At 41.8% G+C, this 72,089-nt stretch overlaps 1 protein-coding gene across 2 annotated transcripts; it reads right to left on the bottom strand.

Annotated features, from left to right (window-relative positions):
• Nucleotides 1–23,767: 23,767 nt before the first annotated feature.
• On the bottom strand, nt 23,768–51,116 carry LOC130141972 (protein fem-1 homolog C-like). Of its 2 annotated transcripts, none has more exons than XM_056323339.1 (3): nt 50,736–51,116; nt 48,966–49,689; nt 23,768–34,051 (listed from the first exon to the last, which is right to left on the bottom strand). In XM_056323339.1, the coding sequence occupies exons 2-3, from the start codon at nt 49,507–49,509 to the stop codon at nt 32,742–32,744; spliced, it is 1,854 nt and encodes a 617-aa protein (XP_056179314.1). In that variant the 5' UTR covers nt 49,510–49,689; nt 50,736–51,116; the 3' UTR covers nt 23,768–32,741. The 2 variants fall into 2 exon arrangements, with proteins under 2 accessions (XP_056179314.1, XP_056179312.1); XM_056323337.1 differs by having other exon boundaries at nt 50,639–51,116.
• Nucleotides 51,117–72,089: the final 20,973 nt, after the last annotated feature.

The raw sequence follows: 72,089 nt of genomic DNA on the forward strand, positions 1-72,089 counted from the left end.
AATTGCTACTAAAATAATTGTCGCGACGGAGGGAAGACACAGTCACTCAATATGAGTGATCAGCAGACTTCGTTTATTGTCCCTTACAGTCACCTTTTATGCCTTGTTATAATTAGCTCATACATATTACAAAAGTTAAGCTCATTATTGGTTAGTTACCTAAATATCAAGTCTGCCCCTAGTTTCTCTTCTGTAGTTATCTGTTCCCACCTGCAACATTCTTTTCCCACCGCAGTCTTCCTGTTATTTTGTAACTTTTGCTTTACTTCAGATAAGCTGAGAGCGATGTGCATTTTTGTCCAGCCAGCTGGACTATGTCTATGAGACCTTTTTCAGCTAGCCAGTTATCCACAAATAATATAATGTGATCCTGATGGTCAAAAGAAGAGGGACTGTTATGAAAATTCCCTTCCCTAACTATTCAGTCAACCAGTATTTCTAGTATGAAAATGTATTAAATTTGTTAATATACATATTGTTTCACATTATACACTATAATGTAATGAGGTAGTGGAATTTTACTGGAGACTTTGGTATTGTTCATGCCTTAGCAAAACAAACTAAAGGACAGCCTCGCCCTGGAAATAAGGATTTTCCTTTATGGAAGCTTAGAGCTGTCTACAAAGGATAAAGGATACCCCTAGACAACCAAGATAACACCAGCATCCTAGCCCTTCTAAAATGTCTTTGACACCCTACTGGTGCTGTCTGGTGTCATAGCTAAGTAAGTATAGCAAGTCTGACTCCAGGGATGTAAGGGACGAAAATAAGTTGACCTTGTAGAGAAACAAGGCTGACTTGGCAGAACTGTTAGTGTACAGATAAGCGGCCAAATTTGGCAGTGAAACCACAAGCGTGTGAACAGCTCGCAATGAGCAGCTGATTTTCTACACATTGATAAATTTCCCGGTGCTTTGCTACACGTAGGCACGTTCCAGGGCAGAACTTGGGTAGATAAGCGATTGTATATAACCAGCACTTATGTATGCAATAAACGATCTCACTTCTTCACTGACTTGGGGTCCGTGCCTTCATATGCCACAAATGGCACCAAAACAGGGACTTGAGGGATAAAAACTACAATTCTGATGGCATAGCCCAGCTGAACCAGGGAAAAGGGAAAAAGGGAAGACGGATACACAAGAGCTCTCATCACCACAGCCAGACAGCAAGTGAGCAGCTGGGAACCATGGGGCAATCATTAACACGGGAACAGAAAAATCATATGGAAGTTTTGCAGAAAATTTTAAAAACTTATGGGGACAATGTGTCTCAGCTATCCCTTGTAAACCTCTTGGCATGGGCTTGGGACAATTGTTCTTGGTTCCCTAAAGAGGGCACGCTGAATATCACTGTATGGAAACATATCGGGGATGAATTGGGACAGCAAAATGATAAGAAATCAAAGAGTGTGCTGAAAAAGTGGCAGCAAGTGTTTTCGGCTCTTAGCCACTTAAAGACTGTTAATGAAGCAAAACTCCCGCATTATAGCATGACAGCCTCATCAAAAGCAAGCAGAGATAAAGAACAGTATCTTCTGTCTTTGCATAACGATCCTGAGCCTGATGATCCTTTCCACCCAGGCTTAGCAGATCCAGAAAAGGGAGCCAGATCTCTACCCACCAGATGATAACGATGCAGGTGTAATCCCTGTGCCTCCAACCAAGCCCACAGTTCCATTTAACCCTCTGACCGAGAAGCCTGGACCAAAACAGCCAAAATCACCCCCACCCACAGATCCTGCACTTTGGGCAAACCCAGCTGAGTCGTCACATTCCGGTGAGTCGTCCAAAGTATACTATGGTGCTTTAGATCAGTGCAGAAAGGAGGCTATGTGAAAGGGAGATATGGAATTACTCAGTGTATTCCCCATCCGGTACCAGGCAGGGCGACCAACTGTGTGGGAGCAACTCCCGTAAGAAGCTGTAAAAGAACTCAGATGCTCAGTTAAGATTTTGGACTCAGATCGGCATTTACCATGAACTTGTACACTGCTATTGCAGAAGGGTATGTTATGACCCCATATGATTGGAAAGCATTGTGTCGCATGATGCTTACCTCTATGCAGTATACAGTTTGGATAATAGAGTACCGAGACCAAGCTACTACGCAGACAATGGACAATTTAATGAACATGAAAAATATAGGTATGGATGAACTGATGGGGGAGGGCAGATATTCTGCTGCGGTAGCGCAGGTACAATTGCCTAGAGAGGCACTTGAACAAGCCACCTGGATAGCTCTTGCCTCCTTAAGAAAGGTCCCTGGGGGAAAGCCTGAACAGTTGTTTGCGTCTGTCCGTCAAGGGTCCCCAAGAGCCTTATGCAGACTTTTTAGATCGCCTAAAAAATGTGATAGATCAACAAGTAGAGTCAGAGGAAGCCAAACAATTACTTCTCACGCAGCTCGCAGTGGAGAATGCAAATGCGGATTGTCAAAGAGTTTTGCATCTGCTTCGGAACTGTAACTCTGTATTAGCAGATATGATAAGGGCTTGCCAGAATGTTGGCACCGAGACCCATCGTGCAGATATATTTGCTGCTGCCTTGCCACAGCAAATGGTAGTGGCAACTGCACAACGAGGCTCTTGTTTTCATTGTGGTCAGGCAGATCACTTCAAAAAGGAATGTAGGGCAGGAGATAGGAAAAAATCAAATGGGCCCAAGACTCCTTAAAACCTTGTCCACGCTGCCAAAAAGGGCATCACTGGGCCAATGAGTGCCGTTCTAAATTCCATCAGGACGGCCATGCCCTTTGCCCAAACCAGGGAAACTGCCGCGTGCCCAGACAAAAAGTCCGGCAGCAATGACGGTCCAACAACAGCCGACTCTCGACAGTTGGCCTCAGACCTCCGGCCAGCCACCCATGGCAGTGCTGGACTGGACTTGGCCGTCTCCCAGTCAATCTTAATCACTGATACCGCTGTACATTCGCTCCCAACCAGAGTCTGGGGTCCCTTAGGGAATGACTGTAATGCGCTTTTGTTGGGACACTCTTCAGTCATTCACTCAGGACTGTTTATACTTCCTGGAGTGATTGACACCAATTACATTGGTGAAATAAAGATTATGGCTTGGACCCCATCCCCTCCTGTGTCATATTCAAAAGGGAGAAAAAATAGCTCAGCTTTTCAAATTATTTCAAAATGTGGGTCCAAAAGGGAGAAGGCAAGGTGGGTTTTGACAGCACCAACCTTCCACAGATTATGTGGGCACACCAAATTACTCACGACCAACCGTTATTAACCTGTTATATTGAGGGGAAGACCCTTTTTGGGCCTAGTGGACATTGGCGCTGATGTTTCAGTAGTTTTGCAATTGGACTGGCTGAAAGAGTGGCCTTTGAAAGACCCCACATCAGCAATAGTAGGTGTTGGGGGAATACAGCTAACCTAAACAAAGCACCTGACCAGTTTTATTACTCGGCCCCGAAGAACAACGAGGACCTATTACTCCATACGTCATGCAAGTCCCCTGCACCCTGTGGGGACGTGATTTGTTGAGCCAATGGGGGGTTACCTTGAAGACAAATTTGTCCTAAGGGCCGCTGAGGTGCAGCCAACGATTAAACTCGCCTGGAAAACAGATACACCGGTGTGGGTGGAACAGTGGACCTTGCGCACAGAAAGGCTGCACAAATTGCGTGAACTGGTGCAGGAGCAAATCAAAGCAGGCCATATTGTGCCCTCCACTAGCCCTTGGAATACTCCTGTCTTTGTAATACCAAAAAAAGAGTGGCAAGTGGCAACTTTTACATGACTTGTGAGCTATCAGTGCAGTGAATGAGCCTACGAGACTTTACAACCCGGCATCCCCTCTCCTGCTATGCTGCCTGTTGTGGTTTAACCCCAGCCGGCAACCCAGCACCACGCAGCTGCTCGCTCACTCCCCCTCACCCAGAGGGATGAGGAAGAGAATTGGAAAGGAATGTAAAACTCAAGGGCTGAGATAAGAACAATTTAATAGGTAAAGCAAAAGCCGCGCACGCAAGCAAAGCAAATCAAGGAATTCATTCACTACTTTCCATCGGCAGGCAGGTGTTCAGCCATCCCCAGGAAAGCAGGGCTTCATCACGCGTAATGTTTGCTCGGGAAGACAAACACCATCATGCCGGATGTCCCCCCCTTCCTTCTTCTTCCCCCAGTTTATATACTCAGCATGATGTCATATGGTATGGAATACCTCTTTGGCTAGTTTGTGTCACCTGTCCTGGCTGTGTCCCCTCCCAATTTCCCATGCCCCTCCAGCCCTCTTGCTGGCAGGGCCCAGGAAACCAAGTCGTCCTTGACTTAGTATAAACATTACCCAGCAACAACTGAAAACATCAGTGTCCTATCAACATTGTTCTCACATCATAGCCAAAACACAGCATTGTACTAACTGCTAAGATGAAAATTAACTCTATCCCAGCTGAAACCAGGACACTGCCAGACTCCTGGTCACTTATAGTGATTGATCTTAAAGACTATTTCTTCACCATACCGTTACATCCTGACAATGCACCTCGGTTTGCAGTTATGGTGCCAGCAATTAATTATCAGGAACCCACCATGCGTTTTCATTGGACTGTGTTGCCACAAGGCATGTTAAACAGCCCCACCATGTGTCGAATATTTGTAGCACTGGCTATCAGTCCTGTTCGCAAAAGGTTACCACAGGTTTTGATCTACCACTATATGGATGACATTTTAGTATCGGCATCATCATCATCCTCATTGGTCACTGAAGCCGTGATGGACTTAAGATGATCATTAAGCAACGCCAGCCTCTGTATAGCAGAGGAAAAGATCCAAACTCGAGCACCATGGAAATATCTCGGATGGAAAATTGTTGAGACAGCTATTCATCCTCAGCCTTTACGCCTTGCTACAAATGTTAGGACCCGCAATGACCTGCAAAAGTTACTGGGTACCAAAAACTGGGTGCGACCATATCTTGGAATAACTACACAAGACCTGGCACCTTTGTTTACCCTGTTAAAAGGAGACTCTAATTTGTTGTCGCCGCGTACACTCAGCTTCGAGGCCAAAAGGGCTTTGCAGACCATAACTAATAACATACAGGAGCGTCAGAGTCATCGCATATACTAACTTTGTCTGTTTTGTTGTTTTTGATTTATAATGAATTTCAGCCTTACGCTCTCTTGTTTCAATGGGCAGCTGAACACCAGGATCCATTGATAATTTTGGAGTGGATTTTTTTGCCTCACTCTTTTTCCAAAACAGTGACAACTCTTATTGACATGGTGGTGATCCTCATTCAAAAGGCTCGACATCGTCTGCAGGAACTTATGGCCCGTAACCCAGCCACCATTTTTATGCCTTTGGCCAAACAGGACTTTGATTTTTGGTTTAAGCAAAGCCTCTCACTACAGTCTGCTTTGGCCGACTTTAGTGGAACCATTGCCTTTTCTATTCCTCGACATAAATTGCTTCACTCTTTAACTGATTTACCCTTACAATTGAAACTGCATATTTCTCATGTACCTATCCCAAATGCCCTGACTGTTTTTATTGATGGCTCAGGGCCTTTGGGAAAAGCTGTTGTGTCATGGAAAAATGAGCAAGGGCATTGGGACTCAGACGTTACCTTTGTTACTGGCTCTACACAAATAGTGGAGTTAGCTGCAGCTGTTCGTGCCTTCACATTGTTCAAACAACCACCTTTAAACCTAGTTGCAGATTCTTTATATGTTGTAGGGATAGTGCGTAGATTGGAACATTCATTTTTAAAAACGGTTTCTAACCAACAGTTATTTGTTTTGTTGAAGCATCTTTTGTTCCTATTGGAGCATTGCTCTCATGACTATTTTGTTTTACATGTGCAGTCACACACCTCGTTGCCTGGTCCCATTGTTGAAGGCAATAAGGTGGCGGACATTTTTACCGTGGCTGTTGTTACCACCAGAGCTTATCAACAGGCTAAGCTTTCACACAACTTTTTTCACCAAAATGCTAAGGCGCTGCAACATTTGTATCACCTGACACAAGAACAGGCCCAGGAGATTGTAAGGGGCTGTCCCAACTGTCAAAACTTCAGCCCTTTACCCGTTTATCCCAGTGTTAATCCTCATGGCCTCCAAGCCTGAGAAATTTGGCAAACTGATATCACACATATTCCCTCGTTTGAGAATCCTAAATATGTTCATGTTTCAGTTGACACCTTTTCACACTATGTTTTTGCCACCGCTCACACTGGGGAGAAAAAGCCGTGATGTTTGCCGTCATTGGCTTGCTTGTTTTGCTACCATGGGACTTCCTGATCAAATTAAAACCGACAACAGCTCAGCATATATAGCACAACACACGCACCTGTTTTTGCAGAATTGGGGCATTACCCATGTGATGGGCATTCCCCACTTGCCCACTGGACAGGCTATTGTTGAATGAACTCATCGGTCTCTTAAAGACATGCTGCAAAAACAAAAAAGGGGGAATAGCCCAGGTACCTCGCCACAGGAACAACTGTGGAAAGCTCTGTACGTGATCAATTTTTTAAACCACTCTTCCGACCATAGTGCTGTACATAAACATTTCTCTTGTCCTGCTTGGTGGGAACTGCCCTGGGTCCACTACAAAGATACAGAAACTAACCAATGGAGCATTCCGGTTGAATTAATAACGTGTGTCTCTACAGATCGAGGGCCTCTGTGGATCCCCGCTCAGCTCGTTCGACCAGCTGATCACAATGAGCCAGAGAACAAGCCAGAATAGTGCAAACAGACTAATGCGACTAGTTTGGCCCTTGAAAAATTATTGATTGATGGATGTACAATCAGTGTGACATGCCACTTTGCAAAATAGAGCTGCGATTAGTTTATTGTTATTAGCTCATGGGCATGGATGTGAGGAGTTTGATGGAATGTGCTGTATGAATTTCAGTGTCAGTTCATCAAAGTTTGAAACAGCTACATGATTTGACGTATAAGTTGAAGGAAGATCCCGGATGGAATCCTTTTGAAGGTTGGGATTGGACCCTAGGATTAGGTCCTTGGATATGAAAAATATTGATGTGTGGGTTTGCTATATGGCTAGGGGTTTTGGCCATTGTTATATGTCTACCGTGTTTGATGTACCTGATGCGAGCCATGATACAAAGGGCTGTCCATCAATCTATGACGGTTTAAATTCACAGAGCCTTAACCTTATCCAATTTAACAAACAAAAAAGGGGGAATTGTAAGGGACGAAGATAAGTTGACCTTGTAGAGAAACAAGGCTGACTTGGCAGAGCTGTTAGTGTACAGATAAGCGGCCAAATTTGGCAGTGAAACCACAAGCGTGTGAACAGCTCGCAATGAGCAACTGCTTTGCTACACGTAGACAAATTCCCAGGTGCTCTGCCGCACGTAGGCACATTCCAGGGCAGAACTTGGGTAGATAAGCAATTGTATATAACCAGCACTTATGTATGCAATAAACGATCTCACTTCTTCACTGACTTGGGGTCCGTGCCTTCATATGCCACACAGGGACATCTGGATCAATAGACAAGCAGCAAGAATGCTGCAAACACATAGTTGCTTTGCAGAATTTTACTATTATTAGTAACGGATAGTGTGTGTGTGTAGAGGAATGAAGGCAGTGGGTTGATTAGCATTGATAATATGCAGCTGTGGCCTTGCCTGGATGGCAGGGGGTTGATTGACATGGATGATGTGCAGCTGTAGCTCATTCCTGCTAAGTAGTTAATGGCTCATGATGGCAAGCTGTGGCTCCTTTCCAAGTTACTTGCAAGCAAAACTAGAGAAGAGGTGGCCTTACTAATCTCAGAAAAAACCAATGGTGCCACACCACTTTTGATGGCAGCCCGTTATGGGCACGTTGACATGGTGGAATACTTGTTGGACTATTGCTCTGCTTCTATAGAAATTGGTGGTTCAGTTAATTTTGATGGTGAGACCATTGAGGGAGCTCCGCCATTATGGGCAGCATCAGCTGCTGGCCACTTGAAGGTGGTTCAGTGTCTGTTAGATCATGGTGCATCTGTCAATAACACAACTGGCCTGGCCTGGCCCGGCCTCTGGAGGAAGGAGAAACAGCATGGACAGTAGAATCTGACTGACAGTAAAAGCCTTGTTGCAGCCTGCTAGTTTGTGCTGCAACAATTGGTGCCCCATGTGAGGCTGAGTTGGACTGACTACAACTGGTGCCCAATGTAGCTGAGACAAGCGGGAAAACCTGCGACCTATAACAGACATTGTGAGAGGTGAGCTGTTGAAAACTAATCAATATTGCTGTATTTCAATACTTGTCCATCTTAAATTGCAACTTGTGTGTTAGTGATTAGTCAAATCATGTTGTACGTGAACATTTGAAGGGTATAAAAGCCCTGTGTAAAACCACATTTGTGGTGCCCCAATCTGGCTGAGACACCTCATGTGTGTGAGTAAATATTTACCCTTGTAATTCTTTATTTTGCATCCTGGCCCCTCTCCTCAGTCAGCACAGGCCAGTTGTGAATTTTCATGACAAGGGCATTGGGGCTCCCATCCCTCCCCACAGGCACAGGAAGGCACTGGAGCCCCCACACCAGATCCTCACTCTGGCCTACATCACAGGTGAACAGGTCTGCCTCTGAGCTGCTGGCACTGCAAGCCTTCATGGCTGCCTTTCCCACTAAATGAAGGAGCATCTAATTACCCTGTTCAATTTAGCAGTAAACTGATCTATTTCTGAGGAGAAAACGCCCACTTTTTTTTTTTCTCCAGACTGGGCTGGTTTTGCATCCCTCTGCAAGGGATGGGTTTATTGCCCGGATCTGCTAAGCAGATCCACACGTGGCCAGCCGTGAGGGTTTTCCTCCTGCAGTCCTGCGGGGTTTTACTGCTCTCCATGGAAGCGCCCCTCCCCCGGTACCGTGCGCCCCCCGCTGTCCCCTCACCCCTGCGACATCTCTCCCCACCTGTGCATGCTCCGCTGTAGCGCTGTTCCGCCCTTTGTTTTACTTTAGAGAAAGGAAAATAAGGCACGGTCTGGGGAAAAGGACACCCCCTATCTTGTCCCCATACCACAGCTAACCTAACCAAACCATACCTCCTCCCCGCTACGTTCTGTCAGTCCACTCACGCTATAGCGGAGGGCGGTGCCAGGAAACTCGCTCACCCCCCTAGCGGACAGCTACCACATCGCCAGCACCGCCCCGCTCTCGGTGTAGCTTGAGCGGCTGCGTAGTCCCACCTCCTGTCCTGCTCCGAGTGGCTGGCGGCGCTTAGGCGTGTTTCTCATTGGGCCTGGTGGTGGCCGGGCTGTGTTTGGTAGGTTCCGCTGTGCCCAGATGTTGGGCTAGTGGTGGAGGCTAGTTGCTGTGGGGATAGGTTTGTCGTGAAAGAGCTGGACGGAGTGCGGGAGGCGGTGGGTATTTCCTTGTGAGGGTGACTTCGGCGGGAGAGAGCCGGTGGTGTTCTGGGGAGGTAGCCCGCACCCTTGGGTCCTTCCTCACAGATATGTTTTCCGTGGGCGATGGCGCTGTTGCTGCCTCTCCGGTTCTGGGCAGGCGGTGGAGGCCGTCCTGTCGCGGCCGTTGTGTGTGGAGCGGCTCTGAGGAAGCTGGGAAGGGTTTTTTGGGGACCCTGAGGTGGTATGGGGAGGGTTGCCCAGGTTAGGGAGTGAGCTTGGGGGGCGAGTGGTTATTGGACTTGGAGTGGAAAAGAGGGGGACGATTTGAAGAGAGGCATCGGGGGTAATCCTGGGGGGGGAGAGGGGCGTGTAGGTGGCTTTGGGGTGGGAGGCAAATACGGTGTCGTCTTGAAGGAGGAGATTTGGAGGGGAGGGGGTGGGGCTTTGGGCAGGCTGAGGGTGGTTGTGGTGGAAGGGAAAGTTCAGGTTTTTGGTGTCTGATACTAAATCAAACTACTCTGGCAAGGGCGTCTTTCCGGTCAGGTTCTGAACTTGTTCCCTTGCCAGTAGGGTGGAGATAACACGGGGTCGCGTGTGTCTGTGAGCATGGGCCTCCGCAGAGAACCTGAGGGGGGATGGGGGGAGTGGGGGTGGGTGGGCGCTAATGGTTCTTTGTTTAGGCTGTGCTTAAAAGCAGAAGTTGATACAAGTGTAGGGTTTGTTATGTCGTGAGGGGAAAGTGTTTTCGTGCCAATGGTATGGATACTGCACTGCTAGGATCTGGCTTTCTGCTCAACATCTTTCCTTAAGGGGCACTGTGCAGTCTAGAGAAGTCCCATGGAAGTCAGCTGGACATTGGTGCACCACCACCAGTGGTTTGAGTATAACTGTAGAAAAAATGTAATTGTATGTACTTATTTGAGAAGTAGAAAGTAAAAACATTCAGAATTCTTTTCTTTTGCAGAGTTACCAAGTGCAGCCTGTGCTTTGTCAGGACCTCGTTTAGAGTCTCCATGTTGTCCCATCTGCCTGATCTGAGAAAAAGTTGGGGATACTCTGTTTGGGCTGTGTGTTTCTAATAAGCTTTTGTTTGTGACTCTGAAAAAAGCAGGTCTGTATCCTTCAAGAAAGAGGTACAGACTAAATGGATTTAAAGACAGCAGTGTTCAGTGCAGCTTGTGATGGCAAGCTGCGGCTCCTTTCCAAGTTACTTGCAAGCAAAACTAGAGAAGAGGTGGCCTTACTAATCTCAGAAAAAACCAATGGTGCCACACCACTTTTGATGGCAGCCCGTTATGGGCACGTTGACATGGTGGAATACTTGTTGGACTGTTGCTCTGCTTCTATAGAAATTGGTGGTTCAGTTAATTTTGATGGTGAGACCATTGAGGGAGCTCCACCATTATGGGCAGCATCAGCTGCTGGCCACTTGAAGGTGGTTCAGTGTCTGTTAGATCATGGTGCATCTGTCAATAACACAACTCTAACAAGTTCAACTCCGCTTAGAGCTGCCTGTTTTGATGGTCACCTGGAAATAGTAAAATATCTTGTGGAGCACAAAGCAGACTTGGAAGTATCAAACCGTCATGGGCATACGTGCTTGATGATCTCATGTTACAAAGGCCACAAAGAAATTGCTCAGTATTTACTTGAAAAAGGAGCTGATGTTAACAGAAAAAGTGTTAAAGGTAAGTTCATTGTTTCAGTGTTCCTTGTGGTAAATAGGGGTGAAATTACTCATGTGTTCTTTAGGAGACTGACACCCAAAAATATTCTTCTAGTCTCATAATGTGAATGTTTTTTCCAGTAAGAGATTAAGTGTGTCTAGCTATCTTTTTACAAGTTTTTTCATCATACTTATTTAATAATGGCTATAAAACGTAGTTCTAAATTGATACATTTTCACAGAATGGTCAGGGTTGGAAGGGACCTCTGGGGGTCGTCTAGTCCAACTTGCTGCTAAAGCAGGTTAACCTAGAACAGGTTGCACAGGACTGCATCCAGGTGGGTTTTGAATGTCTCCAGAGAATAAGACTCCACAACCTCTCTGGGCAGCCTGTTCCAGTGCTCTGTCACCCTCAAAGTAAAGAAGTTCTTCCTCATATTCAGATGGAACTTTTGGTGTTGTAGCTTGTGCCTTTTGCTCCTTGTCCTGTTGCTGGGCGCTACTGAAAAGAGCCTGGCCCCATCCTCTTGACGTTCACCCTTAAGATATTTGTAGACGTTGATAAGATCCCCTCTCGGTCTTCCCTTCCCCAGGCTAAACAGGCCCATCTCAGCCTTTCCTCATAAGGGAGAGGTGCCAGTCCCCTAATAATCTTTGCAGCCCTCCACTGGACCCTTTCCAGTAGTTCCCTGTCTCTCTTGAAGTGGGGAGCTCAGAACTGGACACAGCACTTCAGGTGTGGTCCCACAAGAGCAGAGTAGAGGGGGAGGATAACCTCCCTCGACCTGCTGGCCATGTTCCTCCTAAAGCACCCCAGGATCCCACTGGCTGCCTTGGCCTCAAGGGCACACTGCTGGCTTGTGGTCAACTTGCTGCCCACCAGAATTCCCAGGTCCTTCTCCGCAGAGCTGCCCCCCAGCAGGTCAACCCCTAGCCTGTACTGGTGCATGGGGTTGTTCCTCGGTGCAGGACCTTATGCTTGCCTTTGTTGAACTTCATTAGGTTCCTCTCCACCCAATTCTCCAGCTTGTCCAGGTATCACTGAATGGTGGCACAGCCTTCTGGTGAATCAGCCACTCCTCCCAGTTTTGTATCATCTGCAAACTTGCTGAGGTTTGTTGCAGAATGGCTGTGTGATCATGGCCATGACTCCCTTAAAGATCTTTGTGAAACAAAGTTACCGTAAGTTAGCTGAAGCAGGCCTTGCAGCTATGCTGAGGCATGCTGATAAGGAAGCTGAGAAAAACACTGACCTTGTGCCTAATGTTGTAAATAACTTTGAGGAATTCGCGTAGACAAGAGAGGAAAAAAAAATATGTAGCTAGCTCTCCGCAGAAACCGCAAGTTGGAGGATGTATGAAAATGTAACCCTTTAGAGCTTAGCCAATCAGCAGATGACTTGTAGGCATAATTAACTGGAACTGTATATAAGACATAATCGCGCCGTAATAAATCGAAGCTTGCTTTATCACTCACATTGAGTCGGCCGCTTGCTTCCCCTCGCTCGTCAGAGGTTACTCTCTGTCCCTTCTTTGATGAATAAGTTGAACAGGACTGGACCTAGTACTGACCCCTGGGGAACAGCACTAGCTACAGGCCTCCAGCTAGACTCTGCGCTGTTGATCACAACCCTCTGAGCTCTGCCATTTAGCCAGTTCTCAGTCCACCTCACTGTCCACTCATCTAATCCACACTCCCTGAGCTTACCTGTGAGGATGTTATGGTAGACAGCGTCAAAAGCTTTGCTGAGGTCAAGGTTGACAACATCCACTGTTCTCCCCTCATCTACCCAGCCAGTCATTCCATCATAGAAGGCTATTAGGTTGGTCAGGCATGATTTCCCCTTGGTGAATCCACGTTGACTACTCCTGATAACTATTTCTTCCACATGCTTCGAGATGACCTCCAGGATGAGCTGTTCCATCACCTTTCCAGGGATGGAGGTGAGGTTGACCAGCCTGTAGTTTCCTGGGTCCTGCTTCTTGCCCTGTTTGAAGACTGGAGTGACATTGGATTTCCTCCAGTCTTCAGGCACCTCTCCTGTCCTCCATGACCTTTCAAAGATGATGGAGAGCGGCTTGGCAATAACATCTGCCAACTCCCTCAGCACTTGGGGGTGCACCCCATTGGGACTCATCGATCTGTGGGTGACAAGATTGCCTAAATGATCTCTAACGTGATCCTCCTCGACCAAGGGAAAGTCTTCCTTTCTCCAGACTTCCTCTCTTGCCTCCAGGGTCTGGGAAACCGGAGTGCTGGCCTTGGCAGTGAAGACTGAAGCAAAAGCGGCATTCAGTAACTACCTTCTCTGTGTCCTTTGTCACTATGTTAGCCAGGGAACGAAAACCCCATCTACATGAAGTAGATAAGCAGGCATTTCTTTATTGCAGCACTGGGTGCTTCGTGGCATCTCCACAAATCAAGCACAACTATATTGATCTCACTGTTATATTTATACACAAAAATGATAAGGTAGTATACTCCCAGTTACAATGATTGGCTATTAATTTGCATATAATTATAATATCTGCTGTGTCATCCTCTTCAGTTACTATGCTTGCGCAGAGGAAGGGTCTTCACCTGGGTGAGGGTCTTCTTGACCTGTGAGTGCGTTCTTTAGTATTATAATGCAGGTAGTTCACTTCAGGACACCTTAAAAATAAGTTTTGTTGCCAAGTTGGACGACTAGATATCTACCTTGCCAAGCTGTCCAATAATTCATCCCATACACAATAGAACCTAGATGCTCTGGTTATGGTCTTGAGATTAAAGACCAAGGTTAACATGGTCCAGAGAGCAGGGACTCCTAAATATCACAGCTTAAGTGACAAGTAACACAGCAACTCATACATCGTTGGTTAATAAGTACTAACATAATACTAACATTTGCTAACATAGGTTATAACTGCAATTTACCATTAAACAGAGCAGAAGGAACTGTGCAGTGACCTTGCCAGATGTTCTTTGCACTCCTTTTGAAATTTCCCCATCCATGACTTAGCATGATTTTGTGCTGCTAGGAAGTTTTCCTCTTCATGCATACCCTTTTGGAAGGAAAACCAGACCAGCAGTATTTATCTTACGAGCTGTGTGAATAATTTTTTACAGACACATGGCCTTATACAATATAGTTATTGACAGAAAGAAAATATCCACCATTGTTTACACTGGGATAGACTTCGCCATTAGCATTTTATTCAGCACAAATCACACGGAAGGAAGAATTTACACCCTCTCCCCTAAAGTGTGATTAAGTCATGGAGAAAAGTGCATGTCACAGGGACAGGAGGGAGAATTTATTGCATTGAAGTTGGAAACATTTAAATAAACATAATTAATAGCTCTGTATACAGCGTCATATATATTCTTCTAAATGTGCTGTTTTGTATGAGTTGCCATAGAATTGTTATTTGATAAACCTTGGTAGCACAGTTCTGGTCTTAGTGCAGAGCAAAGCAGTGCCCCCACACGAAGAGGGTCCCCCGTGGAGAGTCGGCCAAGTCACGACAATCACACCAATATGGCTACATGCCGTGCTCACTTTATTAAACAAACAGGTCATATTTATAACTTAAACCGACCGCTCACATGACTCTACACACAGGTGATTGGATAAAAGTTTCTGGTCACGTGGGGTCTGTGTTGCTGATTGGTGAGCATGCTGCAGGCGCCTGATCAGAGTTTTCCGATGAGAGTGTGTTGATTTTGCGGTTCCCAGGACTTGCTCTGCACCTGGCTTCTTGTTTGTGCATAGCTTGTTTTCTTTCTCACACTGCTTGTTCCAAAGACAATTTAAAGTTGCTCTGCAGCTTCAACTAACAGGCCTGGGTTGTCCAACCCGGACAATGCTAACATATGTCCTTGGTTCTTTAAAAATTCCTCTACACCCACATGTAAAATACACATGCCACACTGGCTGGTACTAATGTGGAGGTAAGGAGGCCCAAAGCTGCTTTTGGCCCACAGTAAATACATGGGTACAATGACTCATCTGACATTTATCAGGTTCACTATTGCAAGCGTAGATCTATAGCTGAAAAATAAACAAAAAGTTGAGATCAAAAGTTGTGCCCCCAGTACCAACAAACAGGTTACACAACTTGCAGCACTATGAATAACTGTCATATGCATAACTGAATGCTGTTCTTGATGTGTCTTCCATTTAAAGTTGATGATGTTTGAGATTAGGAAAGAATGAACAAAATTCCCTGTATTGACTACCAAAGACAGTCCTACCAAGTACTGGCTTACATAAAAAGAACAGTTGTTTATTTTCTCAGAAAAAAATGTCTTTGAAGAGAAGCAAAGGCACATAGCCAGGAGACAGCTATGTTTCAGTTTGAGTTATTTCTGGTTAACCTAAATTTTATAGATGGCAACCAAGAGACTAGAAATAGACTGCTAGGGCACACACAAAACTTTGAGTATATGTCATTCCCTGTCTGTTAATGATTGTTTTACTTTGATGAGGCTCTTAGTTTGGGGTTTGGGTTTTTTTTGGTTGATTTGTAAATCTTATATATTTACAGCCAGCCAAAGACTTAGCAGTGCCCTGTGAGGTGTGTACTACTGCTCCTAGGATACAAGAACCTGTTCAAGGCCAAGAGCCTCCTCTACTGAGAGTTAGGCTCTATCTACCCCAGGAGCTGTTGATCTCAAACTTGGAAATGAAGATATTAATAGCAATTTATTTTCTCTCTGCCCCTCCCCTTTAAATTAACTTGAATAAAAAGTGAGTTGATCAAATCTGCTACTCCTTCAAAATCCATGTTACCCTGTTGCTGCCCAGTTTCTACACTTCCATTTTGTAGCAAGAACATTTTTATAGCAACCAATAGCTTCAGGATCCTGCATATTCCAGGTTCCACACTAGCAGACCCTCCTTAGCACTATAAATCACCTCTGCACTGCAGGCTCCCATCACCTACCTATTCTCTTCATAAAATGAATCAAGGTCCTCATCTGCAAAGTTCTCAGTGCCTTAAGATATCACTTGATGTCAAACTCATCTCTTTGTAGCAGCTCTTGCCAGGGACTAGACACCAAACACCCACATTTAAGCTTTCAAAGGGCCGAACAAGAAGTTCTCCCAGGAACAGAATCCAAACTTTGGATTTTCTTCCAAGGAAGACCCATTTCTGTCCCAGTATGGTTGTCATCACATCAAAGTGAAACACATGCCCTTTCAATAAAGCTAAATGATACTCAGTAAAATCCCCTGCAGAGATACATACACATTATTAATAGGGAAAAACATTAAAAAACCCCTCTGTTTTGTCTTGGACTCCTTCACAATTCTGAGTGGTACTTGAATACTGCAGATAGGCACCTTGAAATGGGGGGCAGGGGGAAGAGCTTTCTATTGAACTAGGCAAAGATGATTTTCCCCTGCCTTTTATTCAGCACTTTTACTGAGAGATTTTTAAAGGCAGGCATAATCTTCTGATGCACTGCTTTGAAATATCATGCAGAATGCTTATTTACTATTTCAATTACTTTAATTTTCAAATTGTTCTCCATTAACATGCTTGCTCTATAATATATAACCGAAGGTGACCCCTCCTCAGGTTGTTGTAATTTCCTTTCCTTACTGCTTCATAGCTCCTTACACTGAATTTCATTAGTATCTAGTAACCCAGTAGGCTTGGTCTAAGTAGGTCATCCTGAATTTAGTTACTGCCCTCCTTTTGTATAAACCCAACCTCTTTATATGTCTGTAGCTATTCTGAGTTGCACTCACCAAGGGAGGACCAGAGTAGGATCCAAACTTGAGATCGCAGCCCTTATACTGGGGCTTTGTACAGATCTCATAGTAAGCTACAGACACTGTCATAAAGGCCTTAAAATCTAAATAAACAGCAAGTGAAAGGTGATCCTCATTTTACAAATAGGAAAATGAGGCACTAAAAGATGATGCATTTATCCCAAGTCCATGGCAGAGCACAGAAAGGACAGCAGAACTGCTCTAACCTTGTAATACTTTTACCACTCAGCTGTCAGTGTAATTGTCTAACATAGATTTTGATTTCCCAGCCAAATCTTCAGACAACAGATTTGTACTTGAAACATATTTGCTCTTTCTGTGCAGAATAACATACATCCAGATTTTTGCAGGCACTCTCAGTGCTAATTTGAGAAATTAATTGATTTAACTTCCTCCTGTGTGAGCAAGCGTGACCACCAATAAAGATCAAGACAGACTAGCTGATAAGTGAAGCAGCCTGGGAGCAAGGGGGTAAGTGGGTATCTTAAGGACCAGCAGCTCTGGGTGTGAGAGCACCTGTGTGTCTAAGGGTGAGAGCGGGGGGGGGGAACAACAACACATGGGACCAGAGAAGTCCTGGCCAGCTGTGTGGAGTGAGGCTGGGGCCTCAGGAGCTTGTACAGCCAGGTGCCAGTAACAGGAGACAGATCCAGGGCCAGCTACTGGGCAGACTGAGTGCCTGAGCCCTGCTGCTGGAGGAATCTACCTTGAACATATAAGTGTGTGTATATGTATATTCTCACTTGCAGACCTCCATCCTGCTCAGCCAGAGTGCTGTCTGTGTTTGTGTGAGTGCTCTGAGTGTCTGTGATCAGACAGATCACAGGGGATGTGAGCCTTCCCCTCAGCACTGGTGAGGCCCCACCTGGAGTCCTATGTCCAGTTCTGGGCTCCTCAGTACAAGAGAGATATGGACATACTGGAGAGGCCCAACAAAGGGCCACAAAGATGATTAACGGACTAGAGCATCTCTCCTATGAGGAATGGCAGAGAGCTAGGACTGTTTAGCCTAGAGAAGAGAAGGCTCAGATGGCATCTTAATGTGTATAAATACCTGAAGGGAGGCTGTAAAGAATATAGAGCTAGGCTCTCTTTGGTGGTGTCCAGTGACAAGACAGTAGGCAATGGACACAAACTGAAACACAGGAAGTTCCATCTGAACATCAGGAAACACTTTTTTCCTGTGAGGGTGACTGAGCACTAGAAGAGGTTGCCCAGAAAGGTTGTAAAGTCTCCCTCCCTGGAGATATTGAAGAGCCATCTGGACATGGTCCTGGGAAACCAGCTCTAGGTGGCCCTGCTTGAGCAGGGGAGCTGGACAAGACCTCTAGAGGTCCCTTCCAACCTCAATCATTCTGTGATCTGTATGGCCGGCCATGTACACATGCAGCATATACGTGTGTGCATACTTGCTGAGAATATACCTTCAGTCTTACTACTGGGTGGATCTGGGGACATGGAACAGCAGTAGCCTCACCTCTCAGGCTGTTGGATACAGCATATTTTTTCCTCCAAGTTGATGTATTGAGCAAGCCAAAACAAAAACCAAACGTCACATAACCACAGTCTGACTCTGGTAAAACACACAAATAATTCTACACTTGAAGAGCAGAAATGAGAAATCTTTCTTTCCAATTATTCAAAAAAGAATTTAGATGATTCTCTAAGAAACATGTACCACCAAGATTTTGAAGACCTAACTGGACAAAGCCTTGAGGCAACCCCATCCAAGTTCAGAGCTGGAGGTTGGACTAGAGACCTCTTGAGGTCCTTTCCAATCTGAATTATGCTATTAAGGTCTGACTAATGGAACCAACAGCTAAAAAAGTGAGACGCTGTGTGTTTTCAATTGGCTGATAGTCAGATCCTGCAACACTTGCATACAACATACATTTCCAGTCTCCCTTAACAGCAGGCATTAAAGCAATCTGAAAAGCTTGAGACTATCAAAACCAGGAATCTGACAAGGCAAATTCAGAACAGTCATATTGCAAATACATTTTGAAAGGCTTTTGAAAACACAACTACAGCTAGTTTAATCACAAGTTCCCTGTAATCTTTGACAGCCTAGATCTTATACTATTAAATGGCTTAATGTCCATGCCTGACAAAATTCCACTTGACACGTCACTGCATACAGTGCATTCTTATCTCCGTGTGAATGATTTATTTCTATTATAACATACTGTGGCTTGATAAGACCTGTAAAGATCATCTAGTCCAACCCTCCTGCTGTGAGCAGGGACATCTTTCACTAGATCAGGTTGTTCAAAGTCCTGTCCAACCTGGTCTTGAACACTTCCAGGGAGGGGTCATCCACAACTGCTCTAGGCAACCTGTTCCAGTGTCTCACCACCCTTATTGTAAAAAATTTCTTCCTTATGTCCTATCTAAACCTACCCTGTCTCAGTTTAAAACCATTACTCCTTATCCTGTCACTACAGGCCCTGGTAAAAAGTGTATTTCTTATAAGCCCCCTTTATACATCAAAAGGCTGCTATAAGGTCTCCCCAGACCCTTCTCTTCTCCAGGCTGAACAACTCCAGCTCTCTCAGCCTTTCTTCATAGGAAAGGTGTTCCAGTCCTCTGACCATTTTTGCGGCCCTCCTCTGGACCCACTCTAACAGGTCCATGGTTGTCTTGTGCTGGGGACCCCAAAGCTGGGTGCAGTACTCCAGGTGGGGTCTCACAAGAGCAAAGTAGAGGGGAAAAATCACTTCCTTTGATCTACTGGCAACGCTTCTTTTGATGTTGCCCAGGATATGAATGGCCTTCTGGGCTGCAAGCGCACATGGCCAGCTCATGTCCTGTTTTTCATCTACCAGTATACCCAAAATCCCACAGCCTCAGCCCTGCATGTTTCACAAGAACATCCAGGACTGGGGAATGTGAGCCACTACAGGAAGTAACCCTCCTCAGAAACATTTTCTTGATTTTCCACATCCATGGTGATGCTATTACAGGTTCTCCCCTTTTGCCATGCACTTTCCTCATACATGAGTTGCCAAAGCTATACTGGGGGGAGGGGGAACGACATAAATTAAAAAAGTAATAATTCATCTGCTTCCAGCTCTCTTAACTTCAGATATTTTTCGTCATTCCAGGGGAGCTCCAAACTGCTGGTTGTGAGAGACCATATCTCAAAATGTCTGTCTCAAAGCTTGTTTGCTGAGCTCCTGCAAGACTTAACAGTTGTGAATAAATAAGGAGACAACAGCTGTCTGACATCAGTTTTTGGCCAGGGTCAAGGAAAGGCCATGCCACTGTGAGGGATGTGCCTAGACATGGACAATCACCCCTACCTACAAAGTAATTGCATGTGCCCCATGGAGGAATGCAGTACATGCCGTTGTGTGGGAGAAAACCCCCCTGAACACCCTATAAAAGACTGTGCCACCAAACAATAAGTGACGATCCAGAGACCCCCACCACCAATGTGAAAAGAGGTTATGGACCACCGGGACACCACTGGATTCATGCTGGCGACTATCTCTTGCAATTCTGTCCCAACTGCTTGCTAGATTTCCTTCTTTCCTATCTTTCCCTTTCCTATCGCTATTTTCTTACCGCAACACGTGAATGCTTTGTTTATATAAGCGCACAATAAATTTCCTTGATTAGTGGCATTTGATCTCGTTTGTGTATTAATCTCACTCTGGGTATAGCAAAGAACCTCCCTGGCTTGGGTCTTCCTGGACCAGAACACTGGTGTAATGTTACCTCCCCATTTTATGAAGCCTTAATTCCACTGATGGAAGACAGAAGCATAACCTACAGCTGAGCCAATCACTGCATCTCTTTCCTCCTTGTGTCCTTCACCAATTTGAATAAGTTCTTACAGTTTTGTATGTTATTCATACTGTAGCTGGGAAAAAAATCTAGTGAATTTGACTCCAAAGTACTCTGAAACATTAAGAAATATCTTTAATTCCTTGAGGACAGGAGAAATCCCAAGTAGCCTGCCACTGAACTTTCCTGTGTTGGCAAGTCCTTTACCATAACACAGACTTCCAGAGAAAAGTCATGACCTCAGAGGACAGTTAAATTGCTATTTTGGTTGGCAAAGCACATTTCCACCAGTGAATCAGTGATTTCTGTAAGAGGGAAGAAGAAAGCAGCACAGATACTTTGCCAAAGGAGGATTTCCGCACACAGTTAATCTTTAGTGGTACAAGCTAAAAGAAGCCCACAGGAATGCTATAGAGGGAATACAGGAGCCAAACGTAGATTCTTAGTGGAACCACATTTGGATACATGCACAGCATAAATGTGAGACAACATTCTGGATTAACCATGGCTGGGAATCAGGAAAAACAAATGCACATGGTTGCACTCCTAAATGTCACTAAATCCTGGAAGCCAATATAACAATATTAGTAATCCTAACATTTCTTTGCCCTTCCTAAAAGCTTTAGGTGGCATTTAAATAGTTAATAATGTTGTCATATCATTGTGAGCTTTCACCTTCATTATCTTGAATGAATGAATGACTGGAAAACAACTCACTTGTGAATGCCAAAGCTTCAGGCTGTCAGCAAACATGAGATCTCTAGTTTACCACTGGTTCACTTCTGAATGTTAACATTACAGCCATAAAAATCTTAATTTCCTTTTATAAAACAGAAGTCTAAAACTAGGAAACAGTCAAACGGAAAGATGTTCTGCAAGCTTCTGTCTCTGTTCCTTCTGATTTAAAGAATCACTTCACCAATATACGAGCAAGCAGAGGTTATCTTTATTCGAAAGCACTGGGTGCATAGGGGATCGCTCCACCAAAGTCATGCACACCGAGGGGATTTTTCAGTCCCCTCTTTATACAAGCAACTCATACCTATTCATTAATTTTCCAGGTAATCATTTGCATATTCATTACAATTCCAGGAACTCATTTACATATCTCACTAAACTAGTGACCATGATTTAAGTCCTTGTCCTTGCCACGTTGTATAAACAACAGGAACTTAGGACCAGATAGCCTTTTTAAAGATGACAAATCCAAGGACTTAGCAATTAGTACATCCGTCATGTTAGCAATAAGGGTCCTTGGACGTTTCCCAACTTTTAGATAAACATAAGTATATTATCCTATAGATAAGTGGTACATCATTCATCATTCACTTCCTATTGTTAATATTCACACCTGTATATGTACTCACACCCCACTTCAGAGGTATCTCTTACCAGTACATGTTCTCCAGCTTAAACCATACCTAATGACATATTTTAGTAATAGTAATCACATACCGAGGTGTCCTCTAACTTAACTACTTTTCCCTGGGCATGATGGAGAATTACTATAAACTTTCTCAGACAATAGAGATAAACCAGAGAGAGACCTATTTTTTCACAGAAATGTGCTAGCGAGCTATTTAATCAAACCACAGTCCTACTTTGCAGGTAGAATGATCATTTTCAGATAAAAGATAAAATAATTTTGTTGCAGTTCTCTTTTACATGCAGCTATTCCAAAACCAAATGAGTTTATAAAAATTTTTAAAAATTAATTAAAAAACCCCACAGTCTACAGAACTTAAATCTTTAGGTGTTCCTCTTCAAAAGGTCCTGTTTTTATTAATATTGGAACACACTCTTCTTTCTCTTTCCACTTAATGAGCAGCCTCAATGTCAGTGCCCTGTACATACCTATCAGATTCCATCCAAGAGATAACTCCAGGGCCAAAGTACATGAGACAACTTGCAATCAGATTGTAAAACATTCATAGCAGGAAAGGAAATAAAGGTAGGTTTAGGTTTCTTTTCCCTGCTATATTAGGATGTCACACATTTATATAATTGTGCCAGACCAAAAAAAAAAATATTGATTTACCCAGATATGCAGTTGCACCATATGCCATTGAATATACAAAAATCAATAATCTTTATGAAGTTTTCTGCTTAGCAAGTATCTTTGTCCAAGTGCACAGATATTTTTCCCCTGCAGCCAGTATCTAATAGTCAGACAAATAATAAACCAATAATGTTTAATACTTCTGCTTCTCTTAGTGCCTTGATGTAACAATGTATTTGGAAGAAAAGGGACATGCGGCCTATCAAAAGTCACTCTTGCTTTAGCAGCTAGATATGATTAAAAGCTTTATCTGTTCAGCAAGGCCGAAAGGTTGTGTGAGAAAGACACCTGGAACAAAGAAAACAGGATCTTTGGCAGTTAAGCAGGCAGAAAAACAGGAGCTGAGCTGGGAACTGATGAGCGCAGGAATGTCAACAATTTTAATGATGGGACTAACTAATGCTTGTATGCTTTTAACCAATTAGTATCTGTATAGCAGTGTGTGAACAGTTTATGTAACCAATAGAATTAAGGTGTGACGTGTGTATGAATATGAAAATTGTATATAAGCTTGCAGAAACTTAAGTGGCTTCAACTAGGATCATATCGATATGTCGTTGAGTCCATGATTTTGCTCCTGCACCTTGATATCTCTGAAGTTGCTTTTTTGTGACTTTCAGTCACTCTGCTTTGCCTCTGCTACTTGAGGCAAATGAAAAAAGAGCAGACTATGAGAGCACAGTCAATTACTAAGGATGGTTCACAGTTCTTGCAGCAAATGGTGTTATTTCCCTGTAAATATGTATATATACACATATATATTTATGCAATGGGCTATATATGCACATATTTTGATTTAATACAGGCACACTTGCTGGGCCTTGCCTTGTTAACTGCGATGGAATGTCTTAAGCTTTGTAAGTTGTTGTTTGGTACCCAACATGCATTCAACTTCAGCTGCTAAGTCCAAGAGGATACCTTTCCGTAGTCTCCACTGTTTAAGTGCTTGGGCAGGAGACAAAGACTACAAATTCTAGGAAGGTTATTGGGTTTAAAGTTGGGGTTTTTTTAATATATATATACACACACATATACATTCTTGATTAATAAAATACCCACCTCTATCCAAAAGCAGCTAACTTCTTCAGTTTGAATAGTAACATCAATATTCCCAGAACTCAACCATCTGAACAATTACTGAATTGCCTCTCACTGTAAGCTAAGAAATCCTTTATTGGAAGGAGAAGCATCAGCCATCTTTCAAAAAACATATAATAATAATAAAAGATATAGACAATATCACTTAACATTTTCTTCTTGAGGTCTTTATTTTTTACAGATAAAGGAAATGGGTTATTTCAGTTGTCAAGAAAGAATTCTTGAGTTGAGAAAAGGATGTGCATTCCTTCCCAGTTTGTGAAGTTACTTTCTTGAACAAGAATTTATTCAGCATCAAGTTGCTCTTTAGTTTTCTGATATTGTTGCACAATCCCTAGAACATTTTTTTGTTTGTTTCTGTCCATGTTGGAGTATTTCCTCACTTCAAGAGTTCTCTTTTATCCAAGTAGATTGCTGAAGACTGGACAGTGCTGATTAACTCTGCCTAGAAGATACAAAGTTTGTACTGAGAAGCCTTTTATAGAAGACACTTCAGTGACTTCACATCAAGCACAGAAGGAGATCACAGAAATTTTCAGCACCATGTCAGGGAATACTTCAATGACTATGCGTAAATTCTTAACTACTAGAAAGAAAAAAACCTACCATCTCTACTTGTTTCTTTTCCTGAGGTTGAAGTTTGCTAACATTACTGAAGTGTTATTTCAGATTTCTTTTCTAACCTGGGAGTTTATGAAATGTGAGTACAGCCACTGATACTTTATTTATAGTAGTTGCCTTGCATTGCTTTTTGCCACCAATATAGTAAGGATACTTTGTTTTCCTACTGACTGTTCTAACATCTTCTCACCACCACCATCACCCCCAAATAAAATTTACCATTACCTTGTAAATTAGTCTGGTTTTGCAGCAGCAGCATGCCCTTCTTTCATCACCGAGAACTTTTTTTCCTGGATATTTTCTGCCAGCGTAGAAAAACATTACACTGTTGAAGACTAAATGGAGCACGGTTTTCAAGGAATTATCAAGAAAGAGTGGCACCCCACCAGCTTGTCTCTGTACCATTTATGATTAGAACAATACATTCAGGCACCTAGACTGATGCTCATCCTAGCTCCTGATCATAACTCAACTCAAAGTAGGCAGCTGCCTAGATCAACACACTGCTTCTTGCCTCTGGAGAACAGGAGCACCTATTTGTGGCATATGATGCACAGACTCTGAGAGCAGATCGAAGACACTCAAAGACACTTTATTAAAATCAAGCAAGCTTTTTATACCTTTACAAGGGGCTGATGTGTCAGCTTGTAACTATGCTCAGTAATTTTCCACTCTTAGCTCTTTTTTCTATTGCAGACACAGCAACTTAGCAACTCCCTTTATCTACAAGGCCACAAGCTCTGCAGACTACTCCGTATCTTAAAAGTTTCTCTTCTTGCTCCCATGGCTTCCTTCCAACAAGCATAACTGTGTCTCTCTCCCAAGATCGGTTTTTGCTCACTGACACCGTAGAGCTAGCTCAAGAAATACCCACACCTGTTGCCTTCTATATAGCTTGCTCTCCACATTCACTGCCCCCTGCCCTTATTGATATTGTTGACAGAAGGATCAAGGCGGGCATGAAGGCGATGGCCGCTGTGTACAGGGGAAGGAAGGGGCCTTTTAGCAGCAGCATGAAACAGCAACCTGGTGGATAAACTAGTGTAACTTAGGAAGACACTGGAGAAGTGACACATTAAAGGAAAATTTTTCAGAAGCCACAAATCATAAAGACAGCATGTTTCAAAGAACCAAAGCATATGAAAAAGGTGCTTAAACAAGTGCAAAGCTTTTAAGTAACTTCTGCATGGGAAAAAAAATATTAGTGTTACTGATTCTATGATGAGATTTGCTTAGACTTATAACAGCTTACATCAACAACAACTGCATAGTACTCATCCACAACCTCACCTAAGACATAATATGTTGCATAGAGTGAATAGGAAAGACTACATTTCACATTAATGAGGAGACTAAGCAACAACATAAGCATCTTTACTTTGAAGAACCAGGCAAATGAATAATAGACAAGCAAGCTGAACCCTACATTTCTTCCAATTCTCTCTTCCTAATACCATTTAGAAATAGCACAAACTGCTTAAGGCATGGCAAGTGCTTCCCATTTCAACATGGGCCTGGAGTCAGTCCAGATGTGGCAGAGGAAGATTGGGAAATGGGAAACACCTGGGAGCAATTGGGAACAGTAAAGGCACAGAGAACACAATGAGAAACAACAATGGAATGGCTAAAAAAAGGTCATCAGAGGTGGAGGGAAATTTGAACTCATAGGTTTTGATGTTTGAATAGCTACCATTCCTCATCCTCTGTACCAGACTTTCACGAAGAACTACACATCACTGGCAGAAAGGGGCTGACTTGTTTGGCAGCTGATTCCAACTATGATTGCAACACAAGGGCAGATGGAAAAGGCAGAGTGGACAGCTAAGTTCAGTGAGGATAAAGGCAAGTGAAGGCAATCTCTTCCCCAACAGGGAGGGAAAAAAATGTTTTTAGAAGGCTCTACAGAGGGATCTGTACAGGCTGGATCAATGGGCAGAGACCAACTCTATGAGATTCAACAAGGAGAAGTGCCAGGTCCTGCACTTGAGTCACAACAACTCTACTCAATGCTACAGTCTTGGGGAAGAGTGGCTGGAAGACTGCCTGGCAGAACAGGACCTGGGGGTGTTGGTTGACAGCAGGCTGAACATGAGCCAGCAGAGTGCCCAGGTGGCCAAGGCCAATAGAATCCTGGCTTGTATCTGAAACAGTGTGGCCAGCAGGACAAGGGGAGTGATCATCCCCCTGTACTTGGCACTGGTGAGGCCACACCTTGAATACTGTGGCTTTGGGCCCCTCACTACAACAGGGATATTGAGGTGCTAGAGTGTGTCCAAAGGGCGGCAATGAAGCTGGTGAAGGGTCTGGAGCACAAGTCTTATGAGGAGCAGCTGAGGGAACTGGGGTTGTTTAGTCTGGAGAAAAGGAGGCTCAGGGGAGACCTTATTGCCCTCTATAGCTACCTGAAAGAAGGTTGTAGACAGGTGGGTGTCAGTCTCTTCTCCCAAGAAACAGACAACAGGACAAGAGGAAACAGCCTCAAGTTGTGCTAGGGGAGGTTTAGACTGGATATTAGGAAAAACGTCATCACTGAAAGGGTGGGTCAAGCACTGGAAGAGGCTGCCCAGGGAAGTGGTTGAGTCACTGTCCCTGGAGGTATTTAAAGGATGTGTGGATGTGGCACTTAAGAACATGATTTAGTGGTGTGTCGCGACGGAGGGAAGACACAGCCACTCAGTATGAGTGATCAGCAGACTTCGTTTATTGTCTCTTACAGTCACCTTTTATGCCTTGTTATAATTAGCTCATACATATTACAAAAGTTAAGCTCATTATTGGTTAGTTACCTAAATACCAAGTCCGCCCCTAGTTTCTCTTCTGTAGTTATCTGTTCCCACCTGCAACATTCTTTTCCCACTGCAATCTTCCTGTTATTGTGTAACTTTTGCTTTACTTCAGATAAGCTGAGAGCGATGTGCATTTTTGTCCAGCCAGCTGGACTATGTCTATGTGAACTTTTTCAGCTAGCCAGTTATCCACAGTGGTGGACTTCACAGTGTTAGGTTAACAGTTGGACTTAATCTTAAAATTGTTTAGGTTGGAAAAGATCTTTATCATTCTATGATTCTAAGTCATCACAGCTGGAGAAACACTTCCGCACAAAGAAAAATCAGGGAGTTGGAAAATTAATCCCAGGCATGGAGAGATGACAGATTTTGCATAGGCATAGTCCAGAAGTTTCTGCTGCATATCTAAACATCTATCATCACCTGCAACTGCAGAGAGATGAATAATTACGTGATTCTTTGAAGTTCTTTTTTTTTTCCTAATTAAGAGAATCTATACTTGATTCAGTAAGTCATCTATGCAACAATTATCTTACTGTGAAAGCTCTGGACCAATTTTCCTCATCCAGTGCCTCATCTTCTTGATGCTGTTTGTTACCAGTGAAGAATAAATCTAGATAAACTCTGAAGTCTACACTGCCTTTTAAGTATATTATGACTACTGCTCTAACTATAAAGATCTCAAAATTCTGATGGTAATGTTCTATAGAACATAAGACTTTTGAAGAAGTCTTTAATAAGGATCTTGCCATAATTCTTTAATCCTTAGAGTATTTCTTTTTCTCTTTTTAAATTATGGAAGCAATGGTAAGAGACTTCAAAAGCTATAAAAAATAATTTGTGCAACTTTCTTGGAAAAGCATCTGTTGCTTATTTATTACAAGATCTTACTAGTTACTTTTGTTTATGCTATAAACAAACACTACTAGGTTTTAACAGAGTTAATAGCATGACCAACTGCATTTTCTAGAAAAACTGTGAAAGTGTCTCCTGTAATCCTCTAGTTTAAACCTTTTCCTTACTACTGCCCATCACCAGATTTGAAAGGTTTAGCTGGACCATCATTTCATAGTAAGAGAATGAAACATGATAGTCTGTTTAGGGTATAATAATTAACAAGATAATCAAAGTCTAAAGCTACAGCATTCACATTTAACTATTCATACTCAACTGAAAAAGAGGTTTAGCAATCAGTATTACAGTAACCCTAAAGAAAACAGATATATAGACTCAGACAGGTGTTATCCAAAACATTTTTAATGTAATCTGCATTTGGAGCATAAAGAGTAAGAGCAGAGAGATATATTTGTTACTCCTTTTTAAAAAAAAATATTGAAGCTAAATTAAGTAGAAAATGCAGTATTTCAATACACGGAATTGATATATTTGAATTTATAATTGAAATATTTCAATTACATGGAATTTCCCTGCACAGGAAGTCTTTGTGGTAGAATGGAACACAGAGTTAAAACCAAACAAACAATTAACTTCTCATTCTGCTCACTGAGGGTTCAACAATTACTTGCACACCCAAAGCAAAGAGATTTGAACAATATAAAACAAACTATATTTAATCTAGTATGTCTCCATCACATTCCTCAAAGTTACTTTGAAGCATTAAATACCACTTCATTGTAGTCACAGAACACAAATTAGTGTTAAGTCTTTGTACTCACATTTTTCAATATTTTAGAGCATAGCAGGTATCCCACTCTATAATTCAAAGCACAAGAAAGCTATTTCCAGAGTAGCCATATCCTGCCACTATTAACTTACAGTTGATGTGAAACTGAGAAGAGGCACATGTCTTTCCTATTAAGGTTTTTATCCTTTTGTAAGAATTTTGCTACAGCATTCCATTTCTTCTATAAACTCCACTTTTTAAAATGCTGTCTTAATTTCAACCATTTTCAAAACAACTGTTAAGAGAACTTTTGGTATTTAGGTAATATATAAAAATACCTCCTATCCAAGGACTGCTGCAGAGTATACATGGAAAAAATAACCACACTGTTGCCTTGCATTTTAAAAAGTGCCTTTATACCATGTGCTTAACAATCAGAACCTCAGAGACACCACAGACAGCTGGAATCTTGTTACTGACATAAGTGATATAAAAATGGAAATCTAGTTTTAGGATTTGGCAAGGACAACTTTTTTAAACTACAATACTTTTCATCTTCCTGGCTGAAGTACTTCAGTGGAAGCCCAAGAAAATTAGAAGGAAGAATGCTTTGAGTATTTATTAAAAAATAAATCCAACTTCAGAGGTCTCAACAAGCAAGGGGGTATCAGTATCCTTGTCTTTAAAAATACATACCTGCAAATTATTTAATCAATTTTTATATCTATTTCACCCCCACAGGGCATACAATTTTTTCCTCAATGTTCTCAATATCTTTATGGGCTGGGAGCTCTGAAAAAGTACTTTTAATTAAAAAAAAGAAAGGAAAAATAATGAGTTAATATGACAAAAAAAGGATAACAGTTTTGTGTTTTATGAATGCTCTTTAGTTTCTTGTCCTTACTGCAGTTTGTGTTTAGCTAGCAACACTATTGCATTTAGCATCAACATGTTTCACTAAAATAGTCTTATTCCCATCTCTGAATGGGAAATAAGAATAAGAAATAATAAGAAAAACAAAACAGAACAAAAAAAAAAACCAAAACCAAACCCATACAAAACTTCTATTCCAGAAAGTTGATATCTATACTTAGGTGGAGACATTCATGGTTTGAATTAGTGACTGAGGGGCTAGTACCCATTAGCAATGACCATAGTGGCACAGACATCTCAGACAGGGCCTACTGTCCTTACCCTCTTCCCCAATCAGTAAATCTTTAACTAATCCTTAACACATAACCCAACATAGGCTCTGTACAGGTTTATTTTAAAATGAAGCAAAAATTAAATGAGGTAATGTACACGTTCAGGGTTAAATAGAAAGTGGAATTAAATGCATTATTTATCCATCTAGTCACCTAAACTTGAATATCTGACATAATCAGTTAAGAATTCAGCAGATAGCCTCATTATTTTGCAAAATTAAATGCTGAACATAGGTGATAATATTTAGGATTGATGTGTATCGGTAGATATTTAGACAGAATTACAACAGTAAATCATTACTTTGTAAGTTAAAAACAAACAGAAAACCCCCAAACCCAAGTAGCTAACAATAAGCCCTGTAAGGCCTGGCAATTTTCACTAATTTACTAGATATGTATTAGATAGCAATATGCTTTCGTTTCTGGGGTGTTTTCTGAACTTTGCTAATAATAGCAGGACATAACCCCATATTTTTTTAGTTCTATTTCTGTACTAATAATCTCTAAATAATTTTAAACAGACTATTACACAGTTATAAAGACAAATTCAAATTGCAAGCACTAAAGAGCTGTACAGATTCCAGAGTATAAAACAGTGATCAAAAAATCCCTTTCTCTGTGACCTATAGAAAGAAGACTATTTTTATTACTTGAAATATAATGAGGAACATTTCTAGCATGGTATGATTTGTTGATTACACCAGCTTAGTAGAGAAGCATATAAAAAATAAGAAATACAAAATCAAACTACTTGTTCTCACAAATAACAACTTGGGTGGCATGTAGTTTAATAATTACAAATCAGAAAAAAGTCAGCCAATTTAATAGAAGTTTACTGCTGCACATTTGCAAGAGAAACAAATAGGATTTTCTTATACTCAGAATTTCATACGATACGGGTATGCCATGGGACAAACAGGTGAAAGTTGTTTCAAAATGAGTTTGAAAGTGGCACTATACTAACAGCACTACTTTCAACATATCTTTGTTTAAAAGTATCCCAATATTTTCCCCAAGAATGGCTAAGCTTGTTACTGTACACCAAGAGAAACCCTGAAACAGCCAAGCAGCAAGGATGAACTTTTTTTAATATATATACTTATTTATAGTCAAGACATTCATCATCAACTTAACCAAAAAAAGAAAAATGCTTCAACATCAAATATAAAAAAACCCTCCTAAATTTTTCCCCCCTTTATCTACTTAATTTGGCTTTTAAATATCTCTACCAACAACAAAAGCCTAAATCAACTTGTTGAGTTTCTGGAACAAGAAACCCATTTACTGCCCATCACTGAAATAAAATGAAATTAAATGAATCATCAAGTCAACAATATCCAATATGCTAGAATACTAAATTTGCAGGTAAACTGTATTCTACTCAACACAAGTATTTTCACTTAGACATTTGCAGGGCTAATGTACCATAATAAATTCTACTGTTAATGAACAGTAAAGTGCTTGTTTATATTAAATACCTGAATTTCACTCTCATTTATGAAATTATTTTATAGAATTCTTAACAAGTCAAAAGAGCCCTTTCCATTGTAAAAGTTAAGCTATTATGCAAGTATAAAAATAGGTAAGTTTGATTAGGAGCTATATATACACAACAGAACTGCTTTTTCTTTCAGTACAGCTGACAGATAAAAGAGATGGAAAAACCATGCATTTATAAAGAGATTTAAAATCAAGAAGAGGACACTGCTATAGAATTTCTGTTACTCTGGCATACATTCATTTACTATGTCATAATGATGCCTATATTACTGGACTGATAAGCATCACATCACCAATGTGCTTTAGTTTCTTTTGTAGCTTAAGAAGTTGATTTGTAAATTTAAACTATGACATACATTTAATCTATTTCCTCATTAGACTGTATCATTAAGTTTGAGGTTCAACATTGAACAAACTTTACATCTAGTCACATAATCAACACAAGCAAGACATTACTGCAAAAGGAAAGCTGTCAGTTGTACATGAAGAGGACTCTTCCCCTAACTGCATGATGTGAGAGAACAATTATCAGATTAAAAATTCAAGTGGATTACCACGAGAACAAGAGAGATTTTTCCTTCTCCCAAATTTAGCACAGATTTCCAGAGGTTCAAGAGGAAAGCAACATCAGTTACAGCTAGAATAAAACAGTTAAACCCCAGTTCAGAAAGGTGATATGTAGCCCCAAAATTTGTCATGTTACGAAGGCAGCATTCTCAAAAAGAGCTCCAAACAGAACTGCAAATCAAAATGGGCATTTAAACTGAAATTGGCCAACTGCTGCACAAAAATATGTTCACACACACACAAGTCACATTTAAATCAGTGCATAGAGAAGATAAAAAGCACTTATGGTAGTTGCCAATGTTAACAAGTCTATACAACTTGCACGGTTTAACAAGTCCATAGAAAAAGAATAGAGTAAGAGTAGAAATACTCAAGCAAAACCAAAAAAGATGGCCCTTCAACTGTATAAAATCCACACAACAGTTGTAGCAAAAAGACATCAGTGGGAAATATTCAACTCGGTTCTAAACATCCAACAGGCACATAAGATCAGAATAGACAAGCCTCTGGCCAACAATTTAAGAGTCTAAATATGGCACATTATTTCTAAATAATCCACAAAATATAATATATGGCATATTCAAATATTGGTTAACCAACTCTACAGATGCGATGCTAACAATGCTTTAGCTAGTGAGAGCAAGATGAGGCAAAGTAAGGGAATACTGGTCTATCACAACATTGCCACCAAGTCATGCTTCAACAACAGCACTCTGGGACTGCACACTATCCATGGAGCAAAACAAATTTCTCTAGTTTTTCAGGAATGTGTCCTGCATAGCATATGTTATGATTCACTATAACACGAGCAGCAAGACACTGCAACGTAGTATGATTTATAGGCTGGATTAAGTTTTTTGCCATTTTCTTCTCATCCAGCAAATCACTAGCAGTTTGTTTATGTGAGTTTGTGGCATCAAAGTGCGAACCTGACTTGATAAGAAAATTCATGATGCCTGGATGATTGTTCAGCGCAGCAATATGTAAAGGACTGTTGTTATCTGAGTCTCTGACATTTATATTAGCACCACATTCCACCAGGACAGCAGTAACTTGTAGAGAGGGGAATTTACAAACTGGGTAGCGGCCCACACATGTAGTATTCTTGTCAACAGCAAGGTGAAGTGGACTGAAGTTATTCTTCCCTCTAGGCTGAAGCTTAAGAAACTTGTAAATAGTCTGTTTCTTAAAATGCTCCTGTTCTGAGCTGCAAGGTACTTTTTCCAACAAGCAAATTAAATGCAAAATGATAGAAAGGGCTTTGTTCAGTTGTATTGGATCAGGAGGGCACTGGATTTGCTTCACAGCCCGCTCTATTTCCAGAACACTTTTGCACAGTATACCCATGAGATCATCAAATGTAACAGTACTTCCTAGCAGGCCTTTTGCCCTGTCCTGCAGCATGAAGGAGAAGAGTTCAACAAACGATAGTAAACTGCTCGCTGTCATAGGGCTCAGTGGATCTAGATTGCTCTGCTGCATGTCCAAAGCATATTTCCATAAGTTGATGCATTGCTTAAAGTTTCCAGAGTCTGCATAGACAGCACCTCTATATCTAATATAGTAGGATGTATCTGGGTGAGAAGGACCAAGAATACGTTCCCTAATTAATAGTGCTTGCATTCTCATCTCATCAGGGTCTGCAATAAGATTTTCTAGCTCTTCTGAGCTGTTTACCTCTTTAGCATAATCATAGGCCATAATTAGTGTTTGTGGCACAGGTTTGTTCAGGATACTAGTCCTATCACTGTATCTCATTTCCATAGCTCGCTTCCAGTATTTCAAAGCGCCAAGCAGATCTCTCTTTTTGTCCACAAATGTTGCTCCTAGAAGTTCCAGAGCATTTATACATTCTATCTTACTGGTCTGTTCATGTTGGGTCAGGAAGTCCACAATATTTGTGTGGCCCGTCACACTGGCTGACAGAAGAGGAGTCATTCCATAGCCATCCTTTTCCATCTTAGCACAATACTTGAGAAGCATCTTCATGATCTCTAAACTTCCAGATTCTGCACAGTCATGTAACGCAGTGTTTCCTAGCAAAAGAAAAAAACAATTACATAAATCATAATCAATTTATAGTCCAAATATCACCACACTAATAATTAAAAAAAAAGAAATAAAATCTGCTTTGACATCTACAGACTATGAAAGGCTTAAATGACAAGTTAAAACATTCAAGACCTGATTAAAACATCAAGGCTACCCCAGGCAGTTATAAAAATCAAAATACTTGACGTTATTACCCAAAAGAATTAATCAGATTTTTAAGGACACTTATGTCTCATTATTCAAAACTGAAACCAGAATTCTCTATTACATGAGCAATTTTGTATCTGCTTTCAAGTATAAAACAGAAACCTAAGCTTGCCATCTTAAGTGGTTATATTTTCCCTTCTTCCCTTGTCAAATTTCCTTCCTTCCTCCCCATCTCCATCCACAATTAAAAAAAAGATAAGATCTGTATAAAAATTAAAGCTGTGCTAACTCAGCATTGGCCTTGCTCACCTCTACACTGTACCTCTTCCTTTCTATTTCATCCAAAGCCTTTGAATAAAGTGTTCCAAGGTAATAATTGTACACAAAGGCAAATACAACTCATCACAACACGCCCTGGGGCTTCAGAGAATGCCAGAATATTCTGAGGGACCTGCTTATTTTGTCAAGCCTATGTATACACGCAAACTATTCTTAGTACTTTATTAGGTCTTTATCCTGAAGTCCCACATTAACCCCTCTGCTCAGGATTCCCAAAAGCCAAAAAACCCCAACAAAACCAACCCCAAAATCTCAAACAATGCCTTCAACACACAACATACAGTCATTTATCCTATAAATCTTATCACTTAAGATTATTTCTCATTATGAGAATGTGCAATGTCATGCTAAAGGCATTCAGGTGGCACTCACACTATGTGGTGAAATTTCCAGCAAGCACTAGTGCCACCTGACTGAAAAACATTTGCAGCAAATTAAAACCACTACAGTTAAATATTTAACTACTATGCTTCAAGTAGAAGAAAGTTTTGCTTAAGATCATATATGGAGTATTTCACTGGGGGAAACAGGAAGATGGATGACCAATAACTCCCTCCCTAACATAATAAAGCCTCTTGCATGGTTGATTGCTTTTAAACCCACAAAATTTAAATCTAGCTTCTTTTTCATATACTACAGTTCAGCCTATCATGGTTTAACCCTAGCTGGTAATTAAGTACCATGCAGCTGTTCACTTACGCAGAGGAATGGGGAGGAAAATTGGAAAGGCATACCAACTTTTCAGCTTCCCACTTTATTAACATGAAAATAATTAACAGCATACCCATGTAAGAATCCCACCCACCCCCACTCCCCAATTAAAATGTCTTATACCACTAGCCTTGCAAATTCTGGTTTACCGGACCTTCAGATCATCAGTATCTGTTACACCATCGGCAAGTTTCCACATTCTCAAGCGAGAACTCCTTTTCCAAGGATTCTGTACATTCTTAGTCACTGATTTGGCTTTTAAAAAGTTCAGAGAGAAAGTTTCCTAAAACTTCCTCATTTGTATTTTTGGCAGAGTTTTTTCTATGCCAACAAGACACTGATTTCCAGTGGACTTTGACAGAACTGAAATAGGGAAACAAAGCAGTAGCCTTGAAATCTTCAGTTGATGTTTGGGAAAAGTGCATTTTTGTAGGTATACAGCCTCCTGATCTCAACAGCTTAGATTTACCTTTATACATTTTCTTAAAGTACTTCCCCCCTCCCCCAGGCTCCAACCTCTAGAACGTGCAGTTCACTGTTTATATGAAGAGTGTTTAGCCAGTAAAACTCAAATCAGTCCCTAAAGCATGCCTGAGATTTGTCTTAAAAGCTGAACATTGCATTGAAATAAACTGAAAATAAGATGGACATAAAGGCTTTCCATTAACAAATTAATTCTGCCCAGAATGTATTGTTCATGCTGTCTTAAATAGGTTAAATTCAAATGCAAAAATATTTGACATTGGTACATGTATATATCTATCTACAAGAAAAAAGGCAAAAAAGAGGGCAAAAAGATTCATATTTGTTAAATACACTTCAGAAACAGAAATTTTGTTCCTTGTTCTCATTCCACTTATAAGAATTTGAGTTAAGTTTATGTAAATAATCTTGGTATCTTCTAGCTTTTTACTTCACAGCATTCTTATTTCCTTTTTAATGAGAAACTTGGTAAGGGGGTATGAAGTCAAAGTTGGATGAAAAAAAATCAAAATTCAGAAATATCAGGTGAAACCATGATGACCATCCTCTAAATTCAATACCTGCTTGTCACAAGCAGAACCAGACGCTTTAGATCCACAATACAAACCTCTATCCTATATTTTGAGTTAGATTATCAAGTAGTAGCTTGCTTTTATCTTCTGTAGATAAACCACTAGTATAAGAACAAGCATATCCAAGAGTTTTGGGAGTTTTAGTATACAGCAGAAGGATGTAGAAACTCAATTTAGATGTCTATTTAGATGAAAGTGTTAACGGGCACAGAACATTTTGCCTCTGTTCCCCTGCTAGCATTCCAACCATCCTCTCCTCACTTTCTCTTCTAATCTTTCACTTCCTGAAACTTTACATGTAAAATTAATCTGTTGCTGCTTCCTCAAACTTGCTTGTGGGCCATTAGAGGAAGAACTGACAGCACATTTCAAGACTTGCTTAACACTGTGAATTCCAGTAACCAGAAAGAGTAATAAGGAAGAACAGTAGTTATTCAAGACAAGCAGAGTCTCAATCCAAGCACACTGGATAAGGATTTAGCTACCACATTAATCAACTTCATACCAAAGGCACGCAAAAAGCTATTTTCAGATTAGGACTAAAGGTTAACAGGTTTTTATAATTATAGTAGAACAGGAGCTGTGATCACATTTTGTCTCCTCAAACAATTTAAGTGCAAGTTCTAAATATTAAAACCCCCCAAAACAACAAAAACACCAAATCCAACCCACAAAACATTAGACTGTTTATCAACATACAGCGAGCTTAACTTGCTAAATGTTCTTTTTCCAATACATTTCTGAATAGTGGCCAACTATTTTACTATCACTTAGAAAAAGCAGAGGAAGACACCACACACAAAGTGGCACCCAAAATTATCTGTTAGATTAAGACTCATGAAACTAAACCCAGGTCTTAATAGGAAGTGATCTTCAGTCTCAAATACCCTAGGCAATCTTTTGTCACTAATGGAGCATTAAGTCAGTGACTGAAGCTTCACCTATAAACTGGTCTGGTCACACTACAGTTCATACAGAGACCAACAAAATTTCCAATCATAGGAACAGATTTTTTCCAAGTTTAGGTGGATTAAAAGTTTGGTTTGCCAACTGTAGTTTATTAACTATAATTCCTTCTTTATTATGGAAAACTGTTCGTACCTCCAGATTGACAAGCATGAGACCTTTAAAATATTAAGATGGAGAGAGATCAAAAGCAGACAAATACTCAAAACCAGCTTGCCAATGCACAGGCACATTATAAAAGTAATCTTGCTGTGTTGAAGAAAGTCCAGTTAAAACTTAATTATAGCTGTCAAACCAGAAGTCAATACTGACTGACTCCTCTGGACATTTACACTTCTGGAACACTCAGTGATGAAGCCAAAAACAGATCCACCTGAGTATAGGCTGAGCCAACAGTTAACGTAGCCAGTTTAGGGTATATTCATACTACCTCACTCACAGCAGAGCTCTAAAACACTAGAAAGGTCTTTTGGAGGGTGCCAATTCTTAATGCCAATCTAGACATGGCTTGGGATTAAAAAGATTCATAACTACAAGTGTTTGCATCAATGTATGTCAGAACCTTGTGTTAGCTGGGCAAATTTAACTAACATTTAAAATGCAAAATGTTAGTGCATGTAGTTTAAGTTATATTTGAGGTGTTAGTCGATTTAAAAAATAAAAAACCCTCTCAAAAATGTTTTATTACAGACCATAGCGTGCTTGTTGAAATACTGACGTAATCCTTAGGTCACAAATATTTAATCTTTATATGTTATCACATGTTTACAATCCTTTACTTTCTACCTTCAAGTCAATATTTTTCAGATAGTTAGTCATAAAAAAAGCATATTAAAGAAAAATCAAAATGCACTAGTAACCAAAGTTTTTATAATTGCTTGACAGCTATTGATATACATCTTGCTAGCTTTGATAATAGGATCAACAGCAAGCTATTCATATTACACACTGTAAATCCATCACCATATAATGCTGCCCTTTACACTCTTTCATCAGTTGCCAGAGATGTATGCTATGACACTGATAGTGCAAAAATTCACACAAATTAGGTATAGCCATTGCCTACATAAATTCAGGTACAAACCAACAGTTAATAAGTCATTAGTTTACAACACAGCTATGCAGAACATGTGGAAATATTCCTAAAACACCAAGGATTTTCAGTACTCTCTCCACCTGGATCTCCTTCTGTCATGGTTTAACCCCAGCTGGCAACTAAGTACCACACAGCCGCTTGCTCACTCCCCCCTACCCCCAGCAGGATGTGGAGGAGAATCAGAAAAAAGTAAACCCCATGGGTTGAGATAAGAACAGTTTAATAATTAAAGTAGTAATAATAATAACAGTAATGTAAAGGGAAAAAAGAGAGAGGGGAATAAAACCCAAGAGAAACAAGTGATGCACAAAACAATTGCTCACCGCCTGTTGACCGATGCCCAGCCAATCTCCCAGCAGCAATCAGCAGCTCACAGGCAACTCCCCCCAGTTTATATACTGAGCATGATGTTCTATGGTATGGAATTTCCCTTTGGCTAGTTCAGGTCAGCTGTCCTGGCTCTGCTCCCTCCCAGCTTCTTGTGCATCTGCTATCTGTTCACTGGCAGAGCATGGGAAACTTGAGAAGTCCTTGATTTAGAGTAAGCACTACTTAGCAACTAAAACATCAGCATGTTATCAACATAATTCTCATACTAAATCCAAAACACAACACCGCACCAGCTACTAAGAAAAAAATTAACTCTGTCCCAACTGAAACCAGGACACCTTCGTTAAGAAATTTGCTTTTTATTAGTATTATAATTTACTAAAACAGCAGTTACTAACAGCATATTAGAAATAGGGTAATTTTTTAGCTACTTCTATTATATAGGCCTTGGAGACCACAGTTATTTCAAGCAATGCACAAACTACTAAAGGATAGCAATTACCACTAAAGTTTAGTGGCTGCACCTCACTTCACTTTGAATGTAACAGCAGCAGGAAAAAAATATTATAGGAACACAAGTTTCCATAAACTAAAAGTGGACATGAGCAGACAGATGTAGAGCTCCCAACTTAAAACAAACAAAAAAACCCACCACCCAACAAAACACACAAACCCCAACCTTAAATAATAAGAATTCCAGCCATCTACCCAACAATTATCAAGTATTAAATTTGAGGAAGAATTTAAGAGGACACAGCAGATAGACCTTGAGTTAGATATTAAAACTATGTTCCACACGTTACCCATAAATGCAACTGTTCAAATATAAGGATGGCAAATCAACTATTATCCACTTCAAAAATACTATATTGTCTACAGTGACGGAAATAAAGCGCCTGAACACTACTGCGCTGGTTTCAGCTAGGATAGAGTTAATTTTCTTCTTAGTAGATAGTACAGTGCTGTGTTTTGGCTATGATGTGAGAACAATGTTGATAGCACACTGATGCTTTTAGTTGTTGCTGGGTGATGTTTATACTAAGTCAAGGACTTTTCAGTTCATTGGGCCCTGCCAGTCAGAGGGCTGGAAGGGCATGGGAAATTGGGAGGGGACACAGCCAGGACAGCTGACATGAACTAGCCAAAGAGGTATTCCATACCATAGGACATCATGCTGAGTATATAAGCTGGGAGAAGATGAAGGAAAGGGGGATACACACACATTTAGCATTATGCCATCTGTCTTCCCAAGTAACCATTACACATGATGGAGCTCTGCTTTCCTGGGGATGGCCAAACACCTGCCTGACCATGGGAAGTGGTGAATGAATTATTTCCTTTGCTATGCTTGCATGCATGGCTTTTGCTTTACCTATTAAATTGTTCTTATCTCAACCCTTAAGTTTTAAGATTCCTTTCCAATTCTCTTCCCCATCCCTCTGGGTGAGGGGGAGTGAGCAAGTGGCTGTGTGGTGCTTGGTTGCCAGCCAGGGTTAAATGACGACAACTATCTATGCAATTCTGTGGTTAAGTCAATCCAATTTTTGTAACAAATTATTTTATTAGTAAAAAATTTAAAACAACAGATCTACTGCTGTATTAAAGAGGAAATAGGCTGAAAAGAAGCAAGTGTCCTTTGAAAGTCATTGTCTTTGATAAGCAGCTAATAGAAACACATACAGAGATGTTGGTCAAATTTTTTAAGCATTCTTCAATTTAAGGATGATTATTTCAAAGCAGACTTCATTAAGTTTTCTTAATCCAGTTCTAATTTTTATGTGATCTGCTGGAATTTGATCACATGTAGAAGCTAGCTAGTATTACAACATGAGAAACTTCTAATTCTTTCACAAGAATAAAATTGTACCGGAAATATGATGCTAGTCATAGCACTTCTCTGCTAGAGAAAGTGCTGTTATATTGCAGTATACTGTATTGCTAATACTGTTTTCTATCTATAAAAAAACTCTACTGTTCATACCACCTAATAGTGTTCTCTAAAAACAAGAGCAAAAAGGAATAATCCAAATATCACAAAGACACATTAGGGGGAAAAAAACCATCATACAAACTGATGTCATAGTTTCATGTTTCATTCTTTCATTATATTCCTACTTTTACAAAGGTAGTATGAACATTACACAAATGCTTCACATATCAACGTATCACAGAACTAATTCCCGAACTATCCAGTCTTTAAATAATAATTTAAAAAGTAGCTCATTTAGGGAAGTGCATCTAATGAAGTTGTGTCTATATCAGAAAGAAATTATTCTCAAAATAAGCTGGTAGCTTGTGACATCGGGAAGAAAGAAATTGAAGTAGTGACACAAAGTGATTTCCCTTAATTTGCCACAAATATTAACTACATTCACTACCCAGAATTTTCAAAATGATTCACCAAATTTCTTTGTAAGTTTAAAATTTGATTTAAAAAATATGATAGCAGTATGATATCATACCAAAGATCTCTTCCTGAAAATACACTCAGCTGCTGAATTTGACACAATGGTCAATCCTTCAATTAATTTTTTTCTTCATATGTTCAAAATAAACCACATGTATATATTTTTGCAGTCTCACAGATGAAATCAATCAACTTTGTAAAGTGAAGTTGTTCATAAAACAATGAATTTTTTAATTTTTCATTTTATGCAGAGCACTTGAGGGAAATAATTTATTAAAGCTGCTAGAAGACACTTTCAAAAATCAAAAAACGCATAGATACACAGTGCAAAAGAAAACTGTTTTACATATCTATACTTTGTATACATGACTGTGCTAGTTCTGGCTAGAATGGAGTTAATTTTCTTCATAGTAGCTAGCATGGAGCTATGTTTTGGATTTGTGCTGAAAACTGCTGATAACACAGGGATCTTTTAGTATGCTGAGCAGTGCTTACAGAGAGTCAAGGCCTTTTCTGCTTCACACCCCACCCCACCAGCAAGTAGGCCGAGGTGCACAAGAAGTTGGGAGGGGACACAGCTGGAACCGCTGAGCCCAACTGACCAAAGGGATATTCCATACCATATGATGTCATGCTCAGCATATAAAGCTGGGGGGAGAAGGAGAAAGGGGAGTTTGTTTGGGAGTGATGGTGTTTTGTCTTCCCAAGTAACCGTTAGGCATGATGGAGCCCTGCTTTCCTGGAGATGGCTGAACACCTGCCTGCTGATGGGAAGTAGTGAATGAATTCCTTATTTTGCTTTACCTATTAAACTGTCTTTATTTCAACCCACGAGTTTTCTCACTTTTACTCTTCTGATTGTCTCCCTCATCCTGTTGGTGGAAGTGAGCGAGTGGCTGCATGGTGCTTTGTTGCTGGCCAGGGTTAAACCACAACAATGACAAAGGAAAATTAAAGGTATGCCTTCCTTTTAAAAATAAATTAAATAAAAATTGTAAAGAACTGTTAACCTCAACAAGTTGTTCCATGTTCTGTAATGGAACAATTGTTCCATTGGTCACAAGAGTACTTAATGATAACTCATATTATCAAGATTAATAGTACAAAGTGGCAATAACATATAAAATATTGTGAATAATTTCAACAGGAACCATTTTTTGCATCTGAAATTCAATAATTTATTCCTTTATTCCTTGTGACCTGCAAGGAACAACTGGGATGCCTCTTTCTCACATTGCCAAGAGTTGCACTTCAAGATATTTATAATAAATTTATAAATTTGAAATTCTGTCTAGGAGCTGCTTTATGAGAATGAAAACAGTAAAGTCATAACACGACAAGAATCTGAAGAACAAGGAGTTGAAACAGGGTCTTCTGTCAATCCTTTACTAATTTCACTAACACTAAGAAATGTCTCTTATTCCAAAGAAAAAATTTCTAATAAGGCTTGTAAAAGTGCACAGCCGCCCTCCTAATGGAGCGGGGGGGGGAAGAGGCTGTTTCAAAGGCTGTTTCAAAGTTTCAGTGTCCTTCTAAAAGGAAACTGTTTGCCCTTACTACAATGAACACTGTTGGGGAAATTTTATGGTACCCCTTGAGGCAAATTAAACACATTTGCGCTTAAATAGAAAAAAAAAAAAAGAACAATGCATTGGGCAGAGTCCTACCACCATAAGCAGTTCTACAAGGAGTCTGCAAAGACTCGTCACAAGCAGATTCCTTATATACACTCACAACAGCACAAATCAAACGAGTGGTTGCATGGGGTACCTCAGCCTGGGTCCATCCCCCAGCCCAGCCTGTTCCTCTTTAAAAGGACAGACTGCATTTTCAACTTCTTCCATCATTTCCCTGAACTTGTCAAAAACAACAAAAAAAACCTAAAGAAAAGAACAGAACATATCACTTGTGTTTAAAGTATTCACTATTAATTCAGAAATACAGATGCTTGCAAAGAATTCTGGAATGCATTTGTTACAGTGTACAAAAAAGTCTGCATTTCCATCTCAGTCTTAAAAGGCTCATTTAGTCACAAGGTCTGATTTCACTGTGTTTTAGCTAACTCTATACAAATCCCAGTATAAACATTAATTTCAATTGAAGAAGTGACTCATTCTGTTTAAGCTTCAACTGATTCACAGAATAAAACAACTTTATCCTAAAGTGTTTCCACCTTTGTTGGTTTTTCCCCAACAATACTTAACATTTATTTCAACAATGTTTAGAAGACATGTAGATGTGACACTTTAGGATGTGGTGGTGGACTTGGCAGTGTTTACAGTTGGACTCTGATCTTAAAGGCCTTTTCCAACCTAAATAATTCTGTGATTCTAATACAATTACAGTGACTTAAGAAGCTCATTCAAATCTTTGGTTTACACTAGGCTGTATTAATCCAATTTAACCTACAACTCCCCAATTTCTACAAAGTTGGGCCTACAAAGAAACATCAAAGTTAGATTTTTGTATACAGTCCTGTTAGTGTGCTTCACTCACGTTCTGGACAAAGTCAAGTAAAACAGCTATCTAGAGAAGGCCTATTTTGCAATGGTAGAAAACTGGTTTAGAATCTGAGTGGTTTTAACCAGCATAACTTCCCCACAGACACAAACTGAGTACATATGTTCAATTAACTTGGCTTTAAAAAATAGTAAGGAAAAAACCTAAATTTGATACCACTGTATCATCTAAAACTTAGTTCAGCTTTCATGTCTTGTTAGATCTTGTCATCTTTGCTGACAGTTTAAGAAAGAAAATAATGGGTTTTTTACAGTATAGACACTGAAAAAAATAAGTTTATGTATCATCATAAACCCCTCAGCTAGAAAGATCTTCAACCTGAGCTCCACAAAAGGTAGTGGAGCACTGCAGAATGGGTCTTTCAGTGCCCATTTCCCAAGAGGTTTAAAACACCCCAACTGAAAAAGCTGTTTAAACATTTCCAAGAGAATATTCCAACTTACACTTCAAGCCACCTGGATGGCTAGAAATGAACTCCCTGTAGACCCTGCTCTGTGACCTCTTATCAGATGACAAGGGAGCTATACCTAAACTGTATTAAAATATTAACTTCATTTTACACAGACCAAAGACCAACATATAGAAAATACTTGATTCTCAATAGCCTGGATAAACAAATCCACAACACTTCTAAGAGAGAATAAGCCACTACTTCCACAAAAAACTACAAGAACTTTTACCATTTCTTACATTCCTCCCTTCCCAGATTCCTGGAAAAGCAGACAGACTGGAGGAGTATTCCAAGTCTGCAGAAGCACAATCATAAGAAAAAATATCTGTCTATAAGGGAAAATGTTTTTAATTTCAACAAGAACTATTTTTTGCATATGAAATTCAATAATTTATTCCTTTAAAATGTATCTTTTGTTATTTTATTTATGGATGCATGTACTGAAGTTGTTTCATACAGCATCACACAAAATATCTACAAATTGCAGTGCAGAGCATTATGTAGTATCATCCAAAAAAGGGAAAAAAAAACCCAAACAAAACAGATACAAAACGCTTTTTAGAACAAGGAAAATTCATAAGGTGGAAAAAATATTTGGAATTTTTGTTTTCTTGTTTTTTTTCCAAAATTAATCTTGGCAAGCAGACAAAACAACTCAGAAGAGAACAAATCTGTCAAGATTCCTTGATGTTTACTTCAAGGGAAGATTAATTATTTTTCATGTATACTTAACTGCACTAGTCATATAGTAGAGTGTGCATCCATATAATCCTCCTACTTCTGAGTCTGCCAAATCTGTAAAAAAAAATAAATATCCAAGTATTCTGTCTTGAGTTAGACTAGAGGTGTAACAACCCTTTAAAATGGTTTGCATGCAAAATATCTGTTGTGGAAATTAATTTTAAATAGAAAATCCAATTCCAACACACACAGTCCCAGGTAGATCACCAACAAATCCCAAATCCGCAATTTTGAGGCCCAACAAAGACTGCTATCACTTGAACTACAAGAGCAAGCATCTCCCTCACCCCACACAAACACCAACTAGCCAAAAGAGGACTGCAAGGAAACACTTCAACAAAACACTGACCCAAAGCTCCAGAAGTCTATTAACACTGTAAAGGGAGCACTATCCTTTAACTACAGATCATTGGCAGCCATCACAATGCAGCAGAACAGAAAACTGCATGCAGCCAAAATGCAGAATGTTCCTCCTGATCCAAGCACATGGGTAGGTGGTCTGTACCTCATTTGGAGTTTAGTTCTAGGGTTCTTCCTCCTCATGAAAAAAAATCATGTTTCTGCTACTACAGCATTATCCATACTATTCCTTATTTAAGATCAATTTTTTTTTAATTAAAAAAAAAACCACAACAAAAACCCCAAATTAATTTGCTGTTTGAGACCTCTGTTTCATACCAGTGAAACATATCAAGCCCTGTTAGTTTTAACCTGCAGCTTCTCAAACCAGTAGTGTACTGGAAAAACCTCTGAATCAGGAAGACAACACCAAGTAAACTCACACTGGAACACTGCTTTAACTACTTTCTGCTTCCCTCCCCCCAAAAAAGTCTTTAATTCTACAGGTATCTGATATTTTCCACAATTCTAAAAGAAAGAGAAGAGGTTTTTTTACCCTGTTTGTCCCTGGAACTATCAACACTTGAAAACATATTTTCACATTTTCCCCAGCTCTAGAATTCTCATTTTTTAAATGTGAATAAATTCCTACCTTACAATAACAAAATCTACTGAAAAAGCCTAAGGGATAGTTAGAGTAATTTTACCTTCTCACTCTTTCCCTGGTTTCAAGAATACCTGGAAGAAAATCTCTAGTAATCTCCCATATCAGCATTTTTCTAAACATAGTAAAATTACGTTAATTTTGTTCTTTAAGCAGCTTTGTAATTTATGATGCAGCGAAATTGACAGTAGCTAAAGCTTTCGCATCTTTCACAGAGCAGTGGGCTTCTCCATGAACGTCCCAGAAAGGGGTCTAGTTTAGATACAAGGATAGCAAAAACTTTACTTGACTAGAGCTCTCCAAATTATCTCCCTACCACAAGCACCCCTACTCTGTCAAGGGAGCTGTTAGACAACAGGGAAGAGCAGAAACTGAAAGCAATAGACAGAAACTGAGGTAGAATATGACAATGTTGAATGAATCCTATTGGAAACATTCATTTTTGAAATTAATAGCTAGTGAGCATTCTTGCAAAACAAAGTTCAGGTTAGTTGTTGAGCCTCAGCCATTGCAACATCCATATTGTTGTAATATTTAAGGCTACCAGTTTTGCTCAGTTCTTTCGCTTTTCCACCGCTGACTTTCACAGTTTACAGCACTTTCTCTCTTCCTTTAACTTGCCATTGCTTATTTAATAAATTCAGAGACCAGACTGCTTCATGATGCCAAAAAAATATGCTCATGTCATATCAGAGAAGTATTTGTTTCCAAACATAAAAAGGCAGTCCATACTTGACTGATATATGTAAACACATGCATTTGTACATACTGTAGTTCAAAAGATAAAGTTAATTTTTATGAGCTAAAACATATCCAATCCAACACTTCTATTATTATTAAAAAAATCTGTTAATACCTTAGGAAGTTTTGCTCATGTGCCTAAGTTGTAAGTCACAAACTGAAGGAAGCAGAGAGGAAAGAATTAAGATCATAAAAAAACCCCCAACCCTGAGAGCAGTGAGAAAATCCTCAGGAGTGCACAGCTGCCATTCAGTCATTTAAGCAAATAAAAAAAATTAATGCACTAGTAAAGTGAATAGTAAGGATGAGTAAATTAAAATCTACTCCGCTGACACAAAAGGAAGGAATAAGAGATCCACAGATTTATTTTTTTCCTGTTAAATCAGGTATTTAGCAGCTCTGCTCTGTTCATACCTACCATATAAAAGTATGTTTTAAACTAAAAAAAAAAAATATATATTTAGCTTGTTATTCCAAGAACTCAGTCTTGAAACATGACATTTTTAAACATCCCAAGTCCATGATTCATAGGCAACCCTAAATCTTTACAAAGATAGATTTATTTTGCTCTGCTCACCTCTGTGACAAATTTTTAGTTTAGCTTTCTTTATATTAAATCCACGTATCTCCCTGACTTGCAGAAAAAAAGGCATATTTAACTGAACAGCTTTGTCAAAGAGATTACTTTCTTATTTGGCATTTAACAATACTGTGCAATAAGCTAGGCACTACAGGTTTTTCTGTCAACATATACTTGAAGTATATTAGACCGTTAAAACCGTAATGAGCCGGAAAAGGGCAAGTGAAGTCTTATGCTACAGAAAGATTTATTAGCAAATGTATTAAGCATATTAAAAAAAAGCTGCTGAGACACAACCCTGACTCAATGAGCTAAAAAGTTAACCATAACCTGCAATAATCAATATGCTTTTTAGGCCAACATCATATTCACATACAAGTTTAAGATGCAACAAATCCCAGCAATTTGAATAAGAAGTCCACATGAACATGATAACAGCAAAAAAAGGACATAAGTCTTCACTTTGAACAATGTCAAGATAATTGTAAAACAGAGACAAACAGATGTTCTTCATGATCTACAAACCACTGGAAGACTTTCTGTTGTGATCACAGTCACATGAAGCTTCATTTCCTTAATTCTAAAACACATTTTTGTTTACTAACATTGAAAAGAAAGATCCAAAAGCATTCAAGAATTCAAGGGAGAGGAAGAGTAGAAAACTAAGTGATTATTCATTTCCAACATAGAAAATATTTTCCTTTATGCATCTTTCCCTATTCTAGTCTTAGTGCAGATGATACAAAACTGGGAGGAGTGGCTGATTCACCAGAAGGCTGTGCCACCATTCAGTGATACCTGGACAAGCTGGAGAATTGGGTGGAGAGGAACCTAATGAAGTTCAACAAAGGCAAGCATAAGGTCCTGCACCGAGGAACAACCCCATGCACCAGTACAGGCTAGGGGTTGACCTGCTGGGGGGCAGCTCTGCGGAGAAGGACCTGGGAATTCTGGTGGGCAGCAAGTTGACCACAAGCCAGCAGTGTGCCCTTGAGGCCAAGGCAGCCAGTGGGATCCTGGGGTGCTTTAGGAGGAACATGGCCAGCAGGTCGAGGGAGGTTATCCTCCCCCTCTACTCTGCTCTTGTGGGACCACACCTGAAGTGCTGTGTCCAGTTCTGAGCTCCCCACTTCAAGAGAGACAGGGAACTACTGGAAAGGGTCCAGTGGAGGGCTGCAAAGATTATTAGGGGACTGGCACCTCTCCCTTATGAGGAAAGGCTGAGATGGGCCTGTTTAGCCTGGGGAAGGGAAGACCGAGAGGGGATCTTATCAACGTCTACAAATATCTTAAGGGTGAACGTCAAGAGGATGGGGCCAGGCTCTTTTCAGTAGCGCCCAGCAACAGGACAAGGAGCAAAAGGCACAAGCTACAACACCAAAAGTTCCATCTGAATATGAGGAAGAACTTCTTTACTTTGAGGGTGACAGAGCACTGGAACAGGCTGCCCAGAGAGGTTGTGGAGTCTTATTCTCTGGAGACATTCAAAACCCACCTGGATGCAGTCCTGTGCAACCTGTTCTAGGTTAACCTGCTTTAGCAGCAAGTTGGACTAGACGACCCCCAGAGGTCCCTTCCAACCCTGACCATTCTGTGAAAATGTATCAATTTAGAACTACGTTTTATAGCCATTATTAAATAAGTATGATGAAAAAACTTGTAAAAAGATAGCTAGACACACTTAATCTCTTACTGGAAAAAACATTCACATTATGAGACTAGAAGAATATTTTTGGGTGTCAGTCTCCTAAAGAACACATGAGTAATTTCACCCCTATTTACCACAAGGAACACTGAAACAATGAACTTACCTTTAACACTTTTTCTGTTAACATCAGCTCCTTTTTCAAGTAAATACTGAGCAATTTCTTTGTGGCCTTTGTAACATGAGATCATCAAGCACGTATGCCCATGACGGTTTGATACTTCCAAGTCTGCTTTGTGCTCCACAAGATATTTTACTATTTCCAGGTGACCATCAAAACAGGCAGCTCTAAGCGGAGTTGAACTTGTTAGAGTTGTGTTATTGACAGATGCACCATGATCTAACAGACACTGAACCACCTTCAAGTGGCCAGCAGCTGATGCTGCCCATAATGGTGGAGCTCCCTCAATGGTCTCACCATCAAAATTAACTGAACCACCAATTTCTATAGAAGCAGAGCAACAGTCCAACAAGTATTCCACCATGTCAACGTGCCCATAACGGGCTGCCATCAAAAGTGGTGTGGCACCATTGGTTTTTTCTGAGATTAGTAAGGCCACCTCTTCTCTAGTTTTGCTTGCAAGTAACTTGGAAAGGAGCCGCAGCTTGCCATCACAAGCTGCATTGAACACTGCTGTCTTTAAATCCATTTAGTCTGTACCTCTTTCTTGAAGGATACAGACCTGCTTTTTTCAGAGTCACAAACAAAAGCTTATTAGAAACACACAGCCCAAACAGAGTATCCCCAACTTTTTCTCAGATCAGGCAGATGGGACAACATGGAGACTCTAAACGAGGTCCTGACAAAGCACAGGCTGCACTTGGTAACTCTGCAAAAGAAAAGAATTCTGAATGTTTTTACTTTCTACTTCTCAAATAAGTACATACAATTACATTTTTTCTACAGTTATACTCAAACCACTGGTGGTGGTGCACCAATGTCCAGCTGACTTCCATGGGACTTCTCTAGACTGCACAGTGCCCCTTAAGGAAAGATGTTGAGCAGAAAGCCAGATCCTAGCAGTGCAGTATCCATACCATTGGCACGAAAACACTTTCCCCTCACGACATAACAAACCCTACACTTGTATCAACTTCTGCTTTTAAGCACAGCCTAAACAAAGAACCATTAGCGCCCACCCACCCCCACTCCCCCCATCCCCCCTCAGGTTCTCTGCGGAGGCCCATGCTCACAGACACACGCGACCCCGTGTTATCTCCACCCTACTGGCAAGGGAACAAGTTCAGAACCTGACCGGAAAGACGCCCTTGCCAGAGTAGTTTGATTTAGTATCAGACACCAAAAACCTGAACTTTCCCTTCCACCACAACCACCCTCAGCCTGCCCAAAGCCCCACCCCCTCCCCTCCAAATCTCCTCCTTCAAGACGACACCGTATTTGCCTCCCACCCCAAAGCCACCTACACGCCCCTCTCCCCCCCCAGGATTACCCCCGATGCCTCTCTTCAAATCGTCCCCCTCTTTTCCACTCCAAGTCCAATAACCACTCGCCCCCCAAGCTCACTCCCTAACCTGGGCAACCCTCCCCATACCACCTCAGGGTCCCCAAAAAACCCTTCCCAGCTTCCTCAGAGCCGCTCCACACACAACGGCCGCGACAGGACGGCCTCCACCGCCTGCCCAGAACCGGAGAGGCAGCAACAGCGCCATCGCCCACGGAAAACATATCTGTGAGGAAGGACCCAAGGGTGCGGGCTACCTCCCCAGAACACCACCGGCTCTCTCCCGCCGAAGTCACCCTCACAAGGAAATACCCACCGCCTCCCGCACTCCGTCCAGCTCTTTCACGACAAACCTATCCCCACAGCAACTAGCCTCCACCACTAGCCCAACATCTGGGCACAGCGGAACCTACCAAACACAGCCCGGCCACCACCAGGCCCAATGAGAAACACGCCTAAGCGCCGCCAGCCACTCGGAGCAGGACAGGAGGTGGGACTACGCAGCCGCTCAAGCTACACCGAGAGCGGGGCGGTGCTGGCGATGTGGTAGCTGTCCGCTAGGGGGGTGAGCGAGTTTCCTGGCACCGCCCTCCGCTATAGCGTGAGTGGACTGACAGAACGTAGCGGGGAGGAGGTATGGTTTGGTTAGGTTAGCTGTGGTATGGGGACAAGATAGGGGGTGTCCTTTTCCCCAGACCGTGCCTTATTTTCCTTTCTCTAAAGTAAAACAAAGGGCGGAACAGCGCTACAGCGGAGCATGCACAGGTGGGGAGAGATGTCGCAGGGGTGAGGGGACAGCGGGGGGCGCACGGTACCGGGGGAGGGGCGCTTCCATGGAGAGCAGTAAAACCCCGCAGGACTGCAGGAGGAAAACCCTCACGGCTGGCCACGTGTGGATCTGCTTAGCAGATCCGGGCAATAAACCCATCCCTTGCAGAGGGATGCAAAACCAGCCCAGTCTGGAGAAAAAAAAAAAGTGGGCGTTTTCTCCTCAGAAATAGATCAGTTTACTGCTAAATTGAACAGGGTAATTAGATGCTCCTTCATTTAGTGGGAAAGGCAGCCATGAAGGCTTGCAGTGCCAGCAGCTCAGAGGCAGACCTGTTCACCTGTGATGTAGGCCAGAGTGAGGATCTGGTGTGGGGGCTCCAGTGCCTTCCTGTGCCTGTGGGGAGGGATGGGAGCCCCAATGCCCTTGTCATGAAAATTCACAACTGGCCTGTGCTGACTGAGGAGAGGGGCCAGGATGCAAAATAAAGAATTACAAGGGTAAATATTTACTCACACACATGAGGTGTCTCAGCCAGATTGGGGCACCACAAATGTGGTTTTACACAGGGCTTTTATACCCTTCAAATGTTCACGTACAACATGATTTGACTAATCACTAACACACAAGTTGCAATTTAAGATGGACAAGTATTGAAATACAGCAATATTGATTAGTTTTCAACAGCTCACCTCTCACAATGTCTGTTATAGGTCGCAGGTTTTCCCGCTTGTCTCAGCTACATTGGGCACCAGTTGTAGTCAGTCCAACTCAGCCTCACATGGGGCACCAATTGTTGCAGCACAAACTAGCAGGCTGCAACAAGGCTTTTACTGTCAGTCAGATTCTACTGTCCATGCTGTTTCTCCTTCCTCCAGAGGCCGGGCCAGGCCAGGCCAGTTGTGTTATTGACAGATGCACCATGATCTAACAGACACTGAACCACCTTCAAGTGGCCAGCAGCTGATGCTGCCCATAATGGCGGAGCTCCCTCAATGGTCTCACCATCAAAATTAACTGAACCACCAATTTCTATAGAAGCAGAGCAATAGTCCAACAAGTATTCCACCATGTCAACGTGCCCATAACGGGCTGCCATCAAAAGTGGTGTGGCACCATTGGTTTTTTCTGAGATTAGTAAGGCCACCTCTTCTCTAGTTTTGCTTGCAAGTAACTTGGAAAGGAGCCACAGCTTGCCATCATGAGCCATTAACTACTTAGCAGGAATGAGCTACAGCTGCACATCATCCATGTCAATCAACCCCCTGCCATCCAGGCAAGGCCACAGCTGCATATTATCAATGCTAATCAACCCACTGCCTTCATTCCTCTACACACACACACTATCCGTTACTAATAATAGTAAAATTCTGCAAAGCAACTATGTGTTTGCAGCATTCTTGCTGCTTGTCTATTGATCCAGATGTCCCTGTGTGGCATATGAAGGCACGGACCCCAAGTCAGTGAAGAAGTGAGATCGTTTATTGCATACATAAGTGCTGGTTATATACAATTGCTTATCTACCCAAGTTCTGCCCTGGAATGTGCCTACGTGCGGCAGAGCACCTGGGAATTTGTCTACGTGTAGCAAAGCAGTTGCTCATTGCGAGCTGTTCACACGCTTGTGGTTTCACTGCCAAATTTGGCCGCTTATCTGTACACTAACAGCTCTGCCAAGTCAGCCTTGTTTCTCTACAAGGTCAACTTATCTTCGTCCCTTACAATTCCCCCTTTTTTGTTTGTTAAATTGGATAAGGTTAAGGCTCTGTGAATTTAAACCGTCATAGATTGATGGACAGCCCTTTGTATCATGGCTCGCATCAGGTACATCAAACACGGTAGACATATAACAATGGCCAAAACCCCTAGCCATATAGCAAACCCACACATCAATATTTTTCATATCCAAGGACCTAATCCTAGGGTCCAATCCCAACCTTCAAAAGGATTCCATCCGGGATCTTCCTTCAACTTATACGTCAAATCATGTAGCTGTTTCAAACTTTGATGAACTGACACTGAAATTCATACAGCACATTCCATCAAACTCCTCACATCCATGCCCATGAGCTAATAACAATAAACTAATCGCAGCTCTATTTTGCAAAGTGGCATGTCACACTGATTGTACATCCATCAATCAATAATTTTTCAAGGGCCAAACTAGTCGCATTAGTCTGTTTGCACTATTCTGGCTTGTTCTCTGGCTCATTGTGATCAGCTGGTCGAACGAGCTGAGCGGGGATCCACAGAGGCCCTCGATCTGTAGAGACACACGTTATTAATTCAACCGGAATGCTCCATTGGTTAGTTTCTGTATCTTTGTAGTGGACCCAGGGCAGTTCCCACCAAGCAGGACAAGAGAAATGTTTATGTACAGCACTATGGTCGGAAGAGTGGTTTAAAAAATTGATCACGTACAGAGCTTTCCACAGTTGTTCCTGTGGCGAGGTACCTGGGCTATTCCCCCTTTTTTGTTTTTGCAGCATGTCTTTAAGAGACCGATGAGTTCATTCAACAATAGCCTGTCCAGTGGGCAAGTGGGGAATGCCCATCACATGGGTAATGCCCCAATTCTGCAAAAACAGGTGCGTGTGTTGTGCTATATATGCTGAGCTGTTGTCGGTTTTAATTTGATCAGGAAGTCCCATGGTAGCAAAACAAGCAAGCCAATGACGGCAAACATCACGGCTTTTTCTCCCCAGTGTGAGCGGTGGCAAAAACATAGTGTGAAAAGGTGTCAACTGAAACATGAACATATTTAGGATTCTCAAACGAGGGAATATGTGTGATATCAGTTTGCCAAATTTCTCAGGCTTGGAGGCCATGAGGATTAACACTGGGATAAACGGGTAAAGGGCTGAAGTTTTGACAGTTGGGACAGCCCCTTACAATCTCCTGGGCCTGTTCTTGTGTCAGGTGATACAAATGTTGCAGCGCCTTAGCATTTTGGTGAAAAAAGTTGTGTGAAAGCTTAGCCTGTTGATAAGCTCTGGTGGTAACAACAGCCACGGTAAAAATGTCCGCCACCTTATTGCCTTCAACAATGGGACCAGGCAACGAGGTGTGTGACTGCACATGTAAAACAAAATAGTCATGAGAGCAATGCTCCAATAGGAACAAAAGATGCTTCAACAAAACAAATAACTGTTGGTTAGAAACCGTTTTTAAAAATGAATGTTCCAATCTACGCACTATCCCTACAACATATAAAGAATCTGCAACTAGGTTTAAAGGTGGTTGTTTGAACAATGTGAAGGCACGAACAGCTGCAGCTAACTCCACTATTTGTGTAGAGCCAGTAACAAAGGTAACGTCTGAGTCCCAATGCCCTTGCTCATTTTTCCATGACACAACAGCTTTTCCCAAAGGCCCTGAGCCATCAATAAAAACAGTCAGGGCATTTGGGATAGGTACATGAGAAATATGCAGTTTCAATTGTAAGGGTAAATCAGTTAAAGAGTGAAGCAATTTATGTCGAGGAATAGAAAAGGCAATGGTTCCACTAAAGTCGGCCAAAGCAGACTGTAGTGAGAGGCTTTGCTTAAACCAAAAATCAAAGTCCTGTTTGGCCAAAGGCATAAAAATGGTGGCTGGGTTACGGGCCATAAGTTCCTGCAGACGATGTCGAGCCTTTTGAATGAGGATCACCACCATGTCAATAAGAGTTGTCACTGTTTTGGAAAAAGAGTGAGGCAAAAAAATCCACTCCAAAATTATCAATGGATCCTGGTGTTCAGCTGCCCATTGAAACAAGAGAGCGTAAGGCTGAAATTCATTATAAATCAAAAACAACAAAACAGACAAAGTTAGTATATGCGATGACTCTGACGCTCCTGTATGTTATTAGTTATGGTCTGCAAAGCCCTTTTGGCCTCGAAGCTGAGTGTACGCGGCGACAACAAATTAGAGTCTCCTTTTAACAGGGTAAACAAAGGTGCCAGGTCTTGTGTAGTTATTCCAAGATATGGTCGCACCCAGTTTTTGGTACCCAGTAACTTTTGCAGGTCATTGCGGGTCCTAACATTTGTAGCAAGGCGTAAAGGCTGAGGATGAATAGCTGTCTCAACAATTTTCCATCCGAGATATTTCCATGGTGCTCGAGTTTGGATCTTTTCCTCTGCTATACAGAGGCTGGCGTTGCTTAATGATCATCTTAAGTCCATCACGGCTTCAGTGACCAATGAGGATGATGATGATGCCGATACTAAAATGTCATCCATATAGTGGTAGATCAAAACCTGTGGTAACCTTTTGCGAACAGGACTGATAGCCAGTGCTACAAATATTCGACACATGGTGGGGCTGTTTAACATGCCTTGTGGCAACACAGTCCAATGAAAACGCATGGTGGGTTCCTGATAATTAATTGCTGGCACCATAACTGCAAACCGAGGTGCATTGTCAGGATGTAACGGTATGGTGAAGAAATAGTCTTTAAGATCAATCACTATAAGTGACCAGGAGTCTGGCAGTGTCCTGGTTTCAGCTGGGATAGAGTTAATTTTCATCTTAGCAGTTAGTACAATGCTGTGTTTTGGCTATGATGTGAGAACAATGTTGATAGGACACTGATGTTTTCAGTTGTTGCTGGGTAATGTTTATACTAAGTCAAGGACGACTTGGTTTCCTGGGCCCTGCCAGCAAGAGGGCTGGAGGGGCATGGGAAATTGGGAGGGGACACAGCCAGGACAGGTGACACAAACTAGCCAAAGAGGTATTCCATACCATATGACATCATGCTGAGTATATAAACTGGGGGAAGAAGAAGGAAGGGGGGGACATCCGGCATGATGGTGTTTGTCTTCCCGAGCAAACATTACGCGTGATGAAGCCCTGCTTTCCTGGGGATGGCTGAACACCTGCCTGCCGATGGAAAGTAGTGAATGAATTCCTTGATTTGCTTTGCTTGCGTGCGCGGCTTTTGCTTTACCTATTAAATTGTTCTTATCTCAGCCCTTGAGTTTTACATTCCTTTCCAATTCTCTTCCTCATCCCTCTGGGTGAGGGGGAGTGAGCGAGCAGCTGCGTGGTGCTGGGTTGCCGGCTGGGGTTAAACCACAACAGGCAGCATAGCAGGAGAGGGGATGCCGGGTTGTAAAGTCTCGTAGGCTCATTCACTGCACTGATAGCTCACAAGTCATGTAAAAGTTGCCACTTGCCACTCTTTTTTTGGTATTACAAAGACAGGAGTATTCCAAGGGCTAGTGGAGGGCACAATATGGCCTGCTTTGATTTGCTCCTGCACCAGTTCACGCAATTTGTGCAGCCTTTCTGTGCGCAAGGTCCACTGTTCCACCCACACCGGTGTATCTGTTTTCCAGGCGAGTTTAATCGTTGGCTGCACCTCAGCGGCCCTTAGGACAAATTTGTCTTCAAGGTAACCCCCCATTGGCTCAACAAATCACGTCCCCACAGGGTGCAGGGGACTTGCATGACGTATGGAGTAATAGGTCCTCGTTGTTCTTCGGGGCCGAGTAATAAAACTGGTCAGGTGCTTTGTTTAGGTTAGCTGTATTCCCCCAACACCTACTATTGCTGATGTGGGGTCTTTCAAAGGCCACTCTTTCAGCCAGTCCAATTGCAAAACTACTGAAACATCAGCGCCAATGTCCACTAGGCCCAAAAAGGGTCTTCCCCTCAATATAACAGGTTAATAACGGTTGGTCGTGAGTAATTTGGTGTGCCCACATAATCTGTGGAAGGTTGGTGCTGTCAAAACCCACCTTGCCTTCTCCCTTTTGGACCCACATTTTGAAATAATTTGAAAAGCTGAGCTATTTTTTCTCCCTTTTGAATATGACACAGGAGGGGATGGGGTCCAAGCCATAATCTTTATTTCACCAATGTAATTGGTGTCAATCACTCCAGGAAGTATAAACAGTCCTGAGTGAATGACTGAAGAGTGTCCCAACAAAAGCGCATTACAGTCATTCCCTAAGGGACCCCAGACTCTGGTTGGGAGCGAATGTACAGCGGTATCAGTGATTAAGATTGACTGGGAGACGGCCAAGTCCAGTCCAGCACTGCCATGGGTGGCTGGCCGGAGGTCTGAGGCCAACTGTCGAGAGTCGGCTGTTGTTGGACCGTCATTGCTGCCGGACTTTTTGTCTGGGCACGCGGCAGTTTCCCTGGTTTGGGCAAAGGGCATGGCCGTCCTGATGGAATTTAGAACGGCACTCATTGGCCCAGTGATGCCCTTTTTGGCAGCGTGGACAAGGTTTTAAGGAGTCTTGGGCCCATTTGATTTTTTCCTATCTCCTGCCCTACATTCCTTTTTGAAGTGATCTGCCTGACCACAATGAAAACAAGAGCCTCGTTGTGCAGTTGCCACTACCATTTGCTGTGGCAAGGCAGCAGCAAATATATCTGCACGATGGGTCTCGGTGCCAACATTCTGGCAAGCCCTTATCATATCTGCTAATACAGAGTTACAGTTCCGAAGCAGATGCAAAACTCTTTGACAATCCGCATTTGCATTCTCCACTGCGAGCTGCGTGAGAAGTAATTGTTTGGCTTCCTCTGACTCTACTTGTTGATCTATCACATTTTTTAGGCGATCTAAAAAGTCTGCATAAGGCTCTTGGGGACCCTTGACGGACAGACGCAAACAACTGTTCAGGCTTTCCCCCAGGGACCTTTCTTAAGGAGGCAAGAGCTATCCAGGTGGCTTGTTCAAGTGCCTCTCTAGGCAATTGTACCTGCGCTACCGCAGCAGAATATCTGCCCTCCCCCATCAGTTCATCCATACCTATATTTTTCATGTTCATTAAATTGTCCATTGTCTGCGTAGTAGCTTGGTCTCGGTACTCTATTATCCAAACTGTATACTGCATAGAGGTAAGCATCATGCGACACAATGCTTTCCAATCATATGGGGTCATAACATACCCTTCTGCAATAGCAGTGTACAAGTTCATGGTAAATGCCGATCTGAGTCCAAAATCTTAACTGAGCATCTGAGTTCTTTTACAGCTTCTTACGGGAGTTGCTCCCACACAGTTGGTCGCCCTGCCTGGTACCGGATGGGGAATACACTGAGTAATTCCATATCTCCCTTTCACATAGCCTCCTTTCTGCACTGATCTAAAGCACCATAGTATACTTTGGACGACTCACCGGAATGTGACGACTCAGCTGGGTTTGCCCAAAGTGCAGGATCTGTGGGTGGGGGTGATTTTGGCTGTTTTGGTCCAGGCTTCTCGGTCAGAGGGTTAAATGGAACTGTGGGCTTGGTTGGAGGCACAGGGATTACACCTGCATCGTTATCATCTGGTGGGTAGAGATCTGGCTCCCTTTTCTGGATCTGCTAAGCCTGGGTGGAAAGGATCATCAGGCTCAGGATCGTTATGCAAAGACAGAAGATACTGTTCTTTATCTCTGCTTGCTTTTGATGAGGCTGTCATGCTATAATGCGGGAGTTTTGCTTCATTAACAGTCTTTAAGTGGCTAAGAGCCGAAAACACTTGCTGCCACTTTTTCAGCACACTCTTTGATTTCTTATCATTTTGCTGTCCCAATTCATCCCCGATATGTTTCCATACAGTGATATTCAGCGTGCCCTCTTTAGGGAACCAAGAACAATTGTCCCAAGCCCATGCCAAGAGGTTTACAAGGGATAGCTGAGACACATTGTCCCCATAAGTTTTTAAAATTTTCTGCAAAACTTCCATATGATTTTTCTGTTCCCGTGTTAATGATTGCCCCATGGTTCCCAGCTGCTCACTTGCTGTCTGGCTGTGGTGATGAGAGCTCTTGTGTATCCGTCTTCCCTTTTTCCCTTTTCCCTGGTTCAGCTGGGCTATGCCATCAGAATTGTAGTTTTTATCCCTCAAGTCCCTGTTTTGGTGCCATTTGTGGCATATGAAGGCACGGACCCCAAGTCAGTGAAGAAGTGAGATCGTTTATTGCATACATAAGTGCTGGTTATATACAATCGCTTATCTACCCAAGTTCTGCCCTGGAACGTGCCTACGTGTAGCAAAGCACCGGGAAATTTATCAATGTGTAGAAAATCAGCTGCTCATTGCGAGCTGTTCACACGCTTGTGGTTTCACTGCCAAATTTGGCCGCTTATCTGTACACTAACAGTTCTGCCAAGTCAGCCTTGTTTCTCTACAAGGTCAACTTATTTTCGTCCCTTACATCCCTGGAGTCAGACTTGCTATACTTACTTAGCTATGACACCAGACAGCACCAGTAGGGTGTCAAAGACATTTTAGAAGGGCTAGGATGCTGGTGTTATCTTGGTTGTCTAGGGGTATCCTTTATCCTTTGTAGACAGCTCTAAGCTTCCATAAAGGAAAATCCTTATTTCCAGGGCGAGGCTGTCCTTTAGTTTGTTTTGCTAAGGCATGAACAATACCAAAGTCTCCAGTAAAATTCCACTACCTCATTACATTATAGTGTATAATGTGAAACAATATGTATATTAACAAATTTAATACATTTTCATACTAGAAATACTGGTTGACTGAATAGTTAGGGAAGGGAATTTTCATAACAGTCCCTCTTCTTTTGACCATCAGGATCACATTATATTATTTGTGGATAACTGGCTAGCTGAAAAAGGTCTCATAGACATAGTCCAGCTGGCTGGACAAAAATGCACATCGCTCTCAGCTTATCTGAAGTAAAGCAAAAGTTACAAAATAACAGGAAGACTGCGGTGGGAAAAGAATGTTGCAGGTGGGAACAGATAACTACAGAAGAGAAACTAGGGGCAGACTTGATATTTAGGTAACTAACCAATAATGAGCTTAACTTTTGTAATATGTATGAGCTAATTATAACAAGGCATAAAAGGTGACTGTAAGGGACAATAAACGAAGTCTGCTGATCACTCATATTGAGTGACTGTGTCTTCCCTCCGTCGCGACAATTATTTTAGTAGCAATTGAGTGCATAAGATAATACAACACTGCAAATACACATATATAATTACAAAGGAAAAAAAGATAATGAATACAACAGCCAAATTTATTTTAATTCACAGTCCTATACTTAAGTCTGGGAGCCAAGAGGTTAACCACATGAACAGCTTTAGGGGAAATTACTGTATTACTTCGTGTAAGACTTTTAAATGTGTCCTATCTTGTTTATATTAGTTTCAATTTTCTTGTCTTGATTTGCATAAAACCAGCAGCTATTATTCAATAATGCACATATCCTGTCCTCTGCTGCTAACAGGTAGTCTAAGGCTAATCAATTCTGTATTACCATTTTTTATAAGAATTTGATTTTTTTCTATAGGGCCCCAATATTATCTTCAGTTTCATTAATGCGCCTAGAATACACTTCTCATCCAAGGCTGAGGGTAAATATTTAGAAACATAGAATAACTTAGGTTGGAAAAGACCTTTGAGATCATCAAGTCCAACTGTTAACCCAGGACTGCCATGTCCATCGCTAAACCATGTCCCTAAGCAATGCATCTATGTGTCTTTTTAACACCTCCAGGGATGGTGATTCTACCACTTTTCTAGGCAGCCTGTTCCAATATCCAATCTAAACCTCTCCTGGCATAACTTGAGGCCATTTCCTCTTGTCCTGTTGCTTGTTATCTGGGAGAAGAGACCTACCCCCAACTGCCTACAACCTCCTTTCAGGTAGTTGTAGAGAGCAATAAGGTCTCGTCTGAACCTCCTACTCTCCAGATTAAACAACCCCAGTTCCCTCAGCTGCTCCTCATAAGACTTGTTCTCTAGAGTCCAGGGGTCCTCAAACTTTTTAAACAGGGGGCCAGCACGTGGATGAAGTGGCAGGAGGTCATCTGCGGCTGCTTGGTTTCCCCCCCCAAACCCCGGCGGGGGGGGCGGGGGGGCGGGGGGGTTCTGTAAATACCGGGCACTGGATTGAGGACCCTGGGGGGCCGTATCCGGCCCGTGGGCCGTAGTTTGAGGACCCCTGCTCTAGACCCTTCACCAGCTTCATTGTCCTTCGCTGGACATGCTCCAGCACCTCTACATCACTCTTGAATTGAGGGACCCAAAATGGAACACAGTATTCAAGGTGTGGCCTTACCAGTGACAAGTACAGGGGGACAAACACTTCCCTTGTCCTGCTGGCCACACTGTTTCAGATACAAGCCAGGATGCTATTGGCCTTCTTGGCCACACTGCTGGCTCATGTTCAGCTGGCTGTCAAGCAGCACCCCCAGGTCCTTTACTACCAGACAGCTTTCCAGACACTCTTCCCCAAGACTGTAGCATTGCATGGGGTTGTTGTGACCCAAATGCAGGACCTGGCACTTTTCCCTGTTGAACCTCAAACGATTGGCCTTGGCCTATCAATCCAGTCTGTCCAGATCCTTCTGTAGAGCCTTCCTGCTTTCAAGCAGATCAACACTCCCCCCTCAACTTGGTGTCATCTGCAAATTTCCTGAGGGTGCACTCAATGCCCTCATACAGATAAACAATAAAGATTAAACAAAACTGGCCCCAATACTGAGCCCTGGAGAACACCACTTGTGACTGACCACCAGCTGGATGTAACTCCATTCACCACCCCAATTTGGGCTTGGCTGTCCAGCCATTTTTTAACCCAGGAAACAGTACACCACTCCAAGCCATGAGCAGCCAGTTTCTCCAGGAGAATGCTGTGGGAGATGGTGTCAAAGGCTTTACGAAGGTCCAGCATGGGAGACCATATTGTGAGCTGACTGTCTCAAAGCTTGTTTACATCACTGCTGAGCTTTGTGCAAGGCTATCTGGCGGGAATTCAGCAGTTGTGGACCAGACAAGGACCAAATAGCCACCTGGAACCAGACAGCAGCCGGGGTCAAGGAGTGGCCATGTTGTTTTGGGGGACATGTCCAGACATGAACAACCACCTCAACCTGCCAAGGCATGCACAGTCCATGACAAAGGACCATCCAGCCATCGCATATGCCCCTCGGAAACAGCGTGACAAGATGGTGAGTATGTGTGGACATGCGGTACATGCCTTTGTCAGGGAAATGGTCTCCCCAAATACCCTATAAAAGACTGCACCATCAAACAGTAAGGGCATGATTTGGACACTCCCACCACCAATGGACAAGCAAACTATGGATCAACGGGACACCACTGGATCCATGGTGGTGACTATCTCTTCCAACTTTATCCCGACTGCTTGCTAGATTTCCTTCTTTTCTATCCTTTCTTCCTTTTCCTATCCTCTTTTCTTATCAACACTGTTTCAATAAACTTTCCTGATTGGTGGCATTTGACCTTGTTTGCATCTTCATCCCTCTCCGGGTGTAACATCAAATCCCTCTGGCTCGGGCTGTGCCAGGCCGGAACAGTCCAGGTAGACAACATCCACAGCCTTTTCCTCATCCACTAGGATGAGGGAAATGCCCTTTCTCCACATATCCAATATTTCTCTGATTGTTGTGTAAATAGGGTAATATAATCCTCAAATAAATCTTAAATGTAAACTATTTTGTGCAAAAGGGTTAGCATGTGCTGGTTCTGATTGTCTAGGTAAACCAGTAAGGCTCAGACCCAGATTAAATGACTCAAAGCAATTAGGATCTCATAGGCCCATAGTGGAAACCAAAATTTTACAATTATCTTTAGTTTGATTATGGCTTCCTACAGAATACCAAGTTAATCTATCTGTAAATATGCACATTGTTTTGGAGTTTTCAGAGCCTGATAAACTCCATCCCAGAACAAATCTACAATGTGATGTCTCATAATGGGTTTCGTGTAAGGATTTTTTAAACTGTGGAGTGGCTGGAAGAAAACGGGCATATTATGAGCAATCCAGACCGAATAACTTGGTTGTAATAACAGGCCGCAGCCCTAGCAAGCTGCAGGTGTTGTGAAGGACATATGCAAGGCCAAGGGAGACAAAGAAACTGTATTCACAGAGAGATAAGAGAGTTGGACAGAAAGATGAGAAAAAACAGGATGCCTGCACAAGGGGGGAGCAGTGTGTGGGCACCACACTGGGACCAATCAAATGGAGTGTGATGCCGCGTGGATGACAGCTAAGTGGCATAAAAGACGCGCAATTTGGGAATAAAGGGAGGACGACATCTTATCTATACACTAACAGTTCTGCCAAGTCAGCCTTGTTTCTCTACAAGGTCAACTTATTTTCGTCCCTTACATATCAGCTCTATGTCACTAACTTAATCCTGCTATGATTAATATTAATGAATGCTTTATCTCTTTCAAAGGACAGTTAGAGATTTCTGTGAAATTACTCAGTTGCTAATGAGAGAGATGATTTAATGATGGGTCAATTTAAGCTCCAGTAGAGTACTTGCCATTTCATGTCATAAGCTGCTATAACTGGCATTCTGCCTTCTCACTTCAGCAAAATAGGTTGCATGCTGAGTAAAGAAGGCGGAACAATACTTTAAACCCTTCTCTATCAGCACAGATCTAGGAAGATGGAGTTGACTATATTGCATTATTGTTGTCATTTGTCTCTTCTTGAAAGCTGTAGGAAGTTTTGTCTGGAAGTTTCAAAGTTTCATCTGGTAAGCTTTACACTTTAGGCAGTTTTTAGGAGCCATTTCTGAGTGTTCACTTCTCCCACAGTGGCTGGCCAAAGAGGCTAGCTCCTCCAGGTACAGAAGTGGCAGGGAAGCAACGACCAGTCCAGCAAAGCTGGCAGCCACCAAAGCCCGTCAGTGATGGGTCACAGGGAAATTCAAATTGTAACTGTGCAGCAGTGGTAATTCCTGACCAAGGAATGATCTGGCATGGAGGGCAAGAAGGCTCAACTGCAGAAGTGGTTAAACTGGCTGAAAGCATGTATGCCAGAGATAGAAGGATCCCTGTAAGAGAGTGAAGTTTCCCTGGGTGATGAGATAAGAAACAGTCTCAGCATTGTCTTGTAGCTGCTGCCACCAAAATCGGGAATAAAACTCCTTAACACCAACATAGCATTAAGAAGCAGGCATAATTTATTGTGGCACCGTGGCACCGGATGCGGGGGGGGGGAGTGTTTCACCTAATGCACATGCTGAACTGTTTCACGGGTCTCATTTTATGTTACACAGCTATACATATTCATTACATTTATCGGAATTATTTGCATATGTATGAGTCTTCACATCTGGTCAGTTATGCCTCCAGGTGGTCTTCCCGATGGTCATCTCCTCTTCACCCCGTTTTTTGCCCCATGACTCCACCTAGGTTCTTGTACATATTCCCCCCCCTACTTAGCACTCCTTCACAAACTCCAGAACCAGCTCAGCTTGTTTTTTCTGCTGCAGACCCTCTCTTATCATTATCTGTTCTTTGTTTCCCGAGATTGACTACCTTGATTAGAAGTCCTTGCAGTCATCAGTTTCGACAACTTGAGATGGTGTGTACTTGACCTAAATTTTGTGTTCTTGTTCAATTAAATCAGAGTTTGGTAACTGGGGAGTTTAGGCAACACTGTCCTGGAATGGGAGTGCTAGGGGGCTACCTTTGGGCAGCAAAGCTGAGCTGGGGGATGGACCCAAGGCCGGGCTGAGACACCCCTTGCAACTACTCATGGGATTGGTGCTGGTGAGAGTGTATATAAGGAATCAGCCTATGATGGTAGGACTCTACCCAATGCATTGCTCATTAATTATTTTTTTTTATATTTAAGCACAAACGTGTGTTTAATTCACCTCAAGGGGTACCATAAAAATTCCCTAACATGGGCGAGGGGAGACAATGCTTGCTCTCTGTTCCCTTCTTGGGAGCCTGACCATGCTCTGTACAGAGTTGTCACCAACAGCTGAATGTTAACAAGTGTGTGAAGAAAGAGAGGGCATAATACATTCAGTTCTTTCTAATTTGTGTTGTGGAGCCAGCTGGTCAGTGGGGGATTCAGAAGCTTGTAGAACTGGCCCAGCTCTGAGGACTGGCTCATTTGTCAATGTTTAAAATCTTGTCAGTACAAACCCAAATGTAATCTTTGTGGCCATGTGAGAGGCTCAGCTTCAGCCAAGGGTATGTAAGCAGCCTAAGTCAAGAGTAGGCTAGCCTCTGTCTGGGACAGGGTGATGGGAGGGATGGCAGAGCACTGCCAAATCAAGCCTTCACCTGCAGGGATACCTAAATTCTGTATTCACATCCATAATAACATTAAATCTCCATTTAGGAAGGAGTCTGCCCTGACACTTGTATCTTCTGGGCTCTGCAAAATGTATGGTTTTGAGTTGCATGGCTTGATTTGTTTGTTACCTTAGTGCCTAGTGCAGAAATTTCTTTCTGCTGATTTATGTAATCCTCTGATTTGGACACTGCAAGGGTCCCCCATTCAGATCACACAAGCCACCCTAGCAGATAGCGCTGGGTTTGCTTTAGGTTAACACTGATTGTCCATGGCCAGCAACTGAACTACGCTGATTTGTTGTGAGCAAAGCACATTGACAGAACAGTCTGGAGAAGTCTGATCTGACACAGCCTGCACAAAAGCCCAGCCAGCAGTGAACCTCTACTCAAGCTGATGAGACTCTAGTTCCTTTAGTGCTCTTTAATGTAACTTAAAGTAGGCAAATCTACTTTACAAAACCCAGAAAAAAGCACCCAGCTTTCTGAGGTCATTCATTGCTAAATTAAAGCAGCAAGGGCAGGTTATAACTGGTTATTTCAGTAAGTAATGAAAGCATCTCAGAGAGAGTGCTGATCATTATGTTACCGAAATCTCAGAATGAAGAACTTATCAACACCAATGTGATGCAGATAAGCAGACACTTCTTTATTGACGGCTGGGTGTGTGAGTACTCTCACGATCAACGCACACCAAGTTTCAAAATCATACACCATATATAGAACTTATTCATACATATTCATTAAGTATTCATGCATAATCATAATACTTCCCGAAAATCATTAACATACCCTCCTCCCATATCCGATTCTGCGCAGTAACGGTTAGAAAGGTCCAGAAATGGGTCTGGGGTACGATTTGGGTAGGTGGTATATGAGTCGGTTGTCGCGATCTCCCTCTGCCGGAATTACCTTTTACTAAAGTTCACGGTTTCTTGGCAGGTAACTACAAGTTGTTCCAATCGACTCTCCCCAGCTCCCATTAATTCTATATTCTGACATTTCAATACACTTTCTACATACAGAAGACTAGTCAAATACAAAGAAATCTGTAAAATCCCAAATTTGTTACCTAAGTTTTAAACAATGATTCTAGCCCATTCTTCTGGCCTTGGTACAGGGCTGTACAAAGGATTTCATAGCAGCTTTTGCTGTGCAACTACAAGTTTCATTAAAATATATTTCTTATTCCAAATGATTTTGTAAAATCAAATAAAGTCAATTAATTCTAACTTATTAGCAGATCTGTAACAATTAAGAGTCCAATAAAAGTTCTGGTCAAAGCCAGGACAACCTGTTCTCTTCCCTGAAACAGTGGCTGATTGCTGCAGACAATTTCAACTTTCCGAAATTGCTAGCTGCCAGTATACAGCATGTGCTGATACAAAGCTTTTTTTAGAAACTGATGTGACTACAATAGCATAGGATATTTTCTGCATAGAAATAGAGAAAGCATGCTGCAAGGACATAATAGCAGTGCATAGCATTCATGTTTACAATAACAAACTTGCCCATTTGTTCACTCGCTTGCTCTTCTCCCTCCTGGTCAGAATCTGTGAAACTGGGTTTATACAGAGTCTGTGCTGGCCTTGTGAGCACAGGTGGTGGTATGATGCTGCAAGAGGGGAAACTGAGTATGTAGAGCTTGTGTGGATGTCAAGTGCCTGAAACACACACCCCCCTTCTGCTGTGTAGGTAGCACTGGCAATAAAAGGAAGAGCACCTAATGTGCTTGTTTACTGCATCTACGCTGCTATTTCCAACTGAATGATTCCTGCTGTGTTCCTGAGGGAGATCAATGCCACCCTTTTTTCTGCAAATCATTAACTGAGATAATCTTTAGTCTAAGCTAATAAGCTTATTTACTAAAGCTAATAAGCTTTAGTATCTACATTTCAGCAGGGCTGAATCCCATCATGCAAGTAGGTTTATAATCAGCACTGTGATAGCTGCCATCTCACCAAGTATGTCAGTGGCTGTGCTGGGGACTGCTGTGGCCAAAACTGCATTTCTTTCCATCCCAAGATACAAACCAAAAAATTGCTGCTGATAGTTTCTTCTTCTTTGGGCTGTCATCAAAGGGAATGGTGTCCTTTTTCCTAAGAGTGTGAGTCTTCTGAGTATCTGAGGCCCCAAAGGTTAAATCCCAGGACTCATGCATGTGTGATAGCTGTCCTCTTTGTCAGCACTTTTAAATTGAGGATCACCAGAGTTTAAAGAAAAGGATCCCCTATGCGATGGGATCACAAGGCACACATGAAAGGCTTGGTGACATACCTGAAATGTGAAGGGGCTGCAGGGAGAGTTATCCTGGCTGATGAGTAAAGACAGAGAGATTCAAACTTCAGCTGACTTGGGAAGTGTGGCTGAGAGAGGGCATGTAGCCATATTGGTGTGACTGTCGTTACTTGGCCGACCCTCCACAGGGACCCTCTTCATTAAACTAGTATTAGTAAGAAAAAAAGACAGTGTATTGTAACAAAGACAATTATCTCTTGATTGCACTCTAATTTTAAGTAAGGATATAGTTCAGTCCATGTGCAATTGATAAGTATCAAATTACTTTTCACTTTCTTGTTGAATTTTAAGCAAGGTTAGCAAGTCCACAGCCAATCTACTAGCTCTGTGTAAATTCCTGGTCACAGGTAATTTTGTCTTTGCTGTGATAGATGTTCTCTTGGTGGCAAGAGGGTTTCCTGGTTCCAACTCTAGACTGGTTGCACCTTTCAGGTGAGAATGATTGATCCAAGTCGATTTTTCTTCCACCTTTACTGCTGAGAAATGTTAGCAATACCAAAAATGGTCTCTGCCACCAAGGAGATAAGTTAACTTTTATTTTATGTGCTTTTACCCAAACATAATTTCCTGGATTGAAGGGGTGAAGAGCCCCTTCTAGAAGTACTGGTTGTACTAGCTGTGCCTGGACCTGATTGTATTTTAATAATTTCTGAACCTTGTTGTGCGATTTGGTATACTACTTATATAGAACTTGCTTAGTATAACTTCCTTAGCATTAGTAGCTAAATTTGCTGAACCCGTAGGCCGCAAGCTGTGAACTTTCACCCAGCTATGTTGAACTTTTACCTAGTTAAGTAAAATAAGGCCCCAGTGCCTGTTCAAGCCAGAAGATAAGGAAGCTACAATTGTCAGCAGAAGCTGCAACCTTAGAGATAAGAAAAGAAACAGCCTGCCTAGAGACAATGAAGAAACCCAATAAAGAACAGGAAGACTATAGACCTTAAAATTACTATTGGTCCGAACTGTCATGTGAGGGATAGGGAATTTAGATTGTAAGGGTATAATTACCCAGGGATTTCTTTGTTTGGGGTCCGTCTTCAGAGGCACCCAACTCGAGCTGCAGTGCTATTAATAAAAAGGACTTTATAGAAGAATTTATTTTCGCTTATCAATTCAGTGGAAACCTAGAGTTGAACCCTGTTATGGTGGCTGTCGTGTAATTTCCATAACAACCTGTAAAATATACTGAGTCACATTTTAATTTTCCGCTAATAAACTTACATGAGCAGGTATATAAGTTCTGGGGAGTTGTATCAGTCTTTCAAATCTAAATATTCATTAAGGCTAAAGGTAGCGCGTGCACAACGTGGCTACTTATTTGGCTGTAGCACAAATTCCTGGTGCAAACCAATTCTTCAGCACTGCCTGGGCTAGTGCAACAGTCCCAAAATGCCCTAGATGGTGATGCATATTTGCTATGGGAATAAGGTGTTGCTTAGGTAAAATAGGAAGGTTTTTCCATATCTGCTCTCCATATTCCTTGGGAGTCTTTGGTGACCTCATACCTCTTCCAAGAGTCAATTTCTTCATCAGGAACAGTCAAACATATCTTTTCAGGAGTGGGCAACATCAGGTCAGACCATCAGACTGTTTGTAAGTCCAGTGGTTCATATGGCCATTGTGCTGTGGCTTTAGTGGCAATATCAGTTCAACTATTTCTTATCTCTTCTTTTGTCCTTCTGCTGGTATGGGCTGGCTGATGAATGGCACCATGTTTCTCTGGCAATTGTATAGCTTTTAATAGTTCAGTAATTTGCAGACCATTTGATATTTTACTTCCACTAGAAGTTATAAACCCATGCAGCTTCCATAAATGTCAAGCAGTGTGGCATACACCAAATGCATATCAAGAAACAATATAAATATTTAGTCTTTTCTTTGGCTGGCTGACAGGCCTTTGTTAATGCAATTAATTCCGCTGCTTGTACACTCAGCTTCAGACTGAGTGGTGAAGCCTCCACTACATCATTCACAGTAGTTATTGAATAACTCATAACCCAGTTGCCATTCAGATAATACGAGGATCCATCAACAAAGAGTTCCAGATTGGGATCTAGAAATGGCACATCTGTTAAATCTTCTCAAGTTTTTTCAGCTTCATGGATTGTTACTACACAGCTGTGGTGTGGAGTTCCTTCCCCAGGTAAAGGGAGTAGAGTAGCAGGGTTCAGAATATTAGTTAACATCCCCAAGGCTATTCCTTTCCTTTCATGTACAACATGGTGTCTTAGTTTAACCCTGGCCAGCAACCAAGCACAATGCAGCCGCTTGCTCACTCCCCCCTCATCCATAGGGATGGGGAGGAGAATTGGAAAGGAATGTAAAACTCAAGGGCTGAGATAAGAACAATTTAATAGGTAAAGCAAAAGGTGAGCATGCAAGCAAAGCAAAACAAGGAATTCATTCACTACTTTCCATCGGCAGGCAGGTGTTCAGCCATCCCCAGGAAAGCAGGGCTTCATCACGCGTAATGTTTGCTCGGGAAGACAAACGCCATCATGCCGGATGTCCCCCCCTTCCTTCTTCTTCCCCCAGTTTATATACTCAGTATGACGTCCTATGGTATGGAATACCTCTTTGGCAAGTTTGCGTCAGCTGTCCTGGCTGTGTCCCCTCCCAATTTCCCATGCCCCTCCAGCCCTCTTGCTGGCAGGGCCCAAGAAACTGAAAGGTCCTTGACTCAGTATAAACATCACCCAGCAACAACTAAAAGCATCAGTGTGCTATCAACATTGTTCTCACATCATAGCCAAAACACAGCACTGTACTAACTACTAAGAAAAATAACTCTATCCCAGCTGAAACCAGGACACATGGTAAATGGCTTAATGTAGTCTGGCAATCCCAGAGCAGGTGCAGCTTGCTTGAAAGGCTTGAATGTCTTTACCTTGTCTGTTGTCCAGTGAATGAGTTCTCCAGTGTCTTGAGCAGTAATCTGTATCAGTGATTTTGTCATTTCCTCAAAAGCAGCTATCCAGGTTTGACAGAATCCTACAGCTCCTAAAAAGGCTTGCATTTGTTTTTAGTGACTGGTCAGGGAAGATTTTGAATGGCTTTGATATGGTTTTCAGATAAATGCCACTCCTCTTGCTGGAGAATATAACCCTGATATTTTACATGTCTCTCATACAATTGTAGTTTATGTGGAGAAGCCCTATGGCCCTTCTCAGCTAAAGCAAGCAGTAAGGTATGGGTGTCAGCTATACAAAATTCCCTGGCTATCAATAAATCATCAACAAAATGTATAAAAAACAGATCCTTTTTTTTTTAATCACATCATCCTGAAAATCTTTTACTAAAACTTTAGAAAAATAGTGGAAGACTCAGTAAAGCCCTGAGGGAACCTTGTCTATAATTAGTTGCATTTTTCCCCAAGGAAATGCAAAAAGATATTGAGAGTCTGGATGAAAAAGTTTCCCATGTATGTATTAGATAGGGGTAATTATGTTCATTAATTAAAATGTTTAAGACCAGATTCTCATAAGAAGAAGGAGAAAATATTTTATATTCAGAGGCTTTTGCAGTGACTACACAATAGATCCCTGCTAACTGTCAATCCAAGGTAAAATCTAGTTGCCCCTGTTGCATAGAGCAGGGCAAGACTGCATCATAGGATTGAGAGGTCCTTTTGGGAGGCTGTATTTGGTCTGGCTGAGATGGAGTTTTCCCCATAGCAGCCCTCCTAGTGCTGTGCTTTGTATTGGTAGCTAGAAAGGTGGTGATAACAAGCCAGTGTTTTGGCTACTACTTACTGAGCAGTGTTCACACAGCATCAAGGCTGTCTCTCCAATCTTTCCCCCCATCACCAGTAGGCTGGGGCTGGGCAAGATCTTGGGAGGGGACATAGCCAAGACAGCTGACCCAAAGTAACCAATGGGATATTCCATACCATATGACATCTGCACAGATATAAAAGCTAAGAGAAAGGAAAGCCCTGCTTCCTGGAAAGTGGCCGAACATCACCTGCTGATGGAAAGTAGAGAATAGCATCTTTTGTTTTCCTTTGCTTCCACATGCATTACTTTTGCTATTGTTTCATTAAACTGCCTTTATCTTTACCAACAAGATTTTTTTTTCCCATCTTATTCCACCCCACCCCCCTTCCGCTGAGAAGGGGAATGATAGAACAGCTTGGTGGGCACTTAGCATCCAGCCAAGGTCAAACCACCACAGAAGCTTTCTCTTTTTTTCTTTTTTTCTTTTTTTTTCTTTTTTTGTTTGTTTGTTGGGTTTTTTTTTTGTCATAATGGGCACTCCTGTTTCCAATGGTGGCCTTGTTGTCCACAGCAATTACAACAGTCTCCTGTTCTTTGAGATCCATTGCTTCTAAAATTGTCTTCTCTGCCCCTACCTTGGAAACCTCCACGTCCTCATCCCTTTAATCTAGGATTATTATTTAATGCTTCTGCCAATAGACTGGCTTTCTGTTCCTATTATTTTCTTATTTTTTTTCTTCAGCTGTCTTTCATCACTTTTATTAAACACAAATGTAGCAATGCTGACTATTTCATCCAATCCTTTGCCCTGTCATCCAGGCATAGGTTTTGAAAAACATTTCTTAATATCTGGGGCTGACTGATCCACAAAGAAAAATATCATTAGAGTCCAAATTTCCTCATTTTCAGAACTGATCTCTTTGAACATTCTCACTTGTTTAACCAATCGGGTGT

This window comes from Falco biarmicus, chromosome W, assembly GCF_023638135.1.
Source record: "Falco biarmicus isolate bFalBia1 chromosome W, bFalBia1.pri, whole genome shotgun sequence".
Lineage (NCBI taxonomy): Eukaryota > Metazoa > Chordata > Aves > Falconiformes > Falconidae > Falco > Falco biarmicus.

Bases quoted from the DNA above. Each gene is read 5' to 3' on its own strand.
- LOC130141972 (XM_056323339.1), bottom strand. From the start codon at position 49,509: ATGGATTTAAAGACAGCAGTGTTCAATGCAGCTTGTGATGGCAAGCTG. The intron at 34,052-48,965 runs GTAAGTTCATTG...TTCTTTTGCTAG, and splicing joins TAACAGAAAAAGTGTTAAAG to GAAACACTGCGTTACATGAC.